This window comes from Acomys minous (genome assembly GCF_964271855.1).
Source record: "Acomys minous genome assembly, chromosome: 2".
Taxonomy (NCBI): Eukaryota; Metazoa; Chordata; class Mammalia; order Rodentia; family Muridae; genus Acomys; species Acomys minous.
The window spans coordinates 82,624,597-82,696,685 of record NC_140484.1 but is presented as its reverse complement, the minus strand read 5'-3'; the positions used below and the strand labels follow the sequence as shown (position 1 = coordinate 82,696,685).

The 72,089-nt window shown below is 40.9% G+C and overlaps 2 protein-coding genes across 4 annotated transcripts; one reads left to right on the top strand and one right to left on the bottom strand.

Moving 5' to 3' along the window:
- Positions 1 to 26,076: 26,076 nt before the first annotated feature.
- Positions 26,077 to 64,381, top strand: PPP2R1A (protein phosphatase 2 scaffold subunit Aalpha). Of its 3 annotated transcripts, none has more exons than XM_084771940.1 (15): positions 26,077 to 26,250; positions 31,675 to 31,765; positions 34,815 to 34,915; positions 35,923 to 36,155; positions 36,881 to 37,028; positions 37,139 to 37,294; positions 38,796 to 38,910; positions 39,016 to 39,086; positions 39,474 to 39,608; positions 41,035 to 41,208; positions 41,509 to 41,569; positions 42,010 to 42,164; positions 43,094 to 43,236; positions 45,939 to 46,030; positions 63,012 to 64,381. In XM_084771940.1, exons 1-15 carry the CDS (start codon positions 26,173 to 26,175, stop codon positions 63,029 to 63,031), a joined length of 1,773 nt encoding a protein of 590 aa, XP_084628066.1. In that variant the 5' UTR covers positions 26,077 to 26,172; the 3' UTR covers positions 63,032 to 64,381. The 3 variants fall into 3 exon arrangements, with proteins under 3 accessions (XP_084628066.1, XP_084628065.1, XP_084628067.1); XM_084771939.1 differs by having other exon boundaries at positions 63,009 to 64,381; XM_084771941.1 differs by lacking the exon at positions 63,012 to 64,381 and adding an exon at positions 46,139 to 46,590 and having other exon boundaries at positions 26,078 to 26,250.
- Positions 52,888 to 60,138, bottom strand: LOC311592026 (vomeronasal type-1 receptor 4-like). Its single transcript, XM_084771957.1, has one exon. It carries the CDS (start codon positions 58,465 to 58,467, stop codon positions 57,517 to 57,519), a length of 951 nt encoding a protein of 316 aa, XP_084628083.1. The 5' UTR covers positions 58,468 to 60,138; the 3' UTR covers positions 52,888 to 57,516.
- Positions 64,382 to 72,089: the final 7,708 nt, after the last annotated feature.

Below are 72,089 nucleotides of genomic sequence, written 5' to 3'. Positions count from 1 at the left end.
CAAGAGTACTTGGGAAATTCAAATTGAACTTAGTAAAGCTAAAAATAAAATAACTTGAACTTTTGAGGTAGGGAGTGGAGGTAGTTTTGAGATAATATGGGGGAGAGAAGTTAAATATGATGAAGAAACATTGTATAAAATTCTCCATAAGTTGATTAAAAATGTAAAAATAATGTATGAGGCTGCTTTTCTTTCTAATGTAAACTTTTATGTGTGTGTGTGTTCTGTATAGACACAGAAGCTAAAAAGAGGTAAAAGTATCATGTGGTTGTACTCTGAATAAACAAGCAGTAATTTGTTAACAGAAATTTAAAGTAGCATTCCCTGAGGTTAGGCCTCAGTTCCTTAAAGGGACAAACAGACAAGATGGCCAAGAAGATAAGAGTGAGGGTACTGATGTCTGCAAAGATAGTAAATGCAGGTAATACATCCAAATGAAGAGATATGTCCCCATACATACTGTGTGTAGAAATTGTATACAGAAACAGAAACAAATTCCAGGGAAACAGCTCTCTCTAGAAGTATTGATGGAGAAAAAAGCATTATTAAATATTGTTACAAAGCTTTATATTGAAAGATTTTTCAAGTTAAGGAGTCTTAGTTTTGAAATTTTTAAGGCAATTTACTGATTAATATGAGCTATTCTCAGAGATTGCTTTGAGTCATTGTGGTCTGAGGAACTGGAAACCAAAAAGTCCTGTGGTATATAGAAAGGACAATCATCAAGTCATTCTGGATGCTCTGAGCACTTCACAAGGACTTAATGAATCTTAACATCAAATTAAAAGGATAGTGCTATCATGTCTGATGGTGAAGTCACAACATTCTGCCTCATGGAACCTTCTTCTTCAAATCTTCAGCCAAAGACCTCAGTGATCCTGGTGTACAACCACTGGTATGCTATCTTTTTGCTGTTTTGGCCTCATCATACCTGTCCTCTACATGCTGTGAGACAAAGAGTAGCATCTCAGCTTGTCTTTTCAGTCAGCACTCTTGATGACGAATAGGAAGCTGTACCCATTGAAAGTTTGCAATCAGTTTCTATATGAAATTTATGACTGAGCTACCAAAAAAAAAAAAAAGGATTGGGAACCATGAACATGCTTGTTTATAGGTGCTGAAATTACAAGATATATATTGCAGGTAATATTTTTATGGTAATGTAAGATGGGACTTCATTATTTCTTTTATTAATTTAAAAATATACTCTTCAATGTTTATGGTTCTCACTATGTTGTGTAGCATTAGTCTCAATAAAGGTTCAGCACTAATAATGTATTCCTACTTGTGCTGTTCTTTATGAATTTGACAGACTGAGTACACTGTATATAACACAATTAAGTGGATATTCCAAATACACTGCTAGCCACAAGGTTCAAGGAGTCTCTTAAAAAAATATCACAGCTGACACTGAAAAAGACATAGGGGAGGGGAATAAGGGGGAAATGGGAGGGAGGGAAGAATGGGAGGAGACAAGGGATGGGATAACCATTGAGATGTAACAAGAACAAATTAATAAAATAATATATATCTTGGGAAAAAACAAAGACAACAAAAATCTAAGTCGTGATCCCAGAACACTGGAAGAGCTCACTATAGCTGACAAGAGTTAAGAGTCAAATTCTTACAGTCCTGCCGAGGGATAATCTGTATCTTCCAGGCAGATCGTAGCTACAAATACTTCAAGAACTTCCATAAATGGTGCCATCAGTTTTGAACCATGGATTGAAACACTGATTGCATGGGGAGACTTTTATTCAAGCCACAGTAGTAAAAGCAACTGGAACCAGATGAGTTTACGGGGAGTGAAGACAATGAGGCGAGAAAAAGAAAGAAATTTGAGGAAAAGCGAAGCCTGAGTATGAGTGAGTTATTTTTCCTTGCTGTGCTCATATATGCTGATGAAGCCAACTTATGGAAGGTATTACTTACCTACGATAATAGTTCCTGAAGGAACATACCTGAAGGAGGGAGTGGATAGTGGAGGGGAATCCTGACAACAGATGACCAGAACAATAGGTCAAGAAAACTCACACATTCTACACTGCACTCATACCTCCATTTTCACAACTTTGCCCAATGGCTTCTCGTAGCCTCCTTGTCCTAATTGTTGTTTTTTTTTTAAAATGTAAGAAGGCTCAATGAACCACTTGCTCTTCCATTTGTCATGTCTCAAAGACAGTACAATGTGAAAGACAAAGCCAAGTCAGACTCCCAGCTTGGGATAGACCCCTGCTATCTAAAAGTCTGATACTCACTTGTTTGATACACATTTGAAGCATCTTTAGAATTCTGACGAAATTGCTTCCTAGATCCAATCAACCCCTCAATTTTTCTCCTTTTGCGCTTTGGATCTAAGCTGGGTAGCCTTGATCTAACAGCAAACTTCTCATGACACCAGTAAGAATGAGGAGACCTTTCTTTAGTGCCACTAATCCTATCAATTACAGCCTCTCTTTTCCCCTCTCCTGTGCTCTTTTTTCTCTCCAAACCATACATTTTGTATTTCTTTCTGCCCTACCTGCTGTTTTTCACTGTAGACCTGCAGAAAGATTATCTGTAATTATGATTCAATAGCCTCAGTGTTGTCCTGTCTTTAAATTTCGTGGGCCTAACAAATCAACCCATCACTCAAGTTCTGTTTCCTGTCAATTCTCCGGATGTGGAACTAACAAACCATATTGTTCTTCAAATATCACCAAAAAAAAAAAAGCCTTTTAATGCAGTTTCTGTTAAAATCTCTGAGTCCTACTGAAACCACTGAGCTGTTGTTTAAAGTCCACTTTTGTTCTCATCTCTACAGCTTTTAATCTGGGCCCTGGGGTCCTCTGCAACAGCCAAGGAAAATATAGGCAGTAAACTTCGAACCCCTACCCAGATTAGCCGATGGACAGGACATTCTCCACTGTTGAGTGGAGAAGGAGATCTGACTTTCACACAAACTCTGGTGCCCCATATTTGAACATGTCCCTTGGATGGAGATGCCTGGTGGCACTCAGAGGAAGGATAATAGGTCACCAAGGAGAGACTTGATACCCTATGAGCATATACAGGGGGAGGAGGTACCCCTCAGACACAGACATAGGGGAGGGGAGTAGGGTGGAAGTGGGAGGAAGGGAGGAATGGGAGGACACAAGGGATGGGCTAACAACTGAGATGTAATATGAATAAATTAATAATAATAATATAAAAAGTAGAGTACAACATTGTGTTCTACTTATGACACTCAAATGCTCTTCAAATCCAAAGTTGTTCTACGTTTCTACAAAAACCAACATGGCAAGAGGCTTCACAGCAACATCCCACTATCTGTTACCGATTTACATATCAGTTACTTTTCTAGGGTTATGGCAAGACATCCTGGTGGTGGGGGCGGGGAGAGTAGCAAGTGGCAGACATGGCACAGGGAGCAAGAACAGCGTAATCACACCATCAAAAGCAACAGGAAGCAGAACTGAAAGTTTACAAAGTTTTTAATATCAAGGCTCATTTAAGTGAAAAGTGTTTTCTGCCTAAAGGCTGCCCCATCCAATCCTGCTAAAACAGCATAAACTACGGGACCTAGTGTTGAAATTCCTGAGGCGATGGGGGCCATTCCTCACCCAAACCTACAAACATATTTTCTATCTAATAAACCTTGGCCATAAGCATAATAGTTTTATAGGTTTGTATTGTATTATTATTATTATTATTATTATTATTATTATTATTATTATTATTATTATTATTATTACTATATTATTGTTTTGGTTTTTGAGACAGGATTTCTGTGTGTAGCCATGGCTGTCTTGGACTCACTTTGTAGACCAGGCTGGCCTAGAACTCACAGACATCAGCTTTCGTCTGTCTCCCTGAGCGCTGGGATTACAAGCATGTGCCACTGCTCTTGGCAGTTTGTACATCTTTATTGAAGTGAATTACTGAAATTCAGAGCGTTCTACAACTGAAGGCTTACAGGTTGGTCAGAAATAATGGTATCTGCTGCATACTGTATAGCTCTATGTCTCTGTTGTCCTACAGTCCTCAATGACAGATGCTCCCTTGGAAGACAGCGAATAGTAAGCGTCTACATTTTCTGTAGCTTCCTAATTGCAAAAAGATTGATGTTTCACATTTTCATCAGCAAAAATAATTGTAGACTATTAATGTTGTTTTTTATATAAATGTGTTAGTTTCTCTTACTTTATTTCTTTACCCGACTAACACAAAAACAATTGAGACTCTTTTATATTTGTTTATAAGGCTGCACAGCACAACCCTGAACAGTTTAAGTCTGTTATTAACCCTATATTTTATCCTGACTCCATCTTTGCCCAAATACTCAAGTTATTTTAGTTTTTTCTTTGCTCCAGCTGAATCTTCTTCATCCCTCCTGCTCCTCTGCCTGTAGCTGAATGTCCTACTCCTCTCCTAACTCTTCTTCCCTTCTCTGGTCGGAAGCCCAGGCTTATTCTCTCCACTGCTCAGCAATTGTCTATAAGCTGCTTTATTGGCATATTAAGGGACAATCATGGATCAGGGTTTGTACAACATTGAGATGGGAGATTCCCAGAACAAGGCATGCAACAACATATGGGAATACAGAAATTAGCATTTGAATTATCTGAAAACCTTACTCCTTCTTTTAGTCTAAAAGCTCTATCTCTTACAATAACAAACTATAAGCAATATAAGAATTATGAAAATTATAGGTAAGACATTTGTGTGTTTTAGCACCCTTGGATAAAGTAATTTACTATCTAAGAATTTATATCATTCTAAACAATTTGAGTTTAACTGTGAGACTATAACTATCTAGTCTTCAACTGCATCAGAGACTTAAGAAGGAATAAATATTATGTAAATATGTAGAAAGTACAGGCAAGCAGCTTCCAATTGTATAGAAACGAAATAACAGAGATATTTGGCTACATGGACATTCCCACAAAGTTTCTCCATAACATTGAAACATCCTCTTCAGCCTTGTGGCTAGGAACATTTGACAGACTTTTTTGGGAAACAAGAATTAAAAAGAACTTGCATACCTTGTCCTTAAAATGTTTGGCAGTCAACTCTTCCACATCCGTTTTGTCCAGTTTTGGGCATTATTCTGCCTATAATTGACATAAGGACATTTTCTCACCTAGTAGATTAGCTTGGTATATATGAAGCCTTTAGTGCTTTTTGAAGAAATAGGGATGCTGCCAGGAGCATAACTGCCTCATTGTCAAAAGGGCTTAAGTTAATAAAATCTTTACATGTCATATTCTGTGGATCTCTGAAGTTTTTGAAGACATCTATTTTATCTGAATTTATTCTTTCTAGCTATTTTTTCCTCTCAATCTAGGAAACATATTTCTGTAATTAACTAAACTAGTATCTAACATGACCATAAGTTTGATTTTCTGGCTAATATGTTGTAGGCTGAATTCTCTTATCAATTACATTTTATTATGAACTTATTAAACTTATTAACCTCCCTAACAACCCAACTAACCCAAACAATCAGAAAAGGCTATTAAAGAACACTATAATGAAACCTTAAGGACGTCAGTTCCGAGGAATGATTCTCCTGGTGTAGTCAGCAGGATTTCAGCAGAGCAGCAATTCAACCAAAGTTGCTGCTGGAACCTAGATCAGCAGCTGGAACCTCAAGCCTTATCTGGAGTCCAGAGCCTTGAAGCTTTCCCTGGAGCAGTTCTTTTTAGGAGCCTCTTGATGTGCAGGAATGAACAGCCTAAAACCAAGTACCAAGACCCCCCATGATGTAGTTCGACTTCTAAGTGGAAAAACATCCTGCATTCTCACATCTAAGTGCCCTCTTCTCTATCCCACACTTGGGATCAAAACAGAAACAGGTTTATCTCCCCTTCAATATGAACATCTTAATATCTGAAGCAGTTGGTAATAACAACTTTCATCAGTACTAGAATTTAACAATCCATTTTTTAAGAATTACATATTTACAATACCTTAGCATGTTGTAGCAAAATGAAATCTTAAATATTTATTAATATATAAAGATTGGTGCCAGTGTAATACTTTTGGCTTATAAATGTTCTCTGGTCCAGAAATAGATTCAATAATCTTCCCTTTTATTTTGTTCCTATAACGAACACCCTCAAAACAATAACATACATCTACCACCTATAGAATTACCAAAAACCATCCACTCTTCTTGCGAATGGGGTGCAGTTTTTTGTTAATTGGTTCCTGCTGGTTTGACATGTAGTTTTTCTTTTGGGAGTCCTAGAATGTTGGGATATTGTCTGGTCTCAATAAAGTTAACTGTGACTTTTTCTGTTCAGACTGTACATGCTGATAAAGTTAAGGGCTTAACTAAAGTCCTTACTGGAACAATCTGTGATCTAGATAGCTGTTTTTAATTCATTCCAGATGAAGTTTTTGAGGAAACAGTAATTGAGTAGGATCACCAGTTTTACTTGTCTTGGTTTTTTGTTTGTTTGTTTGTTTGTTTGTTTGTTTTGATATTTGGTCTTCTTGCTCTGCAAAATATTAAACTTTCAAAGATATTATACATTTTGTATTAAAATATGTATGAGCACAATTTAGTTAAAGGTGCTTTTCTGTAAAACAATTTTTATTGATGTCTAGTTTCCACTCAATGCAAAGAAGATAGTTTTGGCTTGTAGAATATTTAATGAATACATTGATTTAGTTTGTTAAGGATAGTTGTATGTACATTTTTTTTAATGAATAGGACTGTGCTCAGTTTTCTGAAATGGTCAAGTGATAGTTGTAAATTTTCCTAGCATAGTTCCATATCATCATTTTGGTAACTAGTGTTACAAAGATTTCAAAGCAGATTATGACATTGTGTATTTCCTGCTACTGACAATTTGATAGACATTCCTAAATTCCTGATTGACACTGTTTGGCTTAGTGTGTTAAAAGTGAGTGGCATTGGGTTCTGGTAATTTATAATCAGCTTTGTAGAAAATTAAGATTTGCTTGAGTCCAGTGGAACACACAAACTTCTCTGCAAGACTCTCACACATGAGACCTTGATATTATCTTGATCTTCTGTAACTATGGTCCTCAGATATCATGAGAATTAATGAATAATTTTAATAATACTTTAATATCTTCTCTGTGTATGAGTGCATGTGTATGTGTAGATAAACAGGTACATATTTATTCAGGAGCATATTTTGTGTGCTTAGTGGTCATAGTCTTTCTTCAGACAGTTTTCACATTAAAATTTTTTATTATGCTCAGTTTTTAGTCAAAGTCTCTGGCTGTAACTCTCTGAATATTCTAGGCTTGTTAGTCAGTGTGGCCTGTGAATCTTCCCTGAGAATTTCACTCCAGTGTTTGGGTGACATATGTGTGCTACTACATAGAGTTTTGTTGTTTTTTGAATAAATGACTTGTGGAAACTCAGCTCAGTTCCTCATATATTCAAGACAAGGACTTTACCAACTGAACCATCTTCCTAACCTAGTAATACTCTAACTTTTAGGCTACTCTATAGTATAAAATATTAGGTTTTTGTTTAATAATATTTAAGAATCAATGTAGTTTCAATCCCAGGAATCTAGAAGTTGAATCAGGTGAAACACAGAAATTTATAGTCCAGCAGATATTACAGAGTGAAACCCTTTGTGAAGTCCTTCAGCAAATGAATAAAAATATGAAATTGGTAACTTGCTTTAAACAATACATGTCAATGATAATAATGCCCTGCTAGTGTTTAGCTGGGAGTGGGATTATGGGGACATGTGTATAGCTCTATGTTAACTTATGTGAGACTGGACAACCTTTGAACTTTGTTATTCTTTGCATAAGTGAAAACATATGTGAAAGATTACTTTTCAGATGCATTTGGGTTTTTTGTGAATACTTTGATCATTCATTTATGCTGCTATAGATCACAGCACCATGAGAGAATTAGCTGTGGGCAGGTGAGAAGTTAGAAGCTATAGCTTACATTTGAATTGTGAACTTTGAAAGAAAAGTGGCAAATGGGATGATTGACATCTGGTTTGTGTATCTTTTGTTAAAAACAGTGTCACAGAGCCTGAAATGCTTGTTCCAGAATGTTCACAATTTCTGTGTATGAGATGCTTGCTCTATGTCTATGCAGAGTTGGTATTTTCTATTTCTATGGGTTTAGTTTTATGTATCTGCTAATGCACTATGACACCAGTTGGTTTCATAAGAACATTTCATAAGATATTTTCATTTATTTTTATTAAAAGTACTCATTTTTAACAGATTTCTATTAATGTGATTCATATACTTTCTTCTTTTCTCTTTGTAGCAAGAATTCTCCACACAGAATACTTCTATTTTCTTCCCAGTGCTTTCTCCTTGTGAACAAGCATCCATGCCTGTGCCTGTGTCTGTCTCTTTAAATTTTTATGAGATCAGTTCACTGGGTAATGTCTAATGCATTAGGTAAATCATATGATAAATGTTTTCACTGCATCATAAACAATACATTATGTATGAATAGAAAACTATTTGCATTGTTCAGGAAAATATTATTATTTGTTAGATTTAAATTTCAGATGATATATGAATGGGTTTCTTTCGTGCTGAAGAGTATGTCTAAAGTCTCTTTATCCCACATTCTGACTTTTAAATAGCTGAATCATGAAGGAATTTGGAAGTAAGCCTCCTTTCCATTTCTATTCCCTGCTCATTACTTCTCCCAGGACAAATTAGCCTTACTTTTAATACTGACTTTTTTTGAAGTTATGGAAGTATTTTCTACATATTAAGAGTTCAGTAGTAACACTGACAAATATTTTTGTCAAATACATATGACAAAATTTTTGAGGCAGAAACTTGCTCTGCTGCCCACAATAGATTTCAGTCTTGAAAACATGTGATTCTTTCACACACACACACACACACACACACACACACACACACACACACACACACAAATTACAAAAGTTGAAGTCACCATTTTGATCAGATAAATTATTTTTTGCCATACCTTACATGGAAAGATGAGAAATGATAAAATGGATCTCAAGGACATGGCAATAGGAGTGATGCTCTTACTTGAGAGTACAGTTGGAATTCTTGGAAATTTTACTCTTTGTTCCAGCTACATTGTCGCCAAAGCTCCCATTGTTTCTAGTATCCTTTACATTTGGCTGTGAACAGGTTTGTGAGAATCAAATTCATGGTCTTTAATGTCAGTTCAATGTAGTAAGGGATGAGATAGTTGGAAACAGACTTGTGAGAGAACATGTGGTGTTTGTCCACTAGAAGAGGAATTTCCTCTTGCTGGGGAATGGTCATTGCCAACTGATAAACATCCTAGTAGTAACTCACGCTTCAGAGAGAATTCTTTCACATATTCTGGCAAGCAGCAGGTTAAGTACCCGGCATATGAGAAGATCCTCAACATTGGAATGGATTGGGGTTGGGGGCTTGGAGAGTTAAAAAGTCCTCCTATACACCAGAAAATGTGGTAATGCCATAGTAACTTGTCTTCATGAGGGAATTTGAACTATGTATTTGGGTGTCCATCTTGTTGAAACTAGCAGCTGAAGTAGCATAACAGAGGTGAATGTGGTAGGTCATTCTATGTCTGTAAATGGTGCCCTATTGGTAGAAATGTCAAGTATTGTTGCTTAAAGCAAGTTAAGTCAAATGTGCTTCAATATTTTAGAGAGTGTCTGACCAAGAAATAAACACTTTGGAGAACTATTCCAGAAAGAAGTGCAATGGAAAATAATGGTGAATGTTTGTGTTGTTGCTCTTGATGGAGCAGGTGGTAGTGGTGGTGGTGGTGGTGGTGGTGATAGTGATGATGGTGATGAAGATGATTTTGGTGGTGGTTGTGGGTCATTGTTGGGTGGGGTTGAAGTCCACCCTCTCTGGGTAGCCCATCTAATGGGTTCAGAAAAGAGGGGGACTTCCTTTTGATCATACCAGGCCCCTAAATCCCATCTGGTGAGAGGTATCACAGACCTGGTCCTGCTTTGATCAAAAAAAAACAAAAAACAAAAAACAAACAAAAACAAACAAAAAAACAAACAAAAAAAACTTCAAAGCTACCTTTGGTTACCAAGGGGCTGTTCCCTTTTGCAAGTTAAGGCTCTTGGGATAGTTACTATAAACAGAAGGCATATCTTGGGACTCATCTTTTGCAACCCCCAGTGCTTAAAAAAAAAAAAACCTGATTCCCAAGTGGGGGCGTCACCTTTTTGGCCTATCTAGTCACCTTTTCTGACCCTTCCCTTTCGAGCCTTCTGTCCCATTGTCCTTCCTTCTCACCCTGCCTTTTGCTCCCTTTTAATTTTTTGGCTTTTGTCTCAGCTTTGACTCCCCCTCTCGATTAAATGCACAGGGATTGGAATGCACAGGAAAGTTTTATATTTTTATATTTTTTTTTTCGGCTGTCTCTTTTCAGCTTGTGATTTCAGCTGCTGCTTTCTGCACCCCGCAAAGCCCTGGTTTCCCTCCTTACTTGCTAGATGTCGGGTGGGGAGGCTCTTCCCACAAAGAGGCTGAGAACCTGGGTTCTCTCTGCCCTAGAGGGCATACACTTGGGGAAAGGCCTGCACTCCCTCCAGGAGAGTCTCCACCGCACTCCATTTATGTCCAAGGCCTAGGACGTGCTGACCCACATGTTCGATAGGTCCATCTGGTCCTCCATCGCCGCAGAGCTGTCCATCTGCACAAGCTCCATAGCAGCCCTTTGTGAGCAACTTTCCCAGAGCCTGGAGGAGGAGGAGCGAAGGATGACAGACGATGTTTCATCCAGACAAAGTTTCTCTGTGTAGCCCTGGTTGTTTGTGAACTCAAAAAAGTCCACCTGGTTGTGCCTTCTGAGGGCTAAGATTAAATGTTCACTCTACCACAACTTGTGGTGGTTCTTGTTAAAAGATAACTTTTTAAGTGAATATATCATATAATTAATTTAAACGATTCTCTTTCCAACTGTCTTTATCATAGTTAGAAGAACAAGTTTGTTAGAGTACTAGTTAAGTGTCAGTTTCTGGAGTGTGTAATGAATTTCTTCTGCTGTTTATAAAGGCCTCACATTTTGCTTTAAGGAAATGGTTGTGATAATTTTAATAACAATTACCTTTATAAAATTGGTTTTTATTGGTGATCCTCAAATGGTTACACTAAATTGCATGTGTTGGCCACCAACTTTGGAAATAGCAAGGAAAGAAGTCATCATTAGAGTGTTTGGGTTGCCTGATATTTCCTGAGTAGCAAACATCTTTGTTTCTCTTGCAAACACTTTATGCTTCCAGCCAATAAAGGATGATGATTTACAGAATAACCTAAAGGTTTCATAGAATTGGAAAATAACTATAGCTGTTATTCTGTAGGCCACACTCAGTTTAGGTCTTTAGACTAGGCTGTCTTCTTTAGAGAAATAGTTCATCTGTATCACAATGGAGAATGTTCCCCTTTTTTAGAGAATTGAGACAAAGACAGGTTAAATGACTTGGTTATTGGCATTAAATTCTGTGAAACTTAGCATGTAACAGATGTGATTTGGTATGGTAAAAGAGATATCTTAAGTTGTTAAACTTTGGCAGGCATATGATGTTTTCCATTCATTATAGAATTTTAAAATAATATTTTGTAATAATAAAATAAACATGAAAAACAGAAGCCCATAGATGAATAAACTGAACAAGTTGGACCAAAAGGGATATGATCTTTGATATTAGACAGTGGGAAGTCATTTGGCAGATCTTCTTCATGCAGAAAAAATATTACTAGAGTGGATAGATGAAATCAATGATGGAGAGAGACCATGTACATAATGTTTTCCCTATGCACACATAAGTACCTATGGCATATGCTATAAGCCAGGCATGTAAGACGTTAATACAATCAACTGGTGACATAACAGAAGGTTGATAATGATACACCAAGACATAAGTTATGTAAGTATAAACTATGTCAGGAAGGTTTTATTTGTCAGAAGACAGTCACGGGCAACTGATATCATTTGCTTTATGACTGTGATGTTGTCTGACAACTGTGCTTTGGCTTATAACTTGACCCAGGCCAGGGAAATGGCTAGAGAGGAGTAAATTTGTCTAGCTAAGATGCCAACAGAAGCCATAGTCACAAGCAGGATATGCCATTTTACCTTACCTCAATCCTCCCCCAATTAACCTGATCTGAGGTGTCTTTAAAAGCAAACCCTTGCAAAGTAAAGAAACTGCAGAAAAGCAACGTCTACAGGCATCAGGGGGCAGAATGACCTAGAAGAAGCCCAAAGGCATCCCCTGATAATTTTCTCCTCTCTGTATAGTAGCCAGCTGAAGACACCTGTCAGTCTCTCTATTTATTCTGGTTAGAACTTGTTTTGTATCAACATTCTTGTTCACAAAGTCTCCAAATACATCAATGATAATTGCTGTACAGTGGGGTAATCAGTAGTAGCTCTAAGACATTAGAGTGAGAAGGTGATTCAGGGAACCAGGTAAGAGATTGAAGTGGTGAAGCAAAAAGAGAAAATTGCATAAATGAAGAAGTGTATCACGTGTTTGTGAAGTCCAACATAACATATGTTTAAATGGGGAAAATAGTGAGGAACTGCAAAGATGGTAAATGCAGAGAGTCACAGCCAAATTGGGGGGGGGGGTAATACATTGGCATATAGTTAAGTTGGCTAATTATGTAAATTATTAAAACCTGGAATAAAGTTTGCCATGTAGAGAAAAATAATTCAGAAGTAGAGAAACGTATCAAATGAGTCAAATTTCTTTTGGGTTTTGATGAAAATTTTATCACAATAAATTATGTTAATATTTTTAATGATTTTTTGGTAAGCAAATGACAGTGTATAGATTTCCTTCTACTAAAACAAGCCACTGGAGAACTTGACTTTGTTCTACACAGTCCTGAGACAGAGCTGCCATCCAATGGTGTCCTGGATGTTTGAATCATTTCACAGACACAATGAGAAAGTTCCCATCACTTTCCAATAACAGATGATATGGCACTGATCAAGCCAAAATTTCCCTTCAGGAAGTCTCTGTCCATCTCAATACCCTTGTACATCAGCTTCTTTAAGCCTTGTCATAGTTGCCTCTTACATGGTCCAGGAAGGAGGAAAAACTAGCCAAGTAACTCACTAAAATGTTTCTGATCCAGGCAGAGGTCGATCATTCTTTGCTCGGCTTGTAATTGGTTCTTATGTAACAGTTGTGATAAGATTTGCTGGTGTAACTGGGGCCATGCACATGTAAGGCTTTGATAATTGGTGGAATTAGAATCATTGTAGCAGGTTATCACCTTTCTAGCTCTATAATCTTGCTATTCATATTTCTTGGCTAATAAAGTTTTAGTTGTTTAAATATTTTCTTATACTGTTTACCTTGAGTATATAGACTGAGAGTTTTCTGAAAATTAGATAAACTTGGAGCTTCTGGCTACAGTGACAGCAGGAATGCCAGTGACAGCAAGGATAGAAGAGTTTTGCTTCATATAACTGAGACTGTGGATGAGGGGAGATATAAAGAGCTAATACTTTGAAACCACATTATTAAGGATGGTGAAAAGAGCTAGTAGGGGTTAGTATTAACATTTAGCCAGCTAGGACCTATGTCTCATCGCCTACTCCTTCCATCAGGTCTCACCTAAAAGGTCCACAACCTTTTTATAAGTGCTATCAACAGGAAAACAATCATTGAAAATTCAAGTCTCTTTGGTGAATTTTCCTCTATAAATATTATCAGTAAACAAAGGGAACTTGTCAAAAATTGGGTATCATGGTAGGTAGTTGAAACAAGCAATGGAAAGTGACATGAACTGGGGAGGACACTGAACATCAGATAGTTTTGGAGATTAGTACAAAGGGCTAGAAATTATAGAGTAGTGGGACAGGGTTCAGGTATCTGGCTTTAAGGGACTGAGACATTCATTATTTTGACAAGTTCATGAAAGCTGAGAATCAATGCTTTTAAGGTTCCTTGTCATATAGGACTCATTTCCAAGTACTACTATGAGTTGAGATATTTGAATTGGAGGCAGATACAGACACAGAACAATTAGAAGATGACAAACAATGCTTTTTCTGTACATTGTGAGAGTTAATAATAAAAAGAGTCAAATTGAAATCTTTGGAATAATGATAAAATAATTCCAGATAAAGTGAAGAAGTACCTCAGAGAGATGACAGGAGCAGGGTGCAGCACAGATGTGAATGGTCAAGTAGAAGGCAGAATTCGTGAAAGTATTTGGATTTTTAAAAATTTATTTATTCACGCTATTTCTTTAATGCAGCCCCCCCTTCTTCACCTCCCAGTCCTACCCTCCCACTCTCCCCCCCCTTTCCTCTCCTCTTCTCCTCAGAAAAGGGAGTACCCTCCAACCAAACTGCCCAGCACATAAAGTTGCTTCATAAATAAGCACTTTGACCCTTAGGCTTGACAACAGAGCCCAGCTGGGGGAATGTGATCCAACAATAGGCAACAGAATCCATGTCAGAGACAACCCTTGCTCTAATTACTAGGGGTCCCTCATAAAGACTCAGCTGCCATTAGGTGCATGTGTGTAGGGAACGTACTTCCAGTCCATGCTTGCCCTGTCACTGGTGATTCAGTTTCTGTCAGCTCCCAGGGTCCTCAGTTTACTACACTGGTCCTTGTGTGGAGTTATTGTCCTCTCTGGGTCCTTCTGTCCTTCCCCCACCTCTTCCACAAGATTCCTTGAGCTCCACCTAATGTTTGGCTGTGGGTCTCTGATTCTGTTTTGATTTGCTGCTGGGTGGAGCCTCTCTGAGGATAGATATGCTAGCCTCCTGTTTGCAAGCATAGGAGAGTATCATTAATAGTGTCAGGGGCTGGATCTCTCACATGGGGTGGGTCTCAAGTTGGTCCAGTCATTGTTTGGCTCTTCTATCAATCTCTGTTCCATCTTTGTCCCTGCACACTTTGTAGGCAGGGTAAACTTGTGGTCCAAGGTCTCATGGGTGGGTTGGGGTCCTCCTCCCACCCTTCCTGCCTGGTTATAGGAGGTGGCCACTTCAGTCTGCATATCCCCCCATTGCTAGAAGTATCAATGAGAGTTGCCCTGAGATCCTCCCAGGAACCCACCCAGTCATGGGTCTCCAGCTTGCCCCAGAGACACCCCCCCATTGTTTTCCCTTCTCTCTCTGAGACCTATCACCTCCCAATCCCACTCTCACCATACCTGATTCCCACCCTTCCCTCCCCCTCTTCCACCCAGTTCTTTCTTCATCCAATTACAATGCCTATTTTGTTTCTGAGGAAGATTCAAGCATCCTCCCTTGGTCCCTCTATGTTACTTAGCTTCTTTGGGTATATGAATTGTAGTATGGTTATCCTGTACTATATGACTAATATGTGCTTATAAGTGAGTACCCACCACAAGTGTGTCTGGGTTACCTCACTGGGGGTAATACTTTCTAGTTCCTTCCATTTGGCTCCAAATTGCATGATTTCCTTGTTTTTAATAGCTGGGCAGTATTCCACTGTGTAAATGTTTAATTAGCCGTTCTTTGGTTGAAGGATGTCTAGGTTATTTCCAGTTTCTGGCTATATTGAATAAAGCTGCTATAAACATAGTTAGCAAATATCCCTGTGCTATGGTGGAGCATCTTTTGACTATATACTCCATATTATTTGGGTTTCTAAATGTCACATGGGTACTGAAATAGTGGATGATGTGGGTTGCACCATTTATTCAAAAGGACTTGCGATGTTGTAGTTAGGAAGTTATGTGGTAAGGTGCCTCCTGAGATTCCAGCCTGATCCCTGCTCTGGTACAGAGGCACAAGCACCAGGCAGTACCTACACTGGTTGTTATCACTTATTGGGTTGTTAGGGGTAGTGACAGAAAATCTTATTCTTCTTGCTAGAAAACATCAGTTAAAATCAGTTTTCCACAATGACATATGTTAATTCATAGACTTACAACACTGAATCCACAAACACATCAAAGTTATCATGTCATGGTCAACAAGGCTTCATCCAATCAATGTAATCCACCGTATAAACAAACTGAAAGGAAAAAAATAATGCATGATCATCTAGGTAGCTGCTGAAAAAGCCTTTGACCCTCATGCTAAACGTATTGGAGAGATCTGGCATACAAGGCACACAGCAAGTTGCAATAAAGAAAATATACAGCAAGCCAAAAGGCAACATCAAATTAAATGGAGAGAAAACTGAAGCAATTCCACTAAACTAAGGGAAAACACAGGGATTCCCACAATCTCAGTATCTATTCAACACAGTACTTGAATTTCTAGCTAGATCAATAAGACAACTAAAGACATCAAGGGAATACAAATTGGAAAGAAATAAGTCAAAGCATCATTATTCACATATGATATAATAGTACACATAAATGACCCCCAAAATGCTACTTGGGAACTACTACAACTGATAAACACTTTCAGCAAAGTGGCTGGACATAAAATTAACTTTAAAAAAATCATCAGTACTCCATTAAACATGAGAAATGGGCTGAAAAAAAAATCCTTCACATAGCTACAAATCATATAAACAATCTTGGTGTAACTCTAACCAAGCAGGTGAAAGACCATGACTGTTCTTCGGTGTCATGCAGATGGTGGCCTGTGTCCCAAGTCCTGCAGGCTAATCCAGGTAGGATCTTGGGATCAAAGGTCTCAAGGGCCTGTTTCTCTCTCTGGGGTTGCTAAGGTGCTTTAGGGTAAGAACCGAGGCCTGGTGTGCTAGGCCAGGTTCTGGGTCTCACCAGGGGTCAGCATCAAGCTCACACTGGTGGAGTGACTGTCAAGGCTTATCAGTCAAACCCCTGGTGTCAAGCAGTGACTCCCATGGAATAAATGGAGGCTCAGATGGTCATGGTAAGGAATGGAGAGCAAGAAGAAGTACGCACACCCCTCCAACAAGCCAGCCACCCTTTATAAAACTTGGGCAGTGCAGAGGGGTTTTGTGGGTGAATGTGTCTGATTCCCTAGGGCTAAGGGAGCCAGGTTATTTAATCTACATATAGAGGTATGTACAGTACCTCTTTTACAGTCAGTAACATGGGGTCCTATCATAAGAAGGAGAAAACAATGCTTAATTATCCTACCTGTGAGGAGGATGGCCATTAAAAGTTATTTGCTGGAGGCTAGGATCTGCTCTGCATAGGGTGGGGTACTTTCAGGAATTCCCTGTGCTTGCTGATCAAGTGCCTATCAGGAAAGGGCTGTGGTTTTAATCTTCCCTGAGGGCTATGTGATGTTCCTTACAAAATCTGGAGTTATGAGATCAGGTGGAATGAGAACCCCTCTAAGACCAGGGAGTCCGCCTTCGTAGTCAGCGAGTCTATCTGGAGCTATCTGGAGAAGTCAGACTTCAACCTTATCCTGTACAGTCCCACACTGCATGACAAAAACTTAAAGTCTCTAAAGAAAGAAACTGAAGATATCAGAAGATGGACATATATTTCATGCTCATCGATCTATAGGATTAACATAGTAAAAATCATCACCTGACCAAAAGAAATCTACAGATTAAATGCAGTTCCCATCAAAACGCCAACATAATTCACTACAGACCTAGAAAGGGCAATTCTCAACTTCATATGGAAAAATAAAAAAGAAACCTGGGATAGCTAAAACAATCCTGGCCAATAAAAGAACTTCCGGAGGTACCACCATTCTAGATTTAAAATGGTGCTGCAACACAATAGATTACTATGTGTGATATGTGTAATAGTAATAATAACATGGAATTGGCATAAAAACAGGCAACTAAATTACTGAAATTAAATAGGAGTCCCAGAAATAAACCCACACACCTATTAATACTTGATTTTTGACAAAGGAGCTAAGACATACAATAGAAAAATGAAAGCATCTTCAACAAATTGTGTTGGTCTAACTGGATATCTACACGTAAAAGAAGGCAAGTTGATCCATATTTATCATCTTGTACAAAATGCAAGTCCAAGCAAATCAAAGACCTCAACATAAAACTGGATACATAATAAATCTAATAGAAGTGAAAATAGGGAATAGCCTTTAACTCTTTGGTACAGGAGACAACATTCTGGACAGAATGCCAACAGCTCACGTGCTAAGACCAACAATTAATAAGTGAGACCTCATGAAACCAAAACGCTTCTGCAAGGCAAAGGACACCGTCAATAGGACAAAATAACAGCCAACAGACTGGGAAAAGATCTTCACAAAACATAATCTGAGAGACGGCTAGTATCTAAACTATATAAAGAACTCAAGAAGTTAGACAACAACAAACCAAATAAACCAATTTAAATGTGGTGAGTGGGTCAGAGCTGAACACAGAGTTCTCAACATAAGAATATTTAATGGTCAATAAACACTTAATGTTCAATGTACTTAGTCATCAGGGAAATGCAAATCAAAATGACTGAGATTCCATCTTACAAGCTTCAGAATGGCTAAGATGAAAAACTCAAGTGATAGCACATGCTTTCAAGTATACGAAGCAAAAGGAACACTTCTCCAATGCTGATCATAGTGCAAACTTGTACAACCACTGTGGAAATTAATCTGAAGGTTTCTCAGAAAATTGGGAATAGATATATCTCAAGACCCTGCTACAGCATTCCTGGGCATATAACCAAAAGATGTCCCACAATACCAGAAGGATACTTGCTCAACTATGTTCATAACAGCTTTATTTGTAGTAGGCAGGAACGGGAAGCATCCTAGATGTCCCTCAGGCATAGGATGGATAAAGAAAATGTGGTACATTTACACAATGGAATAACTCAGCTATTAAAAACAAAGATATCATGCAATTTGCAGACAAATGGATAGAACTAGAAAATATCATCCTGAGTGAGGTAACAGAGACCCAGAAAGATACCCATGGTATGTACTCACTTATAAATGAATATTATCTTTAAAGTACAGGATTACTATATTATAATCCACAGACCCAAACAAGCCAATCAGGGCCCAAGGGCATAAAATAGACAACTGAAGTAGAGGGAGAAAGGGAAATGGGTGGGAGAGGGCATGGGAAGGGTAAAGGGGATTAGCTGTGTGGAGAGCAAAGAGGAGAGGGGGAGGCCTGTGAGAGAAAATGGATATTTGTGGCAGGGAGGGGGGCATCTCTTGGACAGGGAAGACGCCAGTGAAAGTGTGGGGGTGACTCTAGCTGAGCCCCCTGTAGAGGAATGTTAGTTCAGAACGTGACTGTTCTGTCAAGAGATCACATCCAAAGACATTCTAGGTCTATGTGATCCAGTGCTGGAGTCTGTACCTGGTAAGTTCACTAACCTGGATGGTGGTGTACAACTGGCAGAAAGGAAGACTCTGGCCACTTGATGAAGTTCAAGCAGGTGGCCCCAAATAGCTCCAGTCATCTTTATTTTTACAGACTTTTAAAGCATTCAAACATATGCATTATCAGACTTACCTTTAATCATTATCCAAAAATCCCAATAAATACGTTTAAGTTTCCCTTGTTCCTTTGTGGTCAGTGATTAACCTTTACCCATATCTATGAAGTACAGCATTAAAATTCAAATTCTTATGGCACAGCTAAGCATACCTGAACATAGCAAGCCAAATAATTATATATTGCCAGGCACAACCAATTTGATTTGTGTGGCTGGGCGGTGGTGGCGCACGCCTTTAATCCCAGCACTTGGGAGGCAGAGGCAGGTGGACCTCCGTGAGTTCAAGGCCAGCCTGGACTACAGAGTGAGTTCCAGGACAGCCAGAGCTGTTATACAGAGAAACCGTGTCTCGAAAAACATAAACAAAAAACAAACAAACAATTTGATTTGTGTGCATGCCAGCAGCAGACATGCAGTTTCAAAGTAAAAAATAATTGAAATCCAAGCAAAAAATTCACAGCAATATAACCTTTGTATCTTATCACAGTCTAATTTATTATGCTCACAATATCTTTTAAGTTGTCTTATACTCCATTTGTATGTCTAATTTTACAGCATGGTACAACCCTATAAAGCTTTTTCATAGAAAAGAAATTAACAGTTAACATTTTTAAATCAACCCATACTGTTTTTACCTTTTATAGATTAGCCCTTGTCTAAAGCAAGCATGAATTTATCCAACTTATATTTCTTTTAAAAAGAATAGCAAATTTTACTTACTAATTTATTCTAAAAACTCTTTATGGTTGGCATATAGGCCCTGTCCCTTTTGGCCCTGTCTTCTCCCAGCTGGTTTTAAACTTTCCCTTACTCCAATGTATTGGCATACTTAGGTTCTCAGAAGTAGTTGATATTCTTAAGCCCTTTCTTTCTTCCTCATAAATACCTATCAATTTGTAAGACCATCTACTAAGGAATCTTTTTCAAAGGCCTTAGTCAATCATGTCTTTACTTAGCCTTTAGGTAAGCAGGAATCATATCGCCATGTCAAAAGGATTGAAACAGCTGTTCTGGATAACATTCTCACTGGTCCTTCACAGGTGGGAGAGAAGCTCCAACAGCCTTGCCTTGAGGAAGTCACTCAAAGAACACTCATGTTCTTTTCTAAAGAGATGCAACATGGCACCCGTCCATCTGGCTGGCAAGAGATCACATCTAAAGGTCTTCTAGGTTTAGGTTTCTGTGATTCAGCTGGAATACAAACATGCCTTTAATCTAGGAGACAGAGGCAAACAGATTTGAGTTCAAGGCCAGCCTGGTATAGAACAAGTATCAGGTAAAGAAATGCTTAGGTCCGGGTATGCATGCCTTTAATCCCAAAGGAAGGTAAAATTAGTTTGTAGAAGGAAGCATTCACATTTGAAAGTGATGTCTAATTGAGTGGCAGAAAATCAGAGAATATTTGACAGGATAGGATGCGCTCAACTTTCACGAGAAGAGAAAGGGAAGCTACCTTAAGAGGCAATTTTACATAGAGGGGAGGCAGAGAGAGAACTCAGGTGAAGACAGAATGAACCAGAAAATGAGAAGAGGCCAGATTAGAGCAGCTTGCTGAGTTATTCTGAGGCCAACCAGAGCAATTCCAGTCCAACACAGAAGACAGATTGAAGAAATCAGCTGGGAGAAGAGTTTGAGCCAGAACAGCTGACTTGAACCAGTCAGACCAGAGTTCAGAAATAACAAGAGTGAGCTTATTAATCAATAAGTCTCTGAGGCTGAAAACATTCTAAGCCTAGGTTAGATTGTACAGAAGCTAGAAGCTTCTAGGACTAGGCCTAGGATAGCAAAAGAAAGCAGTAAGCTTCCCAGAAGGAATTGATCCAGGAAAATAAAAGTTGCTTTTATAGACTCCTAGAAATTGGGGTGAAGGAGCCTGAAGATGCCACTTAATGTAGCCAAGTGGGACTCCCAGTAGAGGGAGTGGTACACTAAAACCTTTGACTCAAAATCTGTCTGGCCTATACGAAGTCCAGGGGTAAGGACGGAGTAGAGATTGAGTGGTAAACCGATGACTGGCCCAATGTGAGACCCACCCCACGGGAGAGAGCCAACCCCTATCACTGTTAATGATACTCTGCTCTGCTTGCAGATAGGAGTCTACTATTGTTGTCTTCTGAGAGGCTTCATCCAGCAGATGATAGACAAGATTCTGAAACCCACAATGAAAAAATAGCCGGAGATTGAGGAGTTTTGTGGAAGAGTGGGGGTAAGGAGAGAGGGATCCAGAGCAGTCAAGGATACCACAAGATCTACAGAGTCAATGAATCGGGGCCCATGGTGGCCCACAGAGACTGAACCACCAACCAGAAAGTATGCATGGATTGGGGCCTAGACCACCTACACATATGCATAATGGGAGTCAGGGTTGTCTCTGTTGCCTGCCACTGGGTCCCTTTCCCCTAGCTGTGCTGCCTTGTTAGGCCCCAGTGGGAGAGGATGCCCTTTGCCCTGCTGCACCTTGAGATACCACAGTAGGCTGATACACCTTGGGAGGCTCCCCTTCTCTGAGAAGGAGTGGAAGGAATGGGAAGAGGGAGGTATAGTGGATGTAAACATGTTTTTGTTTAATCCCAAATTGGGATGTGAAACAGACTTGTGTGAGGGTTTTCAGTGTTTTTCCACTGGAAACAGACTTCTGAGAGAATAGGTGATGTTTGTCCACTAGAAGAGGAACCACTTCTTGCAGGGGCATGGTCTTGCCAACTGATAAACATCCTAGTGTGGACTCTGCAACTAGATAGATAGATAGATAGATAGATAGATAGATAGATGATAGATAGATAGATAGATAGATAGATAGATAGATAGATAGGAAGGATACATACATAGGCACTTATTGGATGGCAACTTGTCTTCAAGGATTTTGCCTGCAGATACTCTTTATATTATCACAAGAGAGGGAGGATCTGTCCATCAGCATCACCTGTCTCTTGAGTATCTTCCAGCCCATCATGATCAACCCCAGGAATTCCAGGTGAGCACAGAATAAAGCACACACTCACACATACGTCGACATCTTACTTTCTGTGCTGGATTCTGCAAATGCTAGTGTCATTTCCTCTACTTATACATCAGGGAAACTGCATATGAAAAACATCACAAATTTCAAAGACTTTGGATAATACTCTGGTGTTCCTCATGACCTAAACATGGACTGCTTCCTTCAAGTTATCCACAATCTGTTGCTCATACAATTTTTCTGCTTTTTCTGTTTCCTTTTCTACAGAGATGCCTGAGCTGTGAGGTGAGGATTCTTATAAAGACATCTCATGTACAACTTTTCTGATGAAGGTTGAATAATGTATTAATCTGAATCCCAGCCAGGGACTAACAGAGACATTTAAGAGCAGCTGTAAAAAATTGACTTCCTTAGACACTGAGTATGTGGAGTGACACAGAAGAAAGCAAACAACAAACAAACAAACAAACAAACAAAAAAACAAGATAGTTACTCATGAAGAGCTCAGGTTGAACAGGAAGGATGTTCTCTTCCTGCCTCTTCCAACTTAAAGGGTCTTATGTAGACCAGGCTGTGTTTTGAATCAAGGACAACCTTAAACTTCTGATCCCATGTCTGTCTCTCCAGTTTTGGGATTACCAGGGTATAACACTACTTTTTATGTGATGTTAATGTGCCAGAGTTACTTTTTATCAATTAGAACACACACACACACACACACACACACACACACACACACACACACACACACACACATAATCAATCCCATTCTTCTTTATGCTTTCAATTTTCCACCTCCATCCTCTCATCACATCAAATACCCATATTTGAAACTACATCATATGGAATTACTCTGGAGAATGATCTATGATAGCTGTACTTTTTTTTCAAATGTATGAGTTTAGTGTGCACGTAGTAAGAGGAGTAAAAGAATCAATAATAGGGGCTAGAGAGATGGCGCAGAGGTTAAGAGCATGTATTGTTCTTACCTAGGACCAGAGTTTAGTCTCCAGCAACACATCAAGGAACCCACAACTACCTCTAACTACAACTCCGGAGGACGTGGTCTTATGGTCTCCATGGACACCTGCACACATGTAACATACACATAACACATATACAGAGACATCCACACATACATATGAATAAAGATAAAAATACATACATACCAAGTAAAACAATCTTTTTTTGCCTCTCTTCCCTACTCTTTTCTTTATAGTACTGAGGGTGGAAGCTAGACAAGCACTCTACCCCTAAGCTACAGCTACAGCTCACAAATCGTACCTTTCTTAAAGAAGAAGGGAGGAGCCATAAGCACATAGCTGGGTGTGGGAGTAGATGCACTTTGGAGGCAGAGCTCTAAAAGTTCAAGTCCAACCTGATCTACGTAGAGAGTTTCAGGCCAAATAGAGCTACACAGTAAAACCTCGTCTCAAAAAAATACACATTAAGCTAGAACGGGCAGGATGACTAATAATTCTATTGGCCAGTTGAAACTACTAATCAAATGCTTTTAACATAGTTTCTTGATGTACAGAACCTATAATAATATAATATACGTTTCTATTATATATTGTTTATAATTATTAGTGCTGGGTCTAGATGGTCTGTAGTTTCTTCCTCAAGCACAAACCCACATGTGGTCTCCTGACAGAAAAACTGTAGGCAGAAGATAAAACCTAGAAGGAAGGTCCTCTGGGTGGGAAAAAGAAAAACTACAAGGGCAGGGAAATATGAAAGAAAGAATTCAGATAATGGGGTCAAAGGGACTGTTTCTCAAACTCTGCTTGCAATCTCCTGATACTAGCTAAACAACATATGAACAGCAATAGGAATAATAAGGACTGTTCATTTTTGAAGTGAACTCACACATAGACTTGTGTCCCCAATTACCCTCCTTTCAAGTCCCTGTGATGGATGCCCAGCGGTGTTTGCCATAGCATAACTGCTTAACATTTAATGCTACTAAACATAATAATATCTTAAAATATAATCATTAGTTACATATAATTATATATGTATAACATATGTCCTCAAGTTCATATATGATTGTGTCAATATAACTAAAAAATGTAGTGTTTTCAGCATAAAAGATAAGGAGTAGAAATATAAAATCAAGAACACTAAATGCAAACCTTAATTTTTATTTGAAATCCCATAATTCACATAAATCGATTAGAAATGCCAGTTAGAACTCATGAATTCTGAAATGCATATTCACACTAGCCCCTGAAAATCCCAGTAACAATTACATCTTTGTAGTAATAAACACAACTTACCCTCACCTTGTGCTTGTTAAGGAATTCAGTGCTTCATAAAATCTCTAACCCAGGGCAGTTTAAAATGAGACTGGAAAACTTACTGTGTCTGAAAGAAGAGGAGAAAGGCAAGGGGAATTTTTTCTTTAAAAATCTTGTCAAATAGAAAGGAACTGTACTCCAGGAAAGGACTGTTTGGAGCACCTCTCCATAGCCTCCTCCGGCTTTCCAGTTCATTCATTTTCAGTTGACTGATTTCACATGAGACACAAAATGCAGTATAGAAGACTGACTTCACACAGAATAAGGGAAGGAAGTGAACAATGACCAGAGATCATGAAGAAAGAAAATATGCTCACAGAGAGTGGATAACCGTAACATTCTGACAACCTCCAAACGTTTCAGGAATAGAAAGCTCTACAGAGGTAGTTTCTTGTGGGTTATATATCCATTTGGATTAACTCTTATGGGAGGGTCTCACCATATACCTTTAGCTGCCTGGACTTCACTATGTAGATGAGGATGACATCGAACTGGAGGTTCAAAACGTATCCCATATCACGTGGCCATGCCTTTGTTTTTTTTATCAGAATACCAAGTGTCTCCATTCAAGGCCAGAGATAGAGCTTACACCCAAATACATATGATCATTGATTAGAAATGCCAATTCTCTGTGAGGGTGTTTTCTTCTTTGTCTCTCTGGCCTATGAGAGACAGAGGGGTAGCAGGAAGAAGGGAGGGGTTCTAAAGTGGAGGAAAACAATATAAATATAGCCACCCGTTGCCTTTCCTTAATAGGCTTCAACAAACCCTGCTGCCTCTACCTTCCCTTTCATACGTTCACGTTCATTTTCAATCTTAAGGATTGTGTTATTATTATATTAGTCTTGTAAGAGGGTCACAGGTTGGACGTCCAAGCTTATTACGAGGCGGGGGAGGGGGGGGGGTCTATCCTCAAATGCTTTGCACCTCACCTATTTCTAACTATCTACCCAGAAGATCCCAGGCAGGTAAAGTAAGAAGCCTCTAGCTGCTGCTCTGTTTCTCCAGGGCTAAGCCAGAGTGACAGGTCAAGTAGCCTAACCAAGCCTTCAACGCCACCAACTCCAGGTTCGCGCGGTTGGAAGCGAGCAAGGCAATTCTCCCTTCTTCACACAGGCCGGTGTAAGACCACAGAGGAACAACCAGACAAGCCTGTCCTTCAGTAACTCTCGCACGGCTGCTACGACTCCGGGTGAAGTCTTCTCCGCGCCTCCCCTAGGAACCACCTAGGTCACCTCCCACTCTCGGCTCTCATTGGCTCGCAGTTCTGCTTATTTCCCTGGTTGCTAGTAGTGATGGAGGCGGGCACAGCATTGGTCGCTAAGATACTCCACTTCCCCTTCCGCCCCTCGAGCGGAAGACGTATCAAGTTCGTTCGGCCAATGATGAATGAGAAGTAGGCGGGACTTGGCTGGTTCGGACCAAACAAACGCGACCTTGCTCTGCCAATGGCGGCGGGGCAGCCCCTGTAGCGCGGCTCAGGCGCCCCCACGCCCGCTTTGCGTCCTTTCCCCGGCGCCGCCCAGCTCGAGCCCGGATTACGCCTTGAGCTGGCTGTATCCTGACAAACGCCTGGGAGCCAAGATGGCAGCTGCCGACGGCGACGATTCGCTCTACCCCATTGCGGTGCTAATAGATGAACTCCGCAATGAGGACGTTCAGGTGCGGGAATCCTTCCGTTAGAGTGTGTGTGGGAGATGGGTGACTGGGGTTCTTCACGGAATGTGGAAGAGATGGCTCCGGGTTCTTCGGGAGGGGCGGAAGGCAGCGGCGGCCAATCAGAATTCAGTTCTCATCTTTCTAGGTGGCAAGATTCGATAAGATGGCGCCCGTGATTGGTTGAGGAGGCCAGCGGAGGGCAAACCTCTGGGGTCCGACCTGAGTGCGCGCGGTCGCCCGGGATCTAGGCCCGGGCAGCCGGAGATGGGGTGGGATAGTTTGCGGTCGCCTGCCAGTCGGGTGATTGGCGGCCAACTCAGAATGGTTCCGTGTGGGGGATAGACGGGGGCGCGTGACGAGCAGAGTAGGGGAAGCCATCATGGGTGCTGGGGACTGGGGTCCATTTCCCATTGTTTTTAGTGTTTTATGTAACTAGGACGAGTGGGAACTGAGACCGGAATGTCTTTCCATTCTTCCTGGGCCCGCCTCGTATTTGAGGGTAGCTCTTCCCGAAGTGGGAGGGAGCAGAACCTGAAGTATGTTCTCCTGAGATTTAACCAAATCTGGCATGGGTCACGTGTGCAGACCCACCTCTCCGCCAGCTTTATCCCAGCCGGCACTGCCAAGCGTCTAGATAGTTTTGGTTCATGGGAGAAGTGACCCAGGGCCTCCGAGTCGGACTGCTGTGAGTTTGAGAAAGAGGTCAGACCTCAAGACCGCATCCTCTTACCTAAGGATGACCTTGTGTGCACATTATTTCATCGCCCCTGGCTTCCGTTTTCTACAAAATACCGACTAATAATAGTCCTGGCTTCCCCCGGTGGCTTGGGAAATGTAGTAAAATAGCTGGCTGCTGGTAAAAAGCCCCATAAATGTTAGCTGTTATTTGAGGGAGTGGCTATTGTATTGTTATTGAGGGAGAGACTCTACAGGCCTCTTTTTCCCTTTTTATATAGAATTGTTCCTGCTGCAGTGGGTAACCTGAGTCTGATGTCAGACAGGTTGGAGTTGTAATCGTGGGTCTTGTATTTCTTGCTAGTTTACTCGGGCTTTCTGTGTTTCTCTTCTGTTAAATGGAAATAATAATTTGGTTTTAGGGAGGCCAGAGCCAGGTATAATGTTAAATGCCTGTAATACTAGCACTCCGGAGCCAAAGGCAGGGTCAAGGCTAGCCTGTTCTACATAATGACATTTCTGTGTCAACAATGAAAAAGTATGGTTGCTGTACAAGAGCTAGGTGTGAAAACAGAACAACAGAACTAAATATGCATATTACCACCTGTAAGAAGTGATGAGACCAGTCAGTGTTGAGATAGTGAGTCAGCAAATGTTTGTTGGGCCTGTCTTCTGATCATTGCTCCAGATGCTTTTGTACATTTGGGAGCAAAAGGACAAAACTGCCCTTAGAGGAGTTGACTTTACAGTGAGGGCTGAAAGCCAAGTATGTATTGTGTTAACTATGGAAAATATTAAGGAGAAAAATAAGGAATGTAGGGTAAAATATTAGAGTGAGCATGGGGAAATCTTTTGAAAAGTTGATGTTTGAGACAGCACCTGCTTGTGGAAGCAGGTGTGAGATTCTGTTCAGAGTGCGTGACGACTAGACAGCTGAATGAAGATTTGGGCCAGTGAAGAGGGGCTCCTTCCAGATGCAAAGTTTGAAAAGTTGGAGAAGATACTTCCAGAACGAGGGAGTGTGTGTGTGTGTGTGTTTGTGTGTATGCTTTCTGCCCCCAAGGATCTGTAGTAATGTCTAGGGATGCTTTGGTTGTTAGAACTGGGAGAGTGTTGCTGCTTTTAGTAGGTACATGTCAGGAATGGCGCTAAACATGCTTGTGGTGACTAGGACATCCCTCACAGATAGGAAAAAAAAAAACCAGTCCCACTTAAAAACATTAGTGCTAAGGTTGAGGATGAAATGCTTAGCCAGAGACAGTAAGGTACTTAGTTAGCTTAGGTCAGTGTGCCAGTCTTATAAGGATTCTGTATAAATTTAACAATGTAAAACAACGTATTTTTATTATGTGGTTCTGAAAATCAGAAATTGTCACAGGTCTCGCTGGGTAAAGATGACCTCATAACATCATAGCCATTCAGGCAACATGGCTAGCCCAGCTTTCTGCCATTTTTCTCCAGTATTCACAGTTCCATCTTTTTGAAGAAAACAATGCACATTGTTAACAAAATCAAAACTAAAGTGAAAGAACTGCTGACCACAACTGGAGAGGAAGCTGGGTGTTCAGGACCCTGACTCCTAAGCATATTTCCACAATGGTAGTGTGGATAGACTGTCAAAGGCGGAGGTTCTGCTTGGGAAGCCACTGCTTTCCATCAGGTGCCTGCTTCCTTGCATTAGTACCCTTGTCTGTTAAAATAGTCATTTTAGAAGACCTCAGAGCTGAGTGTGAATAAACTACCTGAGCAAATGGGCAGTCTGTAGATGTTATGTGCTATATTACTGATGTTATTGCTGTAGATGTTATGTGCTATATTACTGATGTTATGTGCTGTACATGTTATGTGCTATGTTACTGATATTCTGTGCTGTAGATGTTATGTGCTATATTAAGATTATGAATGGGATGGGGGTTGCTCCCTGATACCACCCGTTGTCCTTAGGGATGTTACTCACCGCTCAGCAGCTGTGGCTCTGGCCCATGCATTTCCCATAGTCCAGCTGAGCGAGGAGTACAAACTACAAAATTGAGGCAAGGACATTGAAAAACTAGTACATAGGTCAGCTTGTTTACATAATGTCTCCTTTCCATGTCTGCAGCTGGGCTGTGAGCACAAGTGGAGTGGTTCAGAAACTGTGTCCTGTGTGGCTAGGTACATTTACTAGCAATTTAAAGAACAAGTCTTGCTGGGTACTCAGCTATACACTGAGCACCTGCAGACTTACTCCCAGCATCTAGGGATTGTTAGTGTTTGCCTTATTTGGTATTTTTAACCTTTCTATAGATCTCTACACATTTCATAATTTGAAAATAAGTTGTTTTGGATTTATAGTGCTTGATCTTTTTACAACCAAAATGAGATTTGGGGCCTCGTTTGTCCATCCACTGCTCCAAAAGGAATGGTGATAGGAATTGAAAAGTGGTACACATGATGCTCCTGACACAGCCTCCCAGGTGCTGGGGATACAGGCTTGTGCTGCCATGCTCAGGTACAGTTTCCATCATAGCATCTTACCAGATTCTCAGGATTGTATGTGAGCCCTGTAAATCCCTTGATGTGAGAGCTGTACTTTACCAGGATCAAGGTCACTTGTTCACATATTTCCAGTTGTCTGAGTCCTGAAAAGAGAACTGATAGAGCCCACTTCTTCCTACCTCTCTCTCAGTCTTTTGTGTTCTCCTTTTCTTTCCAGTAAGAGAGTTGCCCTGTGTGAAAGTTCAGTTTGTAATCCCTAAGGCATTGTCTTCACAAAATGATCTTACTCCATTCCTGGTACAACTCTGGAGTGAAGCTGAAAAAAAAAGCCTGTGGAGAGTAAGAAACAGACAAGGAGGTATCAAAGTCCACTCTTAGTGCTGGTTTAGGCATATGTCTATTTTCTGAGCCTCAATTTCTGTGCAAGGGAAAGGCATGGTCATACATGCCTACGGTGGAGACAATCAAGTGAGAACCTAGCGTGTAAATACTTAAAGACAGACCAGTTGTGTGTGTAGCCAGACAGTTGTTTGCTAAGGTGGCTATATTACCACAAAAAGAGTGCATTAAAACAACAAACGTATCCTCTCAAACTCCAGAATACCTAATGTCTGAAACCAAGGTATCAGCAGGACTGGTTCCTTTGATGTTCCAAGGGAGGCCGGCTCCATAGATCTCTCCTAACTTCTGAAAGCTGTTGGAAATTTTTGTCATTCTTTGCCTTGTATATATGCCACCCCCAACTTCTTCTGCAAATATGTCTTCTCCATTTCTGTTGCTTATAAGGATGCTCATAGGGTCCAGGACCAACTCTGAATTTGCTATTTTTTCACATTCACAAAAGCAAGATATTAGGGCTGGTGTGTGTCTCCCAATGCAATGTATTGGAAGAACGATACTGCTTGTATTTTTCTCTGCTCTCACACCACAACCAAGAGAGTTCCCTGATCCTAAACAGTGCGTGATTTCCCCACTAACAAAAAAGCATTCTGCTCTGCAGCAGTCCCCACCAGTGTTCTGTAACCTGGTTCTATTGTAATGCTGTCTACTTGGAGGGTGTCAAGATCTTACAGGTGAATGTTCCCCAACCTACAGATGCCAGTTGCAAGGCCCAGGTGTTTACACATGTTCTGCTTTATCCACTGGCTGTAAATCAAGGTTTGCACTTATCTTATTTGGCAACAGACTGCGTGAGGGAAACTAGAAAGGTTTCAGCATTCTTCTCGACCTCTGCAGCATTACTTATTCTAGGGTATGGGACAGAATCCATTCTGAAATGGTATGTGTAGCTGATGATTGGGATAAAATCCTTTATGGCTGCTCTAGCACAGGAAGGCAGGGGAAGATGAGGCTTTCTATGATTGACTGGCTTTGGACAGAGACATTCTGCCTCTTCCGGCCTATGTGAGGGAAAAGCTGCAAGCCAGGAACAGTAAGCCAAAGCACATGCTTACATGGAAACTCTATATAGACCTTTATATTGAGGGTTAGCCCCTCTGAATTAGAGGATTAGACCTGCTAATGCTAATCTTCTTTTTGTTTTTATTGGCATATGTTAATTGTGTATAATAGTGGTCTCATTACGACATTCTTCTGCATCTGCACGATGCGTTTTGATCATAATCCTCTCTGTCCTTTGCCATTCCTTCTGATTCCCTTTTCCCGATAGTCTTCCTTCTACTTAAAATCACGTTAGTTAGGATTGCTTATAGGAGTTGTGTTTCTATGTAGTCTTGCTGTGTAGTTTAAGCTGGTTTCAAACCCAGCTGTTTGTATCCCAGCCTTGGGTCACAGTGGTGCGCCACTGGTCCCAGCTGCTTTGTTCTTAGGGTAATATTAGATTGTTCGTTCTTGTTGGCACTGTTAGCCACCAGTCCTGGGTTTGTTGTTTGTTGCGATGAGTTCTCCTGTAGCTGAGGCTGACCTTGAACTTCTGATCCCTTGCTCTCCTGCTACCATGTTCCAAGTGTTCTCTGCAGTAGTAGGGCTGTGGAGCAAAGAGAATGGGTTAAGGAAGTAGAGTTCAGTTTTTGTCTAAATTTGGAAAGACCCAGTGGAGGTGCTGGATTCCATTGTCACTATTGGCATTGTTAAATATTTCCTTTAGGAACACTGAATTGCTTGGTTGGATTTTATTTGGTCAAATTTTGAACACTGATCAACTTCATTCATAGCAGTGGGTCTTTCAGGGATTGACCTAATGGTTTCAAAGCTATGGAACTCCTGTGGGTCCAAATTTCCTAAATTTTTTTCCTTCTTTTGCTTTTTCATTAGCTTCGCCTCAATAGTATCAAGAAGCTCTCCACCATTGCCTTGGCCCTTGGGGTTGAACGGACCAGAAGCGAGCTCCTGCCCTTCCTTACAGGTAAGGGATTCCTGGGGCCCAGATGCAGTGAGGATTCTTTGGTGGTTCTTACTAGTGAGCAAGAAGCCTCACTGTAGATTAATAAATTATAAGTCTTCCCTATAGTGCCTGTGCCACTGTGGCATGGTGCAGTATTCCAGAAGAGCCTAAGTGCAGTCCTCTAAGAGAATGATCTGGAAAGATGAAACAATAGGACCTAGCTTGAGTCACAGCTTCAATTGTTAGCACTGACCTTAGACAAGTTTCTGAGATCTTTTTTTTCCATCTCTAGAATGAAGATAATCTCCACACTGTGTTGTTGATGGGGACCATAAAAAGCAATAATTATTAACACTTACTACATGTCACATGCCAGCTGGCCACTGGACTCCTGTTTTGTGATACTAAGTTAGTTCACACAGTATTTATACTGGGGCCTATACTCTTAAATGTCCATGTCCATTGCTGTTCATCTAAGACTCACAACAACACCTTAAAGCAAGAATGCTACTGTTGCACACTTGTATGTGAGGAAACTAAGGCTCAAGAAAATGAAGTGACTGGTTTCCCTGGCATTTTTTTCTATTTGGGGGGTGACTAGGGGGATTTTATGTTTAGGCTCCATAGTCAGGAGCACTAGGTAATTGTTCAGAGTTGGGGTCAGATTTCATATCTTTGCTTTCCTGCCTTCCTGTGGTGTGACATCAGGCAAGATACTTTGTGTCCACCTGCTTTAGAGGGCTCATGGGCAAGACAGGCATAATTCCTTAATCTAAATGAAGCCTAAGGCTCCTGTGAAGAGCCAGTGACAGGGCCAGGCATGTGGTAAGTGGGGCTCTCTTAGCTCGTACCACCTTCACTGTCCGAAGGTCCGCGTTGTGTATCTAGTACAGTGGCTGGCACAGTGTTGTCCACCTTACTTAGTTTTTGCTGTCATGATTTTTATTTCACCCCTACTATACTCATCTCTAGTCAGAATTATAACTGAAGGTTGAGTGCTCTGTTACTGACAGATGTGATTTGTATTGGATCATCTGCTCTAGATGACCTAGGAAGAAGTGAGAGGTTAAGGCCGTCACATATTTGACACATGTGTAGCTGAGGTCTATTGAGATTCAGTGCTTTGACCTCATGGCATAGCTCATGACTAAGTGTGCAGGTCTGACAAGCACACAGCCTGAGTAGGTATCTGCATCCGACATAATCATATGGTCCCAAATCAAGTGTGTTCCTTTGATGAACTACTAGAGATACCCAGAGGCTGTAGGGTGCTGAGACAGAGACAGCTCTTGGAGTACCGGGTTGGCATGAAGAACAGTTACATGAGTAAATGGTACAGGGAGAAAGCCAAAGAGTTCTGCATTTAAAACAAGCAGCTGTGGCCTTACCCTGCTGAGAACCTGGGAATTCTTTCTACTGCTTGGGCTTACCTCCTCAGTTGAAAGGCTGTTCTCCCTGAGTGTTTAGTAGGTGCTGTGGGTGATTCTGAAAGGGTTGAGCTATGCAACTAATGAGGATAACCATTGTGAGTGACTGGTGAGTGTATGTGAGTTGACAAGGCCATCAGGATCAGTTACCAGAAAAGCCACCTTGGTGATAATGGGTTGCATTTTGCTGGCTTTCTGTACCATACGGAGCCTCTGAAGTTTAATCCTGTAGATGGACACGGTGCCATTATGCCTCACTCCTAGCATACAGAGGAAGTGAGGTTTAGAAACATAATGTGGCTAGAGAGTCTATGACAGGAGGTTTACAGATAGTAAAGCCTGGTGGTAAGGTAATATCTGAGAGCACATTCCCTGCAGGGTTCAGGCCTGCCTTGTGGTTTTCTTCTGCAGTGTCAGAAATCACATAATGAATGTGAGTTACTGTCACAACTAAAGCTTTAGTAGGAAAATAGTACCCAGATGTATTATTTGAAACTTGAATATGGTATTTTAATAATCCAGGTGGGAAGGAAGAACCATGGGAGCCTAGAAGTGCTGGCACCCAAAGACTGAAGTGGAACTGTGATTCAGACAGATTTATTTTTGAGCTTTTGGAATTCAAAGTTATGTCAGATTTCTCCTGCTCTGAGGTTAGTGTTTAGAATAGCAAGTGGCAGACACATGTCCAGGAAAATGAGAGTGTCTCAGGTAGTACAAGCTAAAGGCCTCTAAGCCTATATCTGTAGAATATTCAGCTGGCTTTTTGAGGGAAAATCCCCAAACTATAGTTTGCTGGGGACAAAGGCCTCAGACTGGGCATCTGTAACAGCTGTGTTTTTGCAATTCTAGAATCTGAAAGTGCTAGGTCGAGTTATCAATAGCCTTGGTCTAGGTTTCCCCTGAGGCTGTTCTCCTGGCTGGCTTCCTCATGGTGAGCCCAAGGTGAAGAATGTTAAAATGCCGAGGAGCAGCCAATGCCTTCATGTTCTGCCATAGGTCAGTGTTCCCCTCAGGAGAGGTGGGTCTTGAGAGAGGCCTTTGAATTTGGGCAGCACAGGTAGTTTCCCTGTCATTTGGGCATTAATTCTTTTAACAAACCGACATAAGCACAGCTCTAGCCGGAGCTGGGGCACACCAAATCTAGTCTTGGCCACAGGTGATCAACACTCCTAATGTGGGTACTTCTTAAAGGTGATGGTAGTAGGGGGAAGAGTGTGGGTTCAGGAAAAGGATTTGACTTAGTTTAGGGGCTTCTTGGAAATTCACCAGTAGTTGAACCAAGCCCAAAAAGGTAGAAAAGAGTTTCTTGGCTGAAGACAGGAATCCCTGAAAGTGAGTTCCTGCATGTTTAAGCTGGACCCCTCCAGAAGCTCCACCGAACATCTTGTTCTGCATACACATGGCTATGTTTGTGACCATTGAGAGGAAGCCAAAATTGGGGTTAGTAGTGGTGCCACTCAGCTACCTTCACCTAGCTGGACAAAAAAGGCAGATGTGGAACTTAGGCTTACTCTATGCTCACCAGATAGATGAGGAGGAGGAATGGTTGGGAGGTAGGTCTGCTGACGGTGAGAAAGCAGGATGGTGTTTTCTAGTTCAGAGTTTGGTTTGATTCTTTGATGGATTTGGTCTTTGTCCCACAGACACCATCTATGATGAAGACGAGGTCCTCTTGGCTTTGGCTGAACAGCTGGGAACTTTTACCACTTTGGTGGGAGGACCCGAGTATGTACACTGTCTGTTGGTGAGTGAGAGCTGGGAAGTTCTTTAATCCTCTTTGGGACCAAGAAGGAGAGGATTTAGGAAGTCTGGAGATCACCTCAGAATGGGTGTGCTTTGGATGTCACTTTACCTCAAGTCAGCAGTGGCATTTAGTCTGTAGCTGCCATCATTCTGCGTACTTAACCACACTAGGGCCACCTGGCACTCTATTTGTAGGATTGTGGGTTTGGATCAGGTAAGGTTCTACTACTCACTGGTATGACTTTTAGGAGTGCTAACCTTTCTTTCTGCCTGTGTGAATTGGAGACCACTGAAGCCCACCCTGATCACTGACTTAGATGCCTACACATAACACTTTGCATGTAATAAGTACTCACAGTTAGGTACTTGGTTGTCATGGATAGGTAATATGTGTCATCTACCATTTTGGGTAGGAACAGTCACTTGATAGTTGAACTACCTAGAGTGCCAAGAGGTTGAGCCATCCTATCAGACTCCTAGAGTCAGTGGCAGAACTGGGTTGTCAAGATTGTCTGTTTAATTGCACCAGCACCTAACATACCCTACAGCATCATCTCTGTGTGTCTCTCTGTTGAATGACAAATGGCAGCACAGAGAAAAACCTGATATGGACAGAACTTACTGTGTACAGTAAAAGACCCAAGTGGTCTTTTAGATCTTGACTGTTTTCAGCTGAGGCAAATTACATAGCCTGTGTACTTCAGATTCCTGCTCTTTGATTAATGAAGGCAGTTTTGCAAGACTCAAGAAGGGGAGACAAAAATGTGAACAGAATGGTGGCCTTGCCTAAAACCTTGTACATGGGTGTTGGAACCAATGTCAGCAATGATGAATGTACGTTGAGAACTACACACAACATGAGCCTCCTCAATATTGGTTCCTTGAGGGAAGCCTGTGATAAAGCATATGGGGGGAGTCAGGAGTCTCCCAGACCAGGCAATGGAGTAGGATTCCATAGCTGAGACAGTAGGGAAAACACTGGTCTCTAACTTTGTGTTCTCTTCACAGCCACCCCTCGAGTCACTGGCCACGGTGGAAGAGACAGTAGTGCGAGATAAGGCGGTAGAGTCCTTGCGAGCCATCTCACATGAGCACTCCCCTTCCGACCTCGAGGCTCATTTTGTGCCTCTGGTGAAGCGGCTGGCTGGCGGAGACTGGTTCACCTCCCGAACCTCAGCCTGTGGCCTCTTCTCGGTTTGCTACCCCCGAGTTTCCAGTGCTGTGAAGGCAGAACTTCGACAGTGAGTCCTCACTTGCCCCTCGGTAGCCTCTGTCCCCATCACCTTACTTAACTCTCCTCGGAGCCTCAGCCCCTCTAGGCCTTCCCAGGGCCTAGTGTCCTTGAGCTCTCCCTCCCTAGTCCTTCCTCAGCCCTCCTGAAGGAGATTTCTGACAGTGATCTCTGGACACCACACCTCAGGAGTGAATTTGCTTGTTCTGACTTCATGGAAATTTATTCGTACCATTGGTTGCACAAGATGTGCTTTGAACAGAATCCCACACAGCAAATGTCTAGTGTTACATGCAGCCTGCCCAACATTTAGAACTGTCAGGCACTGACTGCCTTGCTGCTCAAACCTGTGAAGCCCAAGTCCTGAGGCATCCCTCCATAATACTGGGTTATATGTAACCTTCTGCATATACTGCATGTCTCCATTAGTCCCATGTGTCTGACTGAGGCAATTGCTGCTGAAAGGAAGACCTAGCAATGGCATTTTGAACAGTGCTATGGATGTGGTCAGTCATTAGTAGTCTTTGACTGAGACCTCAAGTCAGCTGTGTGGGGATGTGCTATTGCCATTGGTCCTGTTTGTAGTCCTGAGAAGACAAAGAAGTCATGAGTTGTAAAAAGTCACCACTGTCAGTACCAGAGTGTACTGCAGAGCCAGAAATGCTCTGTGCTATGCTATGTTGCCACCTATTAGGACTTCCCAGGATTCTAAGCCTGGCCCTCCATCCATCCCAGGTACTTCCGGAACCTGTGCTCAGATGACACCCCCATGGTGCGGCGGGCCGCAGCCTCCAAACTGGGGGAGTTTGCCAAGGTACTGGAGCTGGACAATGTCAAGAGTGAGATCATTCCCATGTTCTCTAACCTGGCCTCGGACGAGCAGGTATGTTAGGCACCAGGTCACCCTATGCCCTTACTAGCCTTGGGGTGGGGAGGGGCACCCTTAGAACTCAGTGGCCTCTGCTTCCCTATCTCACCCCATGTTCTTACCAGGACTCGGTGCGACTGCTGGCAGTGGAGGCATGTGTGAACATTGCCCAGCTTCTGCCCCAGGAAGACCTGGAGGCCTTAGTGATGCCCACCCTGCGCCAGGCTGCTGAGGACAAGTCTTGGCGTGTCCGCTACATGGTAGCCGACAAGTTCACAGAAGTAAGTTAGCATGATTCCACAAGTTTGAACACTTGAGGGTGTCTGAGGGGAGGAGTGAGCCACGTAGAGTAGCTGCCATGCTCTTTTAAGGCACAGTCCTGAGTGTTAATGAGCAACCTGTTGATCTTACAGAGCCACCCCTGGGTGCATGATTGGCATCTGAGAGTGCTGTGGTGAGAATTCTTCTGAAGCCAAGATCCAATTACATGAAAATGTGTTCAGTGACCTCATCACAGCATCCTTAAGAAAGACATAGCCCAAGAGTTAGCTGTCAGAGCAGTGCCCACACACGAGTCAGAACTGGGGACAAGTGCTTTTTGTGCTAAGATCTAAATTTCCTTAGCCAACAGCTTGCCTTTTTTTCTCCTTCCTACTACTTAGTGTTGAACCCAGGGCTTTACCCATGCTAGGCAAGTGTACTACTTTTGTGCTGTATTCCCAGGCCCATAGTTCTTATCAGTGCCTTTGGTCGAGGTTCTAGAGTCAGTGAATTCCACACATTCCTGGCCTTCAAGGAGCAGGCTAAAAGTCAGCCTCAATAGAAACTGCCAATGGAGTGTGTTACTCTCTGTGTATGATGGCATTGAGAGGAGGAGGTGGTGCTCCAGCTGGTTGAGAGGATGAGGAAGTGGCAGCTAAATAGAAGCAATGTCCCGCAGGAAGATAGCCTGTGCATAGGATGTAGGATGTGAGAGACAGAATGCACAGCACTCATGGCTAGATCCTGGGAGTCCCTGAGAGAAAGGCTAGAATTGGTGGACAAGAGCTCCTCTTTGTGATGATGATTAGTTTCCTGGTGTCTTCTGGGAGGATTAGCCTTGGGGTTTAGTATCACAGTAAAGACAAGAGAGTCAGGCATCTGATCCTTCTCTCTGAGAGGGAAGCAGGGTTATACTGTGTCTTAGAGGACAGGGTCATTGGAATATAATGATCTGCCCAAAGCAGACAGCAAACCTGTTCATAAATACAAGGTAGTGTGTGCCCAATATCTAAGAGGCTTTGCAAGGTTATTACTTCTTTAGTCTTTTAGTAAGTCATCCTGTTTCCAACTGCTCTTCCAATAACTAGGTTAAAGCAGACTCATGTACATCCTTTTCCTGGATCTTTGAGACTGACATAGGTCTTCCTCTTCAATCTTACGTCATCTTCATTTTAATTACAAAACTCATACCAACTTCTTATAGCCCATCTAATAAAATACAGATATTTTCACTTTCAGTGTAAGTAGGAACCACTTACTATGTTTAGGTAATGGAAAATTCAACCCCAAATAACCTGAACAATCAATGGAAAACATACTGTGGTTGCTGTGCTATAACCCTCATGCTGTTTCTGAGGAAGCCAGAGTTCAGAGAGGTGACAACAGAGAGATGATCATGTCATGGGATTGTGTCCCTTGTGGTGTGCCCTAACCATTCTAGGCCTTTCATCTCAATTTTTGCCTTATTAGCAGAGTGGCTGGCCAGAGTCTCAGTGCTGTCCCTCTTCTCTTTGTGTGCAGCTCCAGAAAGCAGTGGGGCCTGAGATCACCAAGACAGACCTGGTGCCTGCCTTCCAGAACCTGATGAAGGACTGTGAGGCCGAGGTGAGGGCCGCAGCCTCCCACAAGGTCAAAGGTTGGTGCTGGCAACCAAAACACAGCTAGATGGGTGGATACCTAAGAGGCAGAAATGGGAGCAGAGCATGAAGTCTCACCAGCACCTCTCTGTTTTTGCCCACAGAGTTCTGTGAAAATCTCTCAGCTGACTGCCGGGAAAATGTGATCATGACCCAGATCCTGCCCTGCATCAAGGTAATGGAATTTGGTTATAGAATTTGATACTACTAGAAAAGATTGAAGATTTAGTTTTGGGGACAATCAGATCCAAGCTAGGTTCACATCTCTTGGGACACACAGTAGCTGTGTTTTAACAGTCATCAGATTGGCTGGAGGCAAAGTCTGAGGGTTGCAGAGACCACTGAGTCCCCATATCCAGAGAGGTTGAGGAATGGGGTAATAAATATGGTAGCAGGGCTTACATAAGAAGGCAAGACTTGTGAATAAGTGCAGTGCATTCCTGATATGCCCTGCCTATGTGAAAAGCAGGAATGTATGTCCTCTCAGGGCATCAGGGCTGATGTCTATGTGGCCACTTGCTACTAAAATGCTTTTGTGGCCTTGCCTACTTTTCTTCCCCAGGAGCTTGTGTCCGATGCCAACCAACATGTCAAGTCAGCACTGGCTTCAGTTATCATGGGACTCTCTCCTATTCTGGGCAAAGACAACACCATTGAACACCTATTGCCCCTCTTCTTAGCGCAACTGAAGGATGAGGTAAGAGTGCTAGACGGTTTTCAGCTCTGTTGCAGAGATAATGGGCTATTGCTCATCAGATTGTCCAAGAGCATCTTCACAGTCTATGCTTTGTTGAATTGATGATAGGCATAAATGTCTGCTTGTTCTCTCAGTCTTGTCAGACATTGCTTCATGTGCCCTTAATTTTACACTCATTCCTTCCCTGAATATTGAGGATTTGAACAAAGACCAAGACAGTAGTGATCTTAGGAACCTACAAAATGTGCCAGTGTAGAGGAGCAGGTGGGTTATTTCTCCTGTAGTTCCCGTTCAGATGCTGTGGGTACTGGAATAGGTGGTTTAAGTTCAGGTTCCATAGAGACCAAAATACAGTGACATAAATAAGTAATAATTCTTCCTCGCACATCATTCCAGCTGGTCCTGGGGTGAGAGAGTAGCATTGCTGACTTGGCCACAGCTGTATTTTGTCTCCTGACCCATTGAAGGGTGTGGCTCTAGTTTGTTTCTCATACTGTCCCATTGGTCATAGCCAGTCAGTTCACTACACCTGGCTGTGTAAGTGTCCTAGACAAAGAGAACAAAAGAAGTCATTGTGACAACAGTTGAAGGGATTGGATTTGAAGCTATAGGCACTGCTGTAGCTGTAAGACATCTTCCTTTTAGGAAAGTATAGCCAGTGTTAAGAAGAATGGTTAAAGGTTCTGGGCAGCCAGCCCAGAGTGATGCCCTATGTCAGCGTTCTTTAATGAAGCATTTTCATGGAGTACACAGTGGCTTATTCTATAACGAATGAAAATTTGGTCTATTTCCCAGGCTGGGACAAAGTTTCCTCACAGGCCATTCCTACTCAGTCTTTCTTGAGAGAAGGCGTGTGAAATCAGTTGAAAGGTCTTAACATTCACAGCTCTGGGTTCAGTTTCTAGCAAAAGACACACAAACAAACAAACACACACATACACACACACACACACACACACACACACACACACACACACACACACACATCTCTCTTTCTGGATCTGTGTTTTGGGTTTTCTAAAGAAGTTGCTTTTCGAGGCTGTGGTGGGGCCAGTCTGTGTGTATTTCTGTAGATGTCCCTGTTCTGTGGAGTGAGTGTGAATGGATACATACAGACTGTAAATTAGAATTTACAGTACTTGGAGTCAGGCAGAGCAGAGACTTGTCAGATGTGTTCCTCAGGCCTGGGGTTAGGTATCAGTGAACAGGAATAATGAGAATGATGGCGAGAAATCCCTGCGTCTTCACTCTTTTGTGTTCTGAACAGTAGATACTTCCAGCCTGTCGAGCTCATCCCGTTTCACTTTACAGAGCCTCGGCTACTCGAAGCTAGCTGCCTTTTGTCTACTTTATGATACAGTACGATCATCCATCCAGGGCTGCTGTATGTGGTATGTTCTCTCAACCCTCCTGTGCTCTTTCCAAGTGTCCTGAGGTGCGGCTGAACATCATCTCTAACCTGGACTGTGTGAACGAGGTGATTGGCATCCGGCAGCTCTCTCAGTCCCTGCTTCCTGCCATCGTGGAACTGGCTGAGGATGCCAAATGGCGAGTGCGGCTGGCCATCATTGAGTACATGCCTCTGCTGGCTGGACAGCTCGTGAGTGGGGGCCAGGTTTTGTTTTACTGGCTCTGAGGTGATAGACTGTAGGGTCTGGTCATATCCCCAGTGGCAGTGTTATGATGCGGTAACAAGGGTCCTGTAGCCTCCGTGTAGGTAGTGATAGCTGTCCATGTAGAGAGAACTAGGCTCAGGAACTGGGTTCTTAGCAGATGAGTGGAGTTCAGTCAGAGGGAAAAGACTACCAGCTGTGGTGGGGTTGAGGTTTTCATGATTCTCTGGGACTGCTTCCCCCTCATTCTCCCCCTCAAGCCTTTATCGATTTTTTTTTCCTTGCAGGGTGTGGAATTTTTTGATGAAAAACTGAACTCTTTGTGTATGGCCTGGCTAGTGGATCATGGTAAGCAGCTGTAAGGACAGACAGATAAGTTGCCACAGTATCCTACTGTTAGTACTTACCTGGGCTCTACTGCTATTAAAAACCTTAGAAAAGTATAGATTGGGTGTCAGCGGTGGGAATTTGTGCAAAAATACTTGGGTTTGAATCCTTCACTTTGTCTTAGTGAACCATAAGCAAGTCTCTTCCCATACTTCACCCTTACACTCATTCTGAAACATGAAGACTTCTCATCATGGTTTTTCATCCCTGAGAAATTTGTTCCTTGTTTTTTATCTCTGCCAGGGAATTTTAATTATATGTGTAAATAAAACTTGAGGTTGAATTTGCACATGCAGAGGTGCTGTATGAGGAGGAGAAACAGCAAATGCTGTTTTGGCTGAATTTGTTGAAACAGACGTCCTTCACCCTGAATCACCTCCTTTGCCCTTTCCCTACTACAGTCTATGCTATCCGTGAAGCTGCCACCAGCAATCTCAAGAAGCTGGTGGAGAAGTTCGGGAAGGAGTGGGCTCATGCCACCATCATCCCCAAGGTCTTAGCCATGTCAGGAGACCCTAACTACCTGCACCGCATGACTACACTCTTCTGCATTAATGTGAGCATCCTACCTCCCTGTCAGCCCCGGGAATGGGAGCACCCCTGAGATGAAGGTGGAAAAGGGCCCTTACCTACCCATATGTTTGCCTGGATATAGAAACAGGACTTGGTGCCAGTGATGAGTCTTTGAGAAATGCAGAGTAGAGCATGGGTCTGCAGTGTTAAATCAGGCCTCTAAGGGCTGAGGATTTTATGATGGGAAACCCAAGATTGGGAAGCTTCTATGTAAGAGCAGCAGCCTCAAATTTGGAGCTCCCTCTGCTTGCTGGACAGTAGAGCCATGTGTTCATGATGTAGCACGCTCTGCCTTTTGAGCAGAAGAGCAAGTGTGCCTCTGGGAACAATTTAGTTCAGTTTCAGCTGTGTCAAACATCAAAGGACCTAAATCAGTGCTTTGGTTTCTCACCTTTGGGGATTCATGTTGGTATTCAACAGGTTGTGAAGAGTAATATAATAATAGAGGGCATAGGACAGTTCTGTTTCTGTTTTGGAATATGCTTACAACTAGTCTGTAGCATTCTACTGATTTCTATACTGTTTTACTGACCTATAAGTCTTACCCAAGCTAGAAGCTAAAGGATAGGTTAGAAAAACATTAAGTAAACATTCTGCTCCTTTTCTTCTATGCTGTAATTTGGAGACTCCTGTATTAAGGAGGCATTTCAGGTATTAGGACTCAGAACCCCTCCAACTCTTGTGGATGATGAAGTCTAGATATAGACCCTGAAACATCACCAAATGAAGATTGTGTTAGGGAGTTTGTAATTTCAAGGGGTAAACTCTCCCCTAGATGATGCTTCTGGACCCAGATTTTTCCCTTGCTTCTCTGGGGTCCTGTCAATGACCCGGATGGCACAGTCAGAAGATACGTGGGGATTTAGCACTGGGTCTTGCATAATTGTGCTTCTGCCATTCACTGGTCTTCAGGTGCTGTCTGAAGTCTGTGGCCAGGATATCACCACCAAGCACATGTTGCCCACAGTTCTTCGTATGGCTGGGGACCCAGTCGCCAATGTCCGCTTCAATGTAGCCAAGTCTCTACAGAAGATAGGACCCATTCTTGACAACAGGTGAGGTTTGGGACTTGTCCTAAACATCTTACATATTTAAACATGGACCCCAGAGTTTATAACCTTCATACTTTGTGACCCTTACTTATTCTTTCCTCTCCACAATGTCTGTTTTCTCGAGAATGAGAATTCATCCCCACACAATAGAATGGAAAAAAAAGCAAGAAATTATTAGAAAATAAAATTAGCCAATATTTATATACTGTGGTTAACTTTGTAGAGAAATCTGTGCATGTATTTGAAATTTATACTTTAGATAACAAAAAAAAAATACATGTAATGAGAAACATTTATCATTTTTAGTGAAACTATAAAACACTGCCCCAGGAAGCTTTGGGAAACATGTACAGTCTTCATGTCCTGATTTGAATTTATGGTGAGACCATTTTATGTCACCAAATTCCTAGTGGGAACTAGCCTGGGAATCCAGAGGGCTAGATTAGTCCACATATCTGAAAGAACAAAGCTAGGCAGCTCAATCCTGCCTGATACATAAGAAGCAAACAGCAAGGTGCAGGGACAGGATGGTCATGTCTCACTGGAACATTTATTTAACAGAGAACACAAAGCACTCGAGTGGGTGGATAGCAGGTACCATTGTAGTTTGATGGAGAAACGTTCATTTTCTAAAAATCACAGAATCATTTTGATGCTCATGTAAACCCAAATGGAATTTCTGCCTCTGCATAAGCAAATTAATTTAAAGTTAGCTTGAAAATCAGAAACAAGATGATAAAACATTTAAAAATATGTAGAATGTATTAATGAGTTGGACTGGACAGATTTGCTAAGATTTGAAAGGAAGAGATTGATAAGCTGGCTTTCATGCAGATGAAAAGCTATATATCAGAAGGCTAACCCTGGCAGGGTACAGTTTCTATCTGTATCCTCTGGTATCCTATTAATAGGTAGACAAAGAAATCCCATGATACAGCTGGGAAGAAGATAAAGAGGAAAGTAGGGCATGTAATATTCACAGAACATGAGAAGCTAGCAGATGCAAGTAAGGTAGAGAGAGAGCTGACAGGGAGTTAGTCAAAACCGCTTCTGTGAAGGTACCATGAGGAAACCTATGCTTTTGTGTTAATTTAAAAGTACTGTCTGTACATGCTCAGTGAGCCTGTGTCTAGGTGCTCAGAATTATATGCTGTTGGGTCAGCACAAGTTAAAGCTGAAGTACTCTGCTAAATACTTTGTTTGTGGGAGCTGTGGCATAGCTGGGATGCCTACAACTGCAAATGTCATAAAAGACTGAGCATTTTAACTGGAGGGACGCAGTTACCTAATGTAGAGCCCCGAGCCAGCGCCTGCTTTTAGAGAGATTAGTACTGCTCCTCCCTGCACTTACACCCCTTGAAAATGTGGTCTTGTATATGGTAGACATAAAACAGAATCACCCAAATGCCAGTACATGGAATATGTTGTGACCTATTTACAGAACAGAACACTCGGTAATAAGAAAAGAGATGCCTGCTTTAAGTTGCAACATAGTGGATGATTGTGGATGATGTATTGGTACCATATTGAAGGAGAGGCTAGACAGGAAAATAAGACACTTAACATTCATTTTCAAATAGATGTGGGCATGGAGAGATGGCTCAATGGTCAACAGCACAGTTCTTAGCGAGGACGTGGGCTAACTTCCCAGCACCTATAAGAAAGCTCAAACATGATTTCAATTATAGTTCTAGGGTATCCATATTACCCTCCTCTTGTCTTCTGAAGACTGCTACGTACATATTGTGCCCATGAATTCACATGTGTATGTGCATGCAGACAGACAGACAGAGATCATTTAAGGGCATGGTAATACAACTGTAATCGGCAACACTGGTGATTGAGGCAAGGGGGTCAAGAGTTATAGACCAAGGCCGGGCATGGTAGAACATGCCTTTAATCCCAGCCCTCCAGAGGCAGAGGCAGGTGTGAATTCAGAGCCAGCCTGGTCTGCAAAAGCTAGTCCAGAACAGAGAAACCTTGTCTGGAAAAACTTTTTTAAAAAAAGAGTTGTAGACCAGCTTGGGGTCACATGGAATTATAAAGTAAGACCTGTTTGCTTCAAGCAAGCCAAGCCAAGCAAACAACAACAAAGGCAAAAGAACTGTAGGTGTTAGAAATGAGGGCACTCGTTATATGGAGAGAAAGGAACTCCCTGCCAACTAAAAGGGGACATTTGATGCCTGTATGTCTCATCTTTGCTCCACAGCCTTTATCTCTGAGATCTGCCTTCACATCTCACAACTTAGGACAGACATGTTATGCCATATCTCTTATATAAAAGTAGATTCCACTTCTAGGCCCCTTGAAATCAAGAAGTCTTTTGACCTTCTTGTTAAATCCATTTATTAATCCTGTAATCTGGTCTGGGCTCATCTGCAAAAGGATCTAGAATGATGTGCCTTTGTATTCATACCAAACATACAGTGCTTCAGTGAACATTGCGTCAGTAAAGGAATGCATTTGCTCTGCTACAAGACACGTGGGCTCTGTTTTCCCAGACCTTGCTCACCTCCTAGCCTGTGCTAGCCTAAGAGCTTTAATGTGTTTGATTCCAAGTCTAGGGATCAGGGAATTTTCACATGTATTTTTGTGTGTGTCTTTGTTCTCTGTCTTGAGGACAGAGCCCTTTTCCTATCTGTGACCACCCTGACCCTGCGCAAGCCTAGTCTAGGTCACTACCTTCTTTCCCCTTCACTTTCCAGTACCCTGCAGAGTGAAGTCAAGCCTATTTTGGAGAAGCTGACCCAGGACCAGGATGTGGATGTCAAGTACTTTGCCCAGGAGGCTCTGACTGGTAAGGGTGGATTGCAGTATGAGGGCTCCTGGGAAGGGGGCAGTACTCAGCAGTACGGGTAGAGAATGTGGTTCAGTTCTGAGCTCTGATTGTCCCTTGTTTCTCCAGTTCTGTCTCTTGCCTGATGCTGGAAGAAGAAGCATTGCCGGCCTCTGGTGTCCAACCTCCAACCCCCACAAAGTACCTCCCTTAGGGAGGTGGTGGGGGACCAATGACTGTCACTCCCTGTGCATGGTCTTGACCCCAGGCCCCTCTTCCAGCACGGTTTCTCCTCTCTGTCGCCTGGGAAAACTGTCCACCTCCCAAGGGATTAGGGCAGTACAAGTTGGGGCAGGACAGCAGCCTGAAAAGAAAGACTGGCTGTTCCTGTCCATATTGGGAGAGATGGGAGCAACCTAGTCACTGGCTCCTGCTGCTGTAATGGGGACCCCTCCCCCATATACTTACCACCCCTCTTTCTTACCCTCAACCATGTTTTGTGTGTATGTGTGTCCACTGTGCCATTTTTATTTTATTCCTTTCCCTGCTCTTTACACGGAGAAATAAAGGTGTAGAAATAGTTTGGTCCTCTAGTCTTAGTCATCAGAATGGGGGAAGACCATTGCCATGGGGCTTGTTCTCTGCTTTCTCTCTGAGGAGACCATCCTACAGCTGTCAGTCCTGTCCCACGAATGAGGACTTGGGTCCAGCAAGAGTACAACAAGAAACAGAGCAGAAGCTCCAGAGACTGTTCAAGGCAGAGGCCTGGGATGCAATTCAGGTTTTCAGGCACTGGCGAAGCTAGCAGATTTGTGTGGTATTAACTGTGTTAGTGCCTGTGAGTGTGGAGCTCTCTGGGCCACTTGCTGTGCGGTCAGTTTGGCTGATGAATCCATGTGTACCTTTATTGGCCAAACCTGCTTCCAGATTTGGTTAGGGTCCTGTGAGGAGTCTCAGGACATGGCTGCATCAGTGCTTTATAAGAAATCTATATGAAGACAGAACCATTTATCCTCAATATCTGCTTTGCCTTTATTATTTTTTTAAGATTGATTTTTACAGTTCTTTTTATCACTTATATTTCTGTGTGTAGCCATGCATGTGCAGGTACCCCCAAAGGCCAGAAGAGGGCATCAGCTACCCCAGAACTAGAATACAGGCACTTGTGAGCCTTCTAACGTGGATTTTGGAAACCATATTCTAGTCCTCTGAAAGAGCAACGACTACTCGTAACCACTGAGTCATTTCTCCAGCCCCTACTCTCCATTTAATATGGAAGTACTAGTTTTTAGCTGGCTATATAACTTGGTTCAAGACATTATCTACTGGAGCATAAATGTTGGGCAGATTGACATGGGGAGAAATAGTATGCACAAGCTATAACACGGAGTGCATTATCCTCCTTTCTGTGCTTCAGAATGTGGATCTGGTTGCTGGAGGAGGGGCAGCTATCTCAAGCCAGGGAGGCTCTAGTGGAGGCCAGGAAGGCCAGACAAGTAAGACAGCCTTAGACCTGAACACCATGGAGCTGTTCAGTACTGGATCCTCTTGAAGATCACCCCATTTCTGAACAGAACAGAAGGATAGGAGACCAAAATCCCCCTAAAAAGGAACAAGGGACTTAGAGATACAGGGTCTACCAAGAAGGGTCTCACAGGAATTAACATGAGACGTTACTCAGCTGGATGCTGGCATTATGTGACTAATTTTTAATTAGTTCTGTGCTCATGTTCCTGTGCCCTTGTTTATTAGCCCTTGTTGGGTCGGGGATTGGGGGTTGAGTCTAGGGTAAGGGATACCAGTGAAATCCTCAGACTGCCGCATGCCCCAAAATGGAGGCTTTCCTAGGTGAGAACTGGGCACATGGTCTGCTATTACTCCAGTCCTTACCCCTGCTACAGACTGAACTATGCACAGAACTTGGAATCTTCATAGTTAGTACTGTCTGCAGGCTTGTTAGAAATGCAGGAGTGATAGCCATAGCACACACATTAATATCTCGTCCTAACAATGGCTCCACGGACTTACCTCTTCAGTAACATTTATGAAACTGTGCCTTATGTCATCCAGTTTTCCTTTCTGGATAGTGACTTTAAAGGCAAGGGACCATGATGCTCAGAGACAAAAGATCCACTTGGGTGGTAGACATGGAAACAGGGCTACAGGATTGGATGGGGATATGATAGAGATAAGAACAAAAGATGGGTGTCACTGACCCCAGGATGGGCTTGGGGAGGAGATGGTCACCCTTGCGATGAGATGGAAATGTTGGAATGCATAGCCAGGTCTTACAAGTTAGGCCCAGAACTTACAAATACAGTCAGAAGGGACCAGAGCCTCCATGTCCTTAAGAGAAATCAAGGTAGTGTTAGGTGTGGGTAACGCTTTGTTCAGTAAGCCAGGCCATCTGTGGAAGCTGAGGTTTGTTCCTTGGAACCTTGACCTGGTTCAGGGTACAGATACCATGTGGAGCTAAGGTGAGCTCATCCACCCCACCTTCTCCTGTGGGCCGGAGTCTCCACATCTGCACAGGTGGTTTTTTGGTTCTTTTCATCACACTGATCATGGGGCATACACACTGATTTTATCTTCTTTCTGGGTATGTAGCACTAGGGTTACAGTATTTTCCAGCTCTTAGACAAGATCTGCCTATAGTATATGAGCTGCAAGCAGCACTGGGAAGGAATTACCATGGGTCTCCTGTTGGATGAAGATTACAAGGTTGCACAAGTTCTTACACAAGGAGAATATTCTTAACCACTGAGCCATCTCTCCAGCCCTCAAGGAGAATATTCTGCCTCGCCTTATCAAGATGGGAACAAGACATCGTTTCCCCGTCTAAAATAGAAAGAGGTCAGAAACAGCCTCCATCAGGCCTGTAGTGCCTGCAGTAGAGTAGGTTGTACCAGTGTGGTCTACATCCTCACCAGGTAAGGTCTAACTCAATTACATCTGGGAGTTTAGCTGAGGATGAAGGGCTGACAGATTTCTCCCCTTTGTTTACTTCTGCTCACTCGACTCCAGCCTCACTCTCTCCCACTTTCCTGAGGCACGCAGTCTTTGTGCCACAGACTTACACACATTAATTTGGGATCCTTTTGCTTAATGTTGAAGCAGTCAAGCAGGTACTATCTAGTCTTAGCCAGCAGGGTGTGCCTAGGCACGTGGCTCTAAATTGTTTGATCATGGCTCCATAGTGGGAACCTGTCTCACAAGAAGATTTGTCATCCTCTCTGTTCTGAGTGGATCTCTTTAAGAAGTGTAATGCATCTCACTTGCTGCAACAAGACACTGTGCCAGACAAAATAACGCTTCCTTAGACAGTGTTTCCCCTCTCTGACATGGAGATGTTTTCATGGCTTCCATAAATTCCATATCCTGAAGGAAATATGCCTTCTTAAGTCATCTCTGTAGCTAACAAATCACTCTTTAGGAATTTCCATGAGGCTCTACCAGATACAGATTGAGAGCTTTTGAAAAAAAGACACATCTGTCCCTCTGATTTCTGCCTTTAGGCATGATGTTTTAGTATTTCCTGAGATTCACCATCTATCCCTTGTCAACATGATAGGTCTAGTGTAATGGGAAGTGCAACAGCCACACTTCCCTGGTTTATATATCTGAATGTTTCAATATTGATGAAAATAAATATATCTCTAGGTGGTAGAGAAACAAATCCATACCATGTCATCACAGAACAGTGGACTATCCCTACAACCCCAGAATATTATTAACTGTAAAGAAAAACAAGAATCAAAGTGAACCAACAGACCTACCATCTCATTTGGTTGGGGAACCCCATCAACTCTATCTCTGGCTCTCCTTGTTTTCTAACCTAACCCTTTCATCATATTTTATGAACATTTGAAAACAACTCCCTTGATACTCCACATAAATCAAATGTCTTTATTAGAAAGTATGACTTACCCCACTAAAAGTCATAGGCTTAACAGTCTAATATCTTCCCTGGAATCTTTGGGTACCGTCAGGTCATTTTATTATTAACACTATAAACTGCATTTGCTATAGGCAAAATTTATCTTTGTTCATGTCAACTCCTACACCTAAGACTCACGGATTATTGCAAAAGAAGGGTGTAAAGTTTGTAAGCATTAATGCAGTAGTGAGTTTGCTATGAGATTGTGTCTCCCAGAAATGTCAGTGAGGATGCACCCATGAAGTCTTACCACCAGGGCTGGCCAATACAACCTAAAACAACAGCATCAACGAATGATAACTTGTAAGGGGGAAAGCTTGCCCTAGACAAAGTACTATGAACTGGGGAATGCTGAGAGCAGAAATCCTCTTTCCCAGTGACAGATCCACCAATTGTTTATTCAATCCAAGCTCGTCAATGCTGAGATCATATATATAATATAACTAAACAGGTTGTATTCATGTATTTAGAAGAATAAATCAATGAAAGGAAAAGGCCATAAATTTGAGAGAGCAAACGGATGCATAAAGGTGGCTGTAGGGAGGAAAAGGAAATGGGAAAGTTATGTAATGATGCAATTTACAAAATCAACAACAACTTGAGTGTAAGTATGTTATGTCCAGAGGTGTCTCCTGCAATTTCATTGCACCTTATTTTAAAAGTTCTATTTTACATATATGTATGTATGCCACTTTATGCCTGACACCTGCAGAAGCCAAAGTAGAGTTACAGGAAGTTGGAAATTGCCATGTGTGTGTGTGATGGGAAATTTGCAAGAGTAGCGAGTAAACCATCTTAACATCCCCACACTTTGCATTTTCACCTTTGGCTATTTATATTATGTGCAGTTTTTTTGACACATTGCAAGATGGATAGTACATACAATCTGCACTCTCATATTCTTGTGTATCCACATACATTTGTATCATTTATCATCTATATGAGTCTATATAGAGAGAGATAAATGTATCACAGATGTACATTTTTGTAAACAGTCATCCATATGTGAATTAAGTATTTCCTGTTCTGAGGATATGACTTAGAGAAATGAGTAATTATCTAAAAGGTTAGAATTAACATGTTGGTGATTATGTCAGGAAACGGTTCTGTTCTTAAGGGAGCCACAGCAGCTCATTAACAGAAAGTGGCTGACAGTTTGGAAACACATAGAGACTATTGCGCTTACGTTCACCAGACACCAGCTGGAAAGATACGTAAGACCCCAAAATGTGTGAAAAACACAGGAGAGCATGTCATAGCAGACAAATACTCATGAGGAGAAGGATAGTTTTGGTAGCTCTGAATGTGGGGGAGGATCTGGATGACCTACACATATATGCATTATCTACTTGTATATGTACAGAAAGGGAAACATGGCGATACTGGCCCAAAGCCTGAACCCATCCACAGGACAGCAGGGAGTGACAGTTACACTACATGCAGCAGTGTACTAGTTTTGTCAAAATGAACAGCAAAACAAGTATCCAGAATCCTTTAGGCCTGTCATATTCCTATTGCCCTGTTTTTTATTTCTCAATTGCATTTGTAACACAGAAAATATTTATAAAGAAACAGAAGATCCAGATCAGGTATAGATGAGCAAATGTACCTGTGATATATTTCTTTAAGTTGTGTCCATTGGGTAGTACTGGGTTGATGTTGATGCTTTGGAAGACACTCAGAAAGCAGGTACTTCCAAAAGAGACACCCCTGCCCTGTCTGGGGAGATAGAAAGGCAGTTTGCAAATAAAGTCACTGAAATAAATCTTCAATCTACAGTTGCCATTGTCTGGGGTACCCCTGGTTTGAAGAAGTTAGCTGTAATTGAGTATCAGGTCTGTGGGCTTCACTCTGCATGCCATACAGTAAAGAGATAGGAGAAAGGAGTTTGTAAGAACTCTGACCACAGTCTGTAAAAAGAAAATCATTTCAACAGTCACCTCATTGCTTACCATTATGCCATTTTTCTACATTCAGGACCCAAGTAAATTGAAAGGGAAGGATAAAGCATACATAGACTGCAAGCCTCAATCACCTGAAGCCCAGCATTTCCTGGCTACAAGTATTCTTAGTTGGGATATTTATGTTAACTTTCTTTTACTAAGAAGCTCCTGATAGTTGCATTCTGAGTTTAGGTATCACTTCTGATGATGCTGACATCTTTTGTAGATGGATCATACTTATTCACTCTCCAGAATCCATTACACAGGCATGCTTATAACTTCATTACAAAGATGAGAAAAACTATAGTGAGAGGCTTTAAGTTTCACATTGTTTAAGAATCAACCAGCATGTGAAACTGGCTGAGATTTGAGAACAGGGCACAGGGCACCCTGACAGCTAATTAGTGGGTTCTTCAAATGACATGACTACTCTATAGTATTTTAGAAAGGAAGGTTTCATTGTAGAAAGAACAGTAAGAGGCACGTGGCAGAATCCTGAGCAAAAAGAGAAAGGAGTATAAGGAGTATACACCTAACAGCCAAAATTCTGGACCTGGCCATTAGAGAAGCAATGAGGGAGAGTTAGGGACAGCAGAGAAAGGAGGAGACCACATAGCTGAGGTGGTAGGGTTACAAGGAGAATTAGTAGCTGCAGAGAAAGAAGTATGTGATCTCAGGAAGTGGAAGTGGAAAGAGCTAGGGTCCTCATGGGCTTTGAAATGTATAGCAGGTACTTGTGATACTGAAGAATCCTGGAGGCTAGCATGTACTTTGGTAGTCTAATAGGCCCCACAGATAGCCATTTGTCACTTGTCTTTTGGCATTTATGGAAATTGAGTTTTCTTTAGGCCTGGCATGATATGTAACATTACATGAACAGCAGACATGTTCTCTCATGTCATGTAAAGCCTTCCTTGCTTATGACGGGCATAATTCAACTGTGCCTATCCTCTAGAGAGGAGATGAGAGGGCGGAAGAGGGACCCAGAATTTATTTAGAGAGAGGGGGCAGGGCCCAGAATCCATAGTCAAATGTTAGCACTTACTCTGAAGTAAGTGCATTCCCATGACTGCTTCCCTTTGCAGAACTGTAGGATAGGTTCTAAAGTCCCAACAGCCAGTGTGTGTGTAGGGAAGGCAGCCTAATCCTGAAATACAGGTTTGTCATTCTGTGACCTCTCCCCAAGAGCCAAAATTAGCTTTTCATCTGTCAGTGGCAATGGCATCAAGCTTGGAACCCAAAATTGTTTCTTACAAAGTTTTCATCTCACTTGCTAACTACACTCACTTTTGTCTCTTTGAGAGACCTTTGGAGTGTTTTGGAAGTGGACTTTTTTGTTATTGGTGAATGCTGAGAAAAGTAAACATGGAGTTCAGATTCTCAGGGAAATGAGGATGCACAAGTATTTGTGTATTCTCTGCTTCTCTGACATTTTATTAAAATTGAGAGTGGATATCATTTCAAGTATGCCATTGAAACATTTCTAATATAAGTAAATTTTACTTTAGCCAGTCCTTTGATATACATGTAATCATTTTTTATATTATAATTGCATTTGGAGCTTTGTTTTTATTTTAACGCATTTTAATTAAAATAGGATTATGTACCTTTCCCCCTTCCTCTTTCTCCAGCCTCTTCCCTCCAAACTATATCATCTTAAGATTAAAAATTAAGTTTGCATACCAAAGAAATTGATGTGATTATTTTTCATAAATAATTATATTGTGGCTAAATGTTACAGTACTTTAGAACATGGGAAACCTCAGTTTATTTTGATACAAGTTCATATGTGAATGCTGGGGGCTAGGGTTCAGTATGTGGCTTATGCAGTTCTGAGCTAAGAGAATGTTTTGTGCTAGAATGTCAGGATGCATGTGTGAAGTTTTCCATATAAACAGAGAGACTTGGAAAAGACTGCTACTTTCGAAGCTAAATTCTCACACAAGGTCAGATGGCGGCGATTTTCGTCTTACTTTTTTTTTTCTTTTGCTAGAAAATGGTTCAGTAGTTAAGAAGAGCACTGACTGCTCTTGCAGAGGGCACAGTTTTGTGTCTCCGTACCCACAAAACTACTAACAACCATCTGTAACCTATTTTGAATAGTGTCTTCTCTCCTCCATGGGCCTTGTTTATGGCGTGTACATGCATACATGCAGGCAAAACTTCCACACAAAATTCCCCAAATCCCCAAAATTCTTTTTTTTTTCGTGTTTCAGTTTCTATTGCACAGCTGTAGATTGTTGTACAGTTCAAACACGATGTCAAACCAGATAACATTTTAGTTTGAAGCTCCCCTTCCTAAGGGATTATTGATAACTGGTGGCTGTTGGGAATGGAGAATCATTTTTCTTTAAGATTGTGGTCACTGGCAGATTGGTTATGTTCCAGTGTATGACTCCACATCTATGGTATATGTCCAGCATAAAAGTTGAACTCAGTTATTAAAAATAAGGGGAGAGAGAAATGGGAAATGCATCTGTGGAGAGTTAGGGAGATTAGAATTAGGTCAATATGACCAAAATTCATTGTATGAAATTTTCAAACCAACAAAAATGTTATATTAAAGATTTCTTCCCTTGCCTTTTCTTGAGGTTTTATTATTTTTGTTTTCTATCATTTCGTGTGTTAATTCTACCCCATGGGGATCAATTTGAGGAATAAACTTGAAAGTCTTCCTTATTTTTTCTGCATCTGTGCTTTCCCTGAGGCATGCATGGTAACTTTCTTGTAGAAGCATTCTAGTCTAGCAATAAGGCTGCTCTGATCACATCTAAAGACCTAGGTCTGTGCCATCTGGCTGGAATGCAAGCTCACCCTTAGTACACGTCTTTAATTCCAAACAGTGAAGATAAAATTAGTTTTTAGAAGGAAGAACTGATGTTTGAAAGTGATGTCTGAGGAGCAGAAAAAGTGACGAATAGGAGAGCATTTTAATAGCATAGAATATCCCAACTCTCACCAGAACAGAGGAAGGAGAGGCAGTGCAAAGAGAAAGGGAGAGAGGACAGTTTTATTTTACTGGGATAGTTTTACAGAGACAGGTTGTAGAGAGAACAAAATAGACACAAGTTAAGACAGAAGGGGCCAGAAGATTAGATCTCTAGAGTTAGTTTGAGGTCAGAAACTTAGAGAAACCCAATTGAATCAGTCAATTTGCAGAGGAGTTTGACCCAGAACAGCTGAGTTGAACCAGGGAGGCAGAGTTCAGAAAGAGCTAGAAAGGGTGAGCTCATTCAGCTTTAAGTCTCAGAGTTGAAAACATTTTAGAAGATTCCAGGTAGGTCTAGCTTAGCAGATGAAGGCAGTAAGCCTCTAAGATAACACTTACATCAAGCAAATAAAAGTTATCACATATGGCACCTATGAAAGTTAGATTTACATCTAGAGCCCACAATTACATTAGGAAAACAAAAGTATTCTACACATTATAAATTCCAGTATATATGCTCACACTTCTAGACTTTAATGATCATCTCCCAAAAAAATAGACATTAAAAAGCAAGTGATGTTTGAAGTGATACAAAAATAAGAAACATTGCCCATTAAAACCAAGGAGAGACTAGTGAGGAAGGATAGAAAGATGGGCACTGATGGTGATAGGGAAAAGAAATAGCATAGGGCAATGTGGAAGCTCTGCTCCAGAGTCTGAACTGCTATTTTGTTGAGTGAGGCAGGAACTTGAGAGAACACTGATTAAGCAAACATTGCTCATGGGGATAATATGAGTATCCATATGATATAACAAGGACAGTAATAAACTCTTCTTACTTAGAGCTAAAATATTTATGATTTTAGTACTCCCTTCTCATTCCTAAATCTACACTATATGCTCCCTGATACCTTATGACGTTGTAGAAGGAAATTATTAAAATTGTTTTATACTAATATTTTGCCTGCAAGTATGTAAATACACCATATGAATTCAGTACCTGAGGAGTCCAGAATGTGCCATAGAGTGAGTTAATCATGCACCATTTGAAAGCCACACATCTAAGGTATATGGATAGCAAAAATTGGACTTTATGGGTTTAAGAAAAAAGGAGGATAAAAAGTTGTCCAGGTAAGGAGGGCAGAAGTTGGAACTCATAAATATAATCAAAATAAACTAATAAAAAGAACTAATGAAAATGGGGAAAATGTCTTTAATTATAATGAATACATTGCTTAAAAGCAGAACTTAAGTAATTAGTAACATATTACAAACCCATTCTGAGTGCTGCACTAATATAAAAGGTATACATTGCTGCATCATGAGGAGGTGAAGAGGAACATCTTACAACAGGAAAGTATCTTCAATAAAGCAAAAGTTGACTAGGCAAGGTAACATGTCCCATAATATTTTGTTAAACCAAAAGCATTTCCAGGATGGAAATCTAGATGTTCTCTCTGAGGGCTGTTTGGCTCTACATTTGACATCCAAATGGGTATAAAATACCTTCAGGGTGTAAATCCATGACATTCTCTCTGCGGGCTATTTGGTTTTACATTTGAAATCCAAATGGGGGTAAATGTGTGGTCCTTTAAGTGCAGATACACTTTCATACCAAGGATAAATTCATACACATAAGACACATAAGGCAGTTGAAACCAGTCATATACTGAATAAATCTGTTACTCTTGTCAAAATAAAATGCCTGATTTTGAATACTTTATGGGAAAATCTAGCATCTTCCAAAAGGGTATCTTCAAAACCATGTTGCATGACAGAAAAAAAAAAAAATCACAAGAGCGCATATAGCACACAGGGATCAACAGGAAAGTGAAACACCTGTCTGGCAGCAAATTGTGAAAACTTATGCAAACCAGGGAGCCAACATTAATACAACCCAAAGGATATTATCCCAGGACATAATCGCCTCCCCCTACTCTTCACCTCATAGAAGCTGCCCCAAGCCATTATCTTTATTCTGCTGACAAGAGTTTTATAAATGGAGAAACTCAAATCTGTCTCTTTCAGCCTCTGTACATGAGCCTCAACAGAAGAGCTTTAGAATACTTTTATGTAGTTGAATTCTGTAACCAATATGGGAAAGTATAGAAAAATTTAAAGCACATGGAATTGTAATACAAATGTAAAAGTCTTCACACTTGATATGTTACATAAAGAAAAATGCAAGAAGCCAATCTGCTGTGAGTTGTCACAGTAGTTAATGTCCTAGTATCCTTATGGGATCCAGTGCCCCGCTCTTCTGTACTCCTTAGACACCAGGCAAAAAAAGTGGTATGCAGATACACATACAGACAAAACATCCATCCACATAAAGTAAAAAGTATGTTAATGTACTTTGTCATGGTTATAAATAGAATTCTTTTGAAGTCTAAAATTTGTATGCTTTTTCCTTTGAAATTAGAATAATTTCCTCCCAATTTTCACAAGATAGTTCTATGTGGAAAATAAACATGATCTGAGTGAATACATGCTCATGTGTTTATACATAGAAGTACACACCTATATATTTATATACATGTGCATTTATCATAAGAGTTTCTTTATAAAAATCACTTCTCATAAGTGTTAAAACTTCCTTATATTGGGCTTAAACTTCTTCAGGACTACAAGAAAATGGGAATTCTTTCAACTTTATTTCCATGTTTATTATGAAAGAGGATGATTATATATGCTGTATTTAGGTACAACAAAGCCTGGAAGAACTGGAACCATGTCTTAAGAGCAGAAAAGGACTGATGCAGGAAAAACACATGGAGACTACTCCAGTGACGTTCACTATCAACTGACCAGGATTAAGTAAAAAAGTTAAATAGATGCTAAAGAAGGAGGAGAGTGTGTAAAAGCATACAAAGGTGCTCACCAGAAGAAGGATAGTGTGGGTAGCTCTGGTCTCGGGGCAGCATCTCAAGGAGACCTTGGTTCTGTCCATGTGCTGCATCCTCTGCTTGTGCCTATGCAGAATGAGAACCATGGAGCTGCTGGCCCATAGCATGAGCACCATGCACACAGCATCAGGAAGGGTCATGTAGATAACATGAAATATTTCACCAGTTTCCTCCCAAGGAAAAGAACAGCATTCCAAATCCGTTGGATGAGTTATGTTTGGGTTGCACAAACTACCAGTTATATGTGCAAGTATATCAGTGTTTACGAGGAAAGACAGGATCCAGGTCAGGCATATGAAGGGGATAATAAACTGAGGGGCTTTAATTTTAATTTTTGCCCAGCTGAAATGCCTTGGTCTGATGGTGATGGCCTGGAACACACTGGATAAGCAGGTACTGCCAAATGATACACCTCTGCCCACTCTATGTAGGTAGAAAAGCAGCATGTACCCAGAATCACTGGGGAAACATTTGACACCAAAAGCTTCCATCGTCTGGGGCACTCCTTTACAGAAGAGAGTTAAGAAGTTGGCCAAGGTTAAATGCATCAGAATCAAGTTCATGGCCTTTATTTGATTCTCCTTGAAGTAAAGCAAGAGATAATTGTATGCCAGATAGGAATTGCCTGAAACTCCAGCCAAAGTTTGCATTAAGAAGATGATTCCTACAGCCATGTCTTTGTCCCTCATCTTGTAAGTTAGTGATTCCTGAGCCTGGGAATCCTGCATGGGAAGATGAGGCATGGGCTTCAAGTACTATATCACTTTATCCCATCATTCTCCATCTACATTAGCCCTCAAGATTTATTGTTAACTGATACACTGTAGCTTATTACATCATTTCTTATTTTAAACCATTTAAAATTAGAATTATATCACTTTTCCCTTTACTCCTTTCAGCCCTTCCTATGTTCTGGCCCTCCAACACCTGGCATGCCTTGAGTTAATAGCTTCTTTCTCTTTGTATTAGTGTTACATAATCTAACACTAATATAAATGCATATTATAAGTAACTACATAAAATAACCTCTGAGTCAAGTTTTACTATTTGTGTGTATAAGGTTTTAGAGTTGACCACTTTGTATTGGGTAATCAATAAGGGTATTATTCCTGGGAGGTGTCTATGGTTTAAGGGAGATCATAGAAGAGGGAGTGAAAAGATTGTAAGATCCAGAATACCAGAAAGAAATATTCTGTTCTCAAATTATCTGCATAAACAAGCTTGTAATAGTGGCAATACAATATATGTGACAATGGGTAAAGTGAATTTTTTCATTGTTTGCCACTCATATACAAAAATTACAAATGGCTAATAACTTATAAGCTATAACTATATAAATTATTTGCAGTGAACAAATTCTAGCTATATACTGACCTCCTACTAAGATGTCATGTATGAATATTTGAAAAAGAGTTGAACATGGAGTGGTTAAGTATTTCTGAATTCAAGCTTGGTAAAGGAAAAACTAGTAACAAGGAATTAGCTGTGCATTATCAGAGAGAGTACATCTATTCAACAGGCCTTCACTAGACTAGTCTCCTGGATTCTTTATTATGTTGTGTGTTTAAAAGCAAGATGTGGGGTAGACATCATTAACCTCAAGCCCAAGGAGGTACAGGCAGATGGAAATCTGTGAGCTTCAGGCTATCATGAACTACATAATGAGTTCTAAGCCAGGCAGAACTATGAACTACATACACACTGACACCCTTTTTAAAAATAAGGTATCTGATTTGCTTTTTGTAACTTTTAATTGTTCTTTCAACAGAATTTTCTGTAAAAGGCATCTATTTGCTTGTGTATATTAATTGTATAAGCCAATGCCAATTAAGATTGATTATTAATAGGATGTCCTCCCCTCTGTCCCAGTTTCCTGGTAAGTGAAGGCTTTCATGGGACATGCCCCTTGGGCTAGTATGCAGATATAAGTGAGTATATACCATTTTCAGTCTTTCTGCTTCTGGGTTAACTCACTCATTATGATCATTTCTAGCTCAATCCATTTGTCCACAAATTTCGGGAATTTCTTGGGACTCTAGATGAGAGAAGCATGGGAGAATAGCAAAGTAGAAGGATCCAGAGGGTCCTAGAAACCTACAAATAGAACATTATGATAGGCAGATTTGGGCCCAGGCGTCCTGCTCAAACTAAGGCACCACCCAAGAACAATACAGGCGGTAAACTTTAAACCCCTACCCAGATCTAGCCAATGGACAGAACATTCTCCACAGTTGAGTGGAGAGTGGGGTCTGACTTTCACATGAACTCTTGTGCCTCATATTTGACCATGTCCCCTGAGGGGGAGACCTGGTGGCACTCAGAGGAAGGATAGCAGGATACCAAGAGACTTGATACCCTATGAGCATATACAGGGGGAGGAAATCTCCCTCAGGAATAGTCATAGGGGAAGGGAATAAGGGGAAAATGGGAGGGAGGGAAGAATGGGAGGATACAAGGGATGGGATAACCATTGAGATGTAACAAGAATAAATAAAAATTTTTTAAAAGATTGATTATTAAGTATTTGAACATATTCATGAACCATGGGAAACACAGTATCTCAGGGGCCCGCCTCATGCAATGAGCCATGTACAGCATGACTTCCAATTATTCACACAGAATTCACGTGTTTTTATATTTAAAGTATCACAAAAATTATTCAAGCAATCACAAGACAGGGCATAATATCACGGTAGGACCAGTACAAAAAGTGAGTGTAAAAGATTCAAAAATTCACAGAAAATGGCATGGAAAGATCATAAGTGCCACAGACAGTGAGTGGATGACTAAAATAAAATGGTATTTTCTGTCCAGAAAAGAGATGATGCACATGTGAAGTCACTGTATTTGTAATAACATGTAGAAATCCTGTATAAGCTCACCTCAGGCAAAATTTTAGTGTAGAGGAGTTTGGCATGAAGTCCTGCCTCTGGTTGAGTCATTGGCAACTGATAGCTACTAGGAGAGTAAGAGACAATATTTCCTCTAAGACCTTGGCTTCAGGGTAGGTCACACACCCACTAGTATATGGGCAGCAAAAATTGGATTTGATAGACAGGGAGAGATGGGGGAGGGACAGAGAGGAGAGACAGACACAGAGACAGAGAGAGACAGAGACAGAGAGAGACAGAGACAAAGATACAGACACAGACAGGGAGAGATAGTCACACACACCCACACACACACACACACACAGAGAGAGAGAGAGAGAGAGAGAAAGAGAGAGAGAGAGAGAGAGACAGAGAGAGACAGAGACACCCAGAGAGAGACGGAGGGAGACAGAGGGAGAGAATGCAAAATTGGGTAGGTAAGGAAAGGAGGTAAGGTGCATCTGGGAACAGATGAAAAAAGGTGTTACGGTCAACAGTATATGAAATCCTCAAATAACTGATAAAATATTAAAAAGAAACAAAACAATAATACACTAAAGTGCTAACTATTAATGCAGTTAAATAGTGATTTTACTACTGCAGCAGAATTGCTAATATATTATAATAGAGCCCATATATGAAAAATATCTTATTTATGATATGAAGTTATACTCATAAAATTTTGAAATCCAGGTCTGAGATATGACTCAGCAGTTAAGAGGACTGACTACTCTTAACTACATTCTAGTTATCAGGACCTGTGTTCTAGTATCCACATCCATGTGGTAGCTCACAATATCTTAGCTCCAGTTTTAGGAAATCCAGTGCCCTATTCTGACCTCCCTGCCTCTGTATGCATACTGTTTACGGACTTTCATGCAGGCAAAATACCCACAGATAAGCCAGGCATGGTGGTACATGCCTGTAATCCCAGCACTTGGAAAGGAAAATCTCTATGATTTTGAGGCCAGCCTGGTCAACAAAGTGAGTCCAGGACTCCCAAGTTTACACAGAGAAACTAAAAAAATCAACTCAAACCAACCGAGCCCCAACAAAACAATCAAACAAACAAACAAACAAAAATCCACAGATAAAAAGGAGGCCTAAACTCTACACAAAGAACTGCAGGTAACTGAATAAAGCTGGAAGCAGGTGAGCTGACCCTTCCAGGTAAAAGCAGACCACTCTATTATGCAGTGCTGAACAGACAGCCTTGAAAATATACACACAATTCACATTGCTCAATTGGAGATATATATATGCATCCAATAATAAGTGACTAGAAAGAGGCCATGAATTTGAAAACAAAATTTTCAAACAAAATTTTATTTTGCAGAGTTTGGGGAAAGAAAGGGAACAGAAAAACTTAAGTAAAATGCAAACTCAAAAATATTAAATAATAATTGAGATCAATTTGAGTGTATCATTATATTTTTAATGTTGAGATTTTTTAATTTTTAAGACAGGGTTTGTTTATGTAGTTCTGTCCATTCTGGAATTTACTATGTAGATCAGGCTGGCATAAAAAATGCATAGTATTCTATCAACCTCTACCACTGTAGTTCTGGAATTAAAGCATTCACCATAACAGCAAGGAAAAGTATATTTTTTTATGCATCTCTGCATTTTCATATCCACTTCCTCATGAATTTCCTAAACCTGAGTCATTTTTTAAATGATGAAAGTATTTCCAAAGTAATGAAACAAATAAGTTTCCATATCTCAAATATCTTCACCAAGTTTTAAGAAGTTTATCATAATCTAAGATGCTAATAATTTAGAAAGGTGTGATTACTATCCCTGAATTGCTGCATATTCCAAGTTAGAGCGTAAGATCTAATCTGATTTCCATACAAACTCTCTTCTATGTAGAACTAGATAGTTTTGAAAAATCTTGCCACGCTTGAAAGCATGTATTGGAAGAATACATGGTGGTAGAAACTTGAAAATCCAGTCTAGATTCCAGAGGTGGGAATTGAGCAACTGACTAACTCACAAAACAGCTCTAATTAATTAAGAATCAGTATCATTGTCTCATTTTAAGTACTATCGGTAACTTCTAACTTGGATCCCTTTAATGAGAAGCAGGGTTATCTGTGTGATCAGGACCCTATGCTTCTTTTCTTACATGAACTTTTCCTCAGGATTCCTCATTTCATGTCTGTCACCCACCTAGTCCAATCTCAAGTTCCATTTGCTGGTGCCATTACTTACCAAGACTCTTGACACAAATTTTCCTTTGTAGACTCCCCTTTTCAAAAAGCAATTCTTGCCTGGGATACTGTTGCCAGTTCCATGGTCCCTATAAACAGTATGTGAGCTGGAGTGAGGCATCCGGTGCCTGTGGGATGGATGGATCTGTGATTCTGTGATCTCACCTCCCCTTAGACCTTCAATTATCTTTTCTTTTTCAGTAGCAGTGGACATGCAGGTGTGAACAGCCAAACAACTCTTCTGAGAACAAGTCACCACAAGTGATAATGGAAAATGCTATTTTCTTTCTTTCATCTCTGAAGAGAATACTGAAGGTGCAGGTGATGGTCTGATAGTTCTTGATCCCAAGTGGAAGACAAATCTCATATGTAGGAAACAAGAAATTCTGGGGACTGGCACATGAATGATTGGCAGTAAGCTATGGATGCCCCATTGCATTCTTTCCTTCCCTAAGGAAGGAAACTTAGTCATTTCCTATTTGTTAGTCTATGGCAGTGGTTCTTAGCCTGTGTGGTTTGAGGGACCCTTTCACCGGGTTTCACCTAAGACCATTGAAAACACACACACACACACACACACACACACACACACACACACACACACACACACACATTTAACTTCATAATAGTAGCAAGATTATATTTATGAAGTAGCCACAAAATATCTTTATGGTTAGAGGCCTCCACAACATGAGGAACTGTATTAACAGTTGCAGCATTAGGAAGGTTGAGAACCACTGGTCTAGAGTGACATCGTCATTTAAAATGTTGAAAAATAACTAAGATGAGAGAAAAGTATGATGAGAATTCAAATGGATTTGTATAAAATATGCTGATATGATATAACAAATCATTAGATTCTTTTGCTCAGTCAATAGCTCTGAACTTACATCACATTGTGTTACCAACTGTTACTTAGCTTTTATTGAAAAATGCACTTTATCATTTGTACTGCCATTAGCAATAAGAAGGGAACCTAAATTACATTTAAAAAACAAAAACTGAGGGTTCTGAAAATGTGAGTAGTGACAGCAGCAGGAATATACACGGTAACAAATCATGAACATCTCAAGAGCAACTAAATCTCTGATATTAGTTAATCCTACCCTTTACACCATCTTCTCCCAATCTGATCCCATCCCTATTTAAACACTACCACCTTCACTTTTCCATTGCTTTGTTTTCCTACCATATATGTCTCACTATGCCCACTTTCATTAAGGATTTCCCATCCACCATGGTCCCATAATCACTTCCAAGTTCCACAGACAATCCAAATTACATAAACAAATCTCAAAATTCTTAGCTATGACCTTCATGCAGGAAAGAACATGCAACATTAGTCTATTTGATCCTGAGTCACCTCATTTGGTGCAAGACTTTTCAGTTTCATGGTACAGATTCATGAACACTTCTGCTACCTCTTCTTTAATTCTATGGAATAATTTATAGTTACACCTTCTGTGGCTTTGTGCAGAGCAAACATTTTATAATCACTTCAATGTCATTCAGTGATTTGGATGTGTTCAAGTTGTTCATATTTTCTATCTTATGATTAAAAAATTAAATACATACATATATATTTTTTATTGTCTACCTCTCTCTTCAACTTCAGTTCCTCTCTTACTTTCCATAAAATGTTTGTGTGCCGTCTTCATGTGCTCCTTTTTTTTTTTTTTTTATCTCACTGAATCCATTTAGTGCAGCCTGTAAGGGCACAGGGCCATCTGCTGAAGCATGGGTAGCCTCTCAGGAGCAACTCACTAGAAAGAAAACTGTTTCACACTATCCCAGACACAATCATTTAGTAATACCTCCTTTGTTAGGCGTGAAACGTCCCGAGCTTCTTCCCCATCTATGTTGGTATTTTGACAGATTTGGCCTTATAATGTCTTCTATAAACAGTACCAATCATTGTGGCTGAATGTGTGCATACGATAAATTGTCACAGACAATAAATAGTGTTTTGGTATAGACATCTACTTCCTCTGGATCTTAGCTCTCTGCAATCCCTCTTCATTGACAAGGGGTCATGCTAAAATTGTCTCTCTAACATACAAACTAAGGCAGAAACAAGGCAAATAATACCACTCACCATGATCTCAAAAAACTAAAAGCATGCTGGGATAAATCTAACCAAATAAGTGAAAAACTTGCACAATGAAAACTTTAACACACTAAAGGGGAAAAAACTGAAGAAGTCACTAAAAGACGGGAAAACCTTCTTTGCTCATGGATTGGTAGGATTAATTTTGTGAAATTAGGCATCTTGTCCCAAGCAATCTACAGACTCAGTACAATCCCATCAAAATTCTGTGAAACAATTCTTCACAGAAATAGGAAAGTTTAATTTTATATGGAAAAACAAAAGACTCAGTGTTGTTAAAGCAATTTTAAAAAGCACAAAAACTACTTGAGGCATCAGCATCCCAGATTTTAAGTTATATTACACATCCATGGTAATAAAACCATCATAGTACCACAGGAAAATAGACACACTGACTAATACAATAAAAATCAGATTCCACGTAAAGTGCACACTCCTACAGCCACCTGATTTATGGGTACAGATACTATGCTTGTACGGATGTCTGTGCACCACTTTCACTTCTGGTTCCCTTGGAGACTGGAATAGGCCATCATACCTTAAATTCCTGGAGTTATAAACAGTTATGAGTTACTATGTGATAGACAGAACTTGAAACTGAGGCACTCTGAAACAGAAGCAAATGTTCTTAACCATTGATCCATCTCTCCATTCCAAGCTGACTGGTTTTTTGACAAAAAAAGCCAGTAACATACACTTGAGGAAAGAGATCATCTTCATCAAATGGTGATTGTTAAATTAGAAATCTATGTGTAAAAGAATGAAAGTAGATCCTTATTTCTCACACTAAAAAACTAAAGCCTCCAAATGGATCAAGAACTGCACCATAGGACATAATATCATGAACAATAAAAAGGAGAAAATAGCTAATATGGTAGGATTGATTATACTGTCGCCCATAGAATAGAGGTTAAGATCAACAATTGATAGTTAGAAACTAAATGAAGCATCATTGGTCAAGAGGAGAGGTAGCCTACAGGTCGGAAAAAGTCTTTACCAGGTACTCATCTGACAGAGGATTAGTATCAAGAATAGGCAAAGAAAACAAATGGCAGAAATCAACACCCCCTGAACCCAAATAATTTCAGGAAGATAAATCAATTTATAATAGTGATGTTTGAATTTACTGAAAGGTGAGTTTTCAATGTATTCTTTAATTCCTTGTTATCTATTTTCAGACAAATTACAATTTTTAATTTTAGTGATTTGTGTCTGCTTCTTTTTCTTATTTAGTTTTCATTAGGATTTGCTAATCTTGCCTATTATCTCATAGAACCAATTCTGTTTTTATCAATTATTTCTATCATTTTTTGTCTTAGATTCATGAAATTCTTTTGTTATTTATATCATTTTCCAGAAAGAAGAGTGTGGGGATAGAGAACTGCTTTTGATTTTTTTTTAACTCATCAGTAGTAACATTAAGCTATTTAATTGAAATCTCTATAATTTTTTGCAAAAATAAAACAAACATGAGAAAAAGAGAATATACAGAGGACCATGGACATAAAAGTAAACCTTTGTCCCAGCACATGTTGTAGGATGGACCCATTTTGGGTCAAAAGTTTTGTGGATGGGTTGGTGTCCTTATCCCTCCATTGGAAGCCCTGCCTGACTACAAGAGGTAGCCACTACAGATTCCATATGCCCTGCAGCTAGAAGTCTCAGCTAGGATGACCCACATAGACTTCCTAGGACCTCATCTATTCCACGTCTCTGGCAAATCCCAAAGATGCCCCCACCTTTGACTTCCATTCTCTCATCTAACCCTCTCCCCTCATGCTTTTCCCACTCTACATACTACCTACTCCTAATATTCATCCCTGCTTCCCTACCCATTCCCTCTTCTACCCAAGGACTCCACAAGAAGACCTGGAGAATCTATTTATTTGTGCCTATGGGGGAATCACAAAGACTGAACCTCCAATAAGGGAACATATGTGGACTGGTCCTAGGCCCTTAGCATATGTGTAGCAGATGTGAAGCTTGTTCATATGGATCCTCCAAATGAAACAGGGTCCTTTCTGACTCTGATGCTTCCTTTGGATCCCTTTACCCTAACTGGGATGTCTTGTATAACCTCAGTGGGAGAGGATGCACCTAGCTATGTACCAACTTAGTGTGCCGAGGCTGGTTCATAACAATGAGGGGCCTCCCCTTTCTCCGAGAATGAGAGCGAACATGGGAGAGGGGTTGTGCAAGGGTGAGATTGAGAAGAGAAGAGTGGAACTTCAATCAGGATGTAAAGTGAATAAATATATTTTCTGTGTATAAACATGGACTTTTATCTGTGTTTTGTTTGTTTGCATGCTTGCTTAGTTGTCCTGGAATGTGATTGGTTGGCAAGCATTTCTATTTAAAATATTTCCCAGTCTCCTCCCTTCTCTCCTCCCAGTCCCATCCTCATTCACCCTCCCCAATTCCCCACTTCTCAGAGATAGGGAGGCCCCAAGTGGTACCGACCCACTCTGGAATCTCAAGTCACAGCAGAACTAAACTTATCCTCTCCCACTAAGGCCTAACAAGGCAGCCTAGATAGGGGAAATGGATACAAAGGCAGCAACAGAGTCAGTGACAGCCCCTACTCCCATTGTTAGGAGACTCACATGTTGACCAGGATTGGCACTTGCTACATATGTGTAGGGGATCTAGGTCCAGCCTGTGCATGCTCTTTGGTTTCTGTTTCAGCCTCTGTGAGCTCACATTGGCCAATGTTAATTTCCTTTGTAGGTCTTCTTGTGGTTTCCTTGACCCCTTCAGCTTCCACTATCCTAACTCTCACTCTTCCACAAGATTCCCCAAGCTTGGCCTATTGTTTGGCAGTGGGTCTCTGCTGCTGTATCCATTACCTGCTGGATAAAGCCTCTCAGAAGAGAGTTATGCTAGTGTCCTGTCTGCAAGCATAGCAGCGTATCATTAATAGTTGCAGGGCTTGGCTCTCTCCTATGATGTGCATCCAAATTTGGGCTAGTCATTAGTTTACCATTCCTTCAATCTCTGCTCAATATTTATCCCCACACTTCTTGTAGGCAAGACAAATTTTGTAAAAGGATAGGGCTAGAGAGGTGTCTCAATGGTTAGGAGTGCTCTTCCAAAGGAGTTGGGTTCACTTGCTATCACACACATGGCAATGCACAAGTGTCCATAACTTCAGTTCCAGGAAAGCTGACATCCTCACACAAACATACATGCAGGCAAAACATTACTTAGAGTAAATCAATAAATTGTTTAAAAATATGTTTGTAAAAATGAAAAATAGAAGAAGAAAAAGAGAGAAGGAGCAAAAAACATCAATTGGAATTCCAAAGGAGATTAGAAGAAGGTGTCACATCCCCTGGAGAAGATGTGGCAACTGGGATTTGAGGTCAGAAGAAGCCATTCTGAGGATAAGAATATTCTCTCTTTCATCAGAATTTGACACAAAAGTGGGCAGAGTTAATGAAAATTTTACTCCCCACCCCTCTATTTTTTGAGATAGATGTTCTCTGTGTAGTCTTGACTGTCCTTAACTAGCTTTGTAGACCAGGCTGGCCTTGAACTCACAGAAATCAACTTGCCTCTCCCTCCTTGAGTGCTGATATTACAGGCATGTGCCATCATGCCTGTCTAGTTAGTGAAATCTAAATGTATTAAATGTACTAAATGTACATAAACATGGGAAAAGGTGGTTTTACAAAAATAAGTTTCATACAAGTAATCAACAAAGAAAGAATAGGATAATACTACAAGTTCCAAAAACCCAATTATTTCTTGTAAAATTCTATCAAACTTTTATCTGTTGTTATATTAGCATGAATGACTAGTCCTTGGCAAAATCTCTCAAATATGTTCATTATTGCAATAACAAATATTTGTTATTTACTTGTCAAAGACTCTTAGATTGCTGAACATTGTCTGTTCATGAAGACAAAAGTAATCAAATATATTTCACTACATTAATTTTTAGCAAGTAGTTAAGAAAAAGTAAGCTTATATATTCAATAAATTTTAACCAGTTTAATCAAATAAAAATTTAAAAAGATAAAGATTAATACATTATATATGCAATCAGATAATTATTTTAGTAAGCATGATAAGTAATTTAAGTAACATTTCTTCATTTACAAAAAAAATTTGTGTGTATGGGTTTGCAAATTTGTCATACTCTGTTTATGAATTGATAGTTGCAACAATGTGCTGAGTATGTATGAGCGACAGAATAACAATTAAACATAGATCAGAAAGAAGTAATTTGCATGTTGGCCTATTATTGATGCTTTTAAATTCATACAAAAAAAACAGAGTGGAGATTCACAGGAGTCATGGGTCATCAGAAGAAAGAGACTTGCATTTAGGCAGCACTTAGAGACTACTACAGAAGCATTTTCTATGAATTATGTGGGATGATAAGCAGAGCTAAATAAATAAGAGGAGGGAAACTGTGAAAACAAATAAAATGCTCACCAAGAGCAGAATGTCCTTTGTGGCTCTGGACTTAGGGTAGGACTTGAGATAGAAGTTGATCCTGTGCTTCATTACCTGCTTGTATCTGTAGAGGATGCAAACTATGGTGCCACCGACCCACATCATCAGCCCCACAAAAAAGGCCTCATGAGCTGAGTGGAATGCTTCAGAGAGGATGTCACTAGTCTTATCAAAACATACAGCAGAGTAGTGTCAAGAATGTTTTAGGGCTGCAATGCTTATATTGTTCTATCTTCCAGCCATTTTGAAAGGAGGGACAGGATCAAGGTCAGACAGATGGAAGAAACTGGGTGATTTCAATTTACACTTTTTCCACATGTGGCCAATTGTACTAATGTCAATAGCTTGGAAAAGAATCAGTAAGAAGGTCCTGCTGATGGACATTGTCCTTTTCACACTTTGGAAATAAATATGCAGTTTGTACCTAATATGCCCAAGGAAGTCTTTCAAGACAAAAACTGTCATTGTCTGGGGCATACCTTTACACAGAAGAATTAAGAAATCTGCTGCAACTAACTGCTGGATGATACAGTATTTGTGCCTTAAATTACTTCTTCTTAAGTAAAGCAGCAGATAGTGGTGGAGGAGATAATTGCTGAGAATTTCAATGGCAATCTTTGACTCCAATTGTCACATCTGTGAATCTGTGAATGCCAGGCTGTTGATTTTTGTGTTCTCAGTTTAAGTATCCAGCATAGGAAGATGCAGTGTGGGCTTTATGTATCAAATAAAATCAACATTCTCCATCTTTAGTTAACATTTTATGAATATTTCCTTCACTTTTGTTTGACTAAGAGGCTTGTAAGAGATCAGGCATTATTACAGACTGCATTTATAATGTTCAAGTTTCTATTGTGAGACAACACATCATAATGACCTCTTTATTTTCTCTGTTCACAGTCTAGGAAGCAGGGATGACTCTTCTTTTATTTGTAAATTTAGAAGGTAGAAAACAAGATGGTAGTTTTGGGTGGTGTGGGAGGATGGAATATGTAGGTAAAGAGACACATGTGTCATTAAGGAGCATAGAAAAGCTATTATTTTTATTTTTATTTTCAATTTCATTGCAGATTGTGTGTACGCACATGTGAAAGAGTTGAGTATGAGAATTCAACTCTATTAATTTAGGTAGCAAGAACCATTTATTGCATTCAAAAGGAATCTAGAATGAATTGTTCCTTTTATGCAGTGATTATGAAAGATTGGCTGAAGTAGAATAAGATTTAAAAGTCCAGTTATGGTGCTCCAGGTCTTTCAGTCTGTATCTCTCAGCCGGGTCCCTAGTCTCTGTCCTACAGATCAGATACCATGTGTGTTTGGCACTGCCATACTGGAGATTGGGATAGATACTGGGACTTCCTATTGGGACTGCAGGTGAGAGAGATAAGGGAGAATGGGGAAATAGAAGGATCCAGATGGTCCTAGGAACCTACAAGAAGATCATTAAGGCTAGTGAATCTGGACCCAGGGGTTTCTGCTCAAACTACTGTCCCAACCAAAGACAATTCATGCAGTAAACCTAGAACCCCTAGCCAGATCTAGCCAATGGACAGCACATTCTCCACAGTTGTGTGAAGAGTGGGAACTGAATCTGGCGTAAACTCTGATGGCCCCTATTTGACCACTTCCCTCTTGGTGGGGAGACCTGGTGCCACTCAAAGGAAAAGTAAACAGGCTACCAGGATGAGATGTGATAGGCTGTGATCATATGATAGGGGAGGAGGTCCCCTTATGTTATAGATCTAGGGGAGGGGAATAGGATGAAATAGGAAGGGAAATGGGGGGGGGGAATGGGAAGATACAAGTGAGGAGATAACAATTGAGATGTAATCTGAATAAATTACACACACACACACACACATATACACATACAAGATTTTTAAAGCTACCTATTTATTAATGTACTTAAAGCACCCCATGTTCTATTTATTTGCCAAAGGTGACTTCCTTTGCTACTTAGAACAGAATGACATGGAGAAATAGCTGAAAAAATGAGTTATTGCCCTTAGCAAGAAAATGACTACCATATAAGCTTCTGCAAAATCTCGATTGCTTCCCTGCACCACATAGTGGTTCTAAAGTATAAAATTATAATGTAAACTGAGCCTGAGGCCCTGAGTAGTTATGCTGGCTTTGCCTACTGGTGACATTTCTTCTCTTCTACTCTCCGTGGTGCCATAATGCTTATTCCAGGAAGATTTCCACAGCATGATTTTCTTTTTTTTTCTTTTCTTTTTTTCCCTCCTTTATTAATTTATTCTTGTTACATCTCAATGGTTATCCCATCCCTTGTATCCTCCCATTCTTCCCTCCCTCCCAATTTCCCCTTATTCCCCTCCCCTATGATTGTTCCTGAGGGGGATTACCTCCCCCTCTATATGATCATAGGGTATCAAGTCTCTTCTTGGTAACCTGCTGTCCTTCCTCTGATTGCCACCAGGTCTCCCTGTCCAGGGGACATGGTCAAAGGTGAGGCACAAGAGTATGTGAGAAAGTCATATCCCACTCTCCACTCTACTGTGGAGAGTGTTCTGTCCATTGGCTAGATCTGGGTAGGGGCTTAAGGTTTACCGCCTGTATTGTCCTTGGCTGGTGCCTTAGTTTGAGCGGGACCCCTGTGCCCAAATCTACCTATCATAATGTTCTACTTGTAGGCTTCTAGGACCCTCTGGGTCTTCTACTTTGCCTTTCTCCCATGATTCTCTCATCTAGAG

Coding starts and splice junctions, on each gene's coding strand:
- PPP2R1A (XM_084771939.1), top strand. CDS start 26,173: ATGGCAGCTGCCGACGGCGACGATTCGCTCTACCCCATTGCGGTGCTA. Junction 39,609..41,034: donor TAGCGCAACTGAAGGATGAG/GTAAGAGTGCTA, acceptor GCTCTTTCCAAG/TGTCCTGAGGTGCGGCTGAA. Junction 43,237..45,938: donor GGACCCATTCTTGACAACAG/GTGAGGTTTGGG, acceptor TTCACTTTCCAG/TACCCTGCAGAGTGAAGTCA.
- LOC311592026 (XM_084771957.1), bottom strand. CDS start 58,467: ATGCCTCATCTTCCCATGCAGGATTCCCAGGCTCAGGAATCACTAACT.